The sequence below is a fragment of the Arachis hypogaea genome, chromosome 18, assembly GCF_003086295.3.
Source record: "Arachis hypogaea cultivar Tifrunner chromosome 18, arahy.Tifrunner.gnm2.J5K5, whole genome shotgun sequence".
In the NCBI taxonomy this organism is placed as follows: domain Eukaryota; kingdom Viridiplantae; phylum Streptophyta; class Magnoliopsida; order Fabales; family Fabaceae; genus Arachis; species Arachis hypogaea.
In genome coordinates, this window is record NC_092053.1 from 127,210,802 (window position 1) to 127,280,661 (window position 69,860).

The window sequence follows — 69,860 nt, forward strand, 5'->3', positions numbered from 1 at the left end:
ATTTCTTTCTCAATGTAAATGACTAAATTATCTGCAAGAAATTCGTCTGCCATTTTACTCCAAAGCCTTGTTTTAACAATTTTCATTGCCGAGAAAGCTCTTTCTGTTGTTGCTATAGATATTGGAAGGGTCAAGACATTGCGTAAAAATGACTAGAATCATATTACTTTATTGTATATGTATCGTTTTTTTCCTACAAATTTATGTACTAGTCATTCTACAAACATTTTATGATGAAAAAATTTTTAAGAGTAAAATTATAAAAAAAATAAATTTATTTATAATAAAATTAATGTAATTAAGTGTAATTTACTAAGATGTGATTAAAAATAATTAAATAACTATGTACCGTAAAAAGTTGAAATTATTGAAGGATAAAATTAAATTTTATTTCTATGTATCGTTTTTGTCCTCAACGTGTTCGTCCTATTTAAGTCCCTAACGTTTCAAAATCATCTCAATTTTGTCCCGCCGTCAATTTCGTTAATAGATTCCTAACGATAGGACAATATTGAGTCAATTTTAAAATGTTAGGAACTTAAATAGGACGATTCAAACGTTAGGGACAACTTTGAGACTTACCCCAAACGTTAGGGATAAAAACAATACTTTACTCGTTAAATTTTTTATTCATTAGCTTGACCAGACTTTATATATATATATATACTAAAAAAATTATTGTACAAATGTCTTTCACAAAATATTTTTCATCATATATAATTTATTAAAAGTATATTTTGTTAAATCTAAGAGTAAAACATAATATGTTATCTGATTTTAATATTATTATATTATTATTATAATTATTTAATATATAAAAAAATTAATAAATAGTATACATATTAGGAAGGTTATTACCTATTTTATTCTACGAAAGTAAGAAAGTAGAAGTTTTTTGTTCCAAAAAATATAAAATATATAAATATAAAAAATATAAGTATTTTTTATTTATTAGGATTAATTATTATGCAATAAAATTTTTATAATATTAAAAAATATATTAAAATGATATTTTAAATTGTAATATAAAAATATAAAATAATTAAATTTTATTTTATATTACTTGATAAATAATTAAATTATTATATTTAAAATATTTATTAACTAACTATATTTGTTAAATATGTTATTATATAATATGATTTTTTAAAAAATATTTGTAAAAATATAATTTATTCAAAATTATAAATATATAAAAAAATTAACTTTTTTGTTTTTTTAATTTTTTTTAGACAAACCCATATATATGGATATAATTACATACAATAACTGGTTTGCATTTTAATTCAGATAATATATATATATTAATTATTTTGAGAAAAATATGAAAAAAATAATATATTGTATGATTATATTTTTGCAATAGTCTAATTTTGCTTACAGTTTTTGATATTTTAATTACATAAGTTTTATTAGATTAAGTCCAACTAATATAAGTGAATATATAATTGGTAGGCATGTATTTAAAAATATATTACTTATTAATTAATTTTTTTAAAAAATATTGAAAAAATAAAAAAATATTATTATTTTTATGTGTTATATATAAATTTTAAATAAATTATATTTTTACAAATATTTTGATAAGAAATTATATTATATAATAATATATTTAACAAAAATAGTTAATTAATAAATTTTGAATATAGTACTCTAATAATTCGTCAAATAATATAAAATAAAATTTAATTATTTTATATTTTTAATTTGTAGTTTAAAATATCTTTTTAAAATAATTTAAATTTTATAAAAAAATTTCTGCATATATTTAATCTTAATGAATAAAAAATAGTAAAATACTTATATTTTTGTATTTATATATTTTATATTTATTTATTTAAAAATAAAAGATTATGTTGTTATTTAAAGTATTGTATATTAAAAGATATTTATTTATGTAATAGGATATTCTGTATTTATTAGAACCGATCAATATTTTTTTTATATTAACTTTTCATTTTTATTTAATGAAATCTAATGATGTATATGAATGTGGTACATCTAATGCGCATAAAATTGTTATGTTTATTTTAGACATACTCTAACAGAGCTACTATATAGCATTCATCTCTACTTAATGAAAAAAAAAACATATGTTTTTTTTTTTTTTTATCTCTTATCAATTTCATAAGATGGGCTTTCTATTGGTCAATTTTTCTATGAATAGCTAGAGATTTAATAAGTCTAATGTTGATTCCTTCGTGCGCATCAATTGGACAAATACATCCACAATGACTAGAATGGATATTTCATATCCAAAAACTAGCATATTCCGTCGTCACCTTTTCAAGACTCAAATTACTCAATTTTTTACTATGAATTATTTGGGTCAATAGATGGGTTCCATTGAGAGCTTGAGATAATGGATGTAATCCAAAAAATAAAAAATAAAAAATAGTTGGTAGTGGAATTGAAATCCCAAATTATCGGAGTCATATCAATTTAAGTCTAATTGCTTCACATATAATTCTTTCTGTTTTATCTATAAAAATTGATACTAAAATTATTCTATATTCAAGTTATATATAGATTTTTTAGAATATTGTCATATCAACGTATTAGTATAAAATATATTTTTTCTATCAACCTCAATATTAATTCTTGTAACGGTTTTCATAATAATTAGCAAAATAATCCTTGCAATTAAAATCTCATTTTAATAAGGTTAAATGTCCTCTTCATTATTCAGTTCATATTTTATAACGGTTTTTACAATAATTAACAATATTTTCCTATATAAAGCATCACATGTGTTAGATCTTAAATTATAGATTAAAGTAACTTCAATTTTTTTTAGAGACACATGAAATAAGTTGGTTATTCATTTGTTTTTACAACTGCATTTAAAAAAAATTATGAGAGATGGATGTGCTAAATTGTTTCAAAAAATAAAAACAAATAAAAGATTTATACTATAGTTAAAAGACATCAAACTACTCTTATATAGTTTTTTTTTTTTGTGACAACTACTCTTATATAGTTTGAGTTATAGAAAAAGAAGTACTATTTTTTTTTTACCGAAGATATAGAGACTCAAATCCGCAACCTCTTAATTGAGTATGGGGAGACTATGGCATTTGAGCTATTGCTTCTTGGAAGAAAAAGAAATACTATTGCTAACTTTTAATTTTAGACTATTACAATCAATTTTATATCTAATAATCCAATTTTTTTTTGCATGCACTTTAATAGTATTATAAAACACACAAATAACTATAATAATATTAGATAAAATTATAACTTGTGTTCCATCTTTACAATGTTTACTTTTGAATCGATTCAAACTAAGATAGTTATTAAATATAATTTTAATTTATTTAAAATTTATGTTTTAATTCTATTCAATAAAATTATATATTATATTTTTAATAATTTTATTTTATATTTAATTAAATCTATTCAATCATGGTTTGATTCTGGTTGGACCTCTAAACTATTAAACTAGTTACTTGATTGATTCATTGATCGGTTTGGTTTTTTTAACCTTGGTTTATACATAAATTTTATTTAATTATATTGTGTATGGTCATCTTGGGTTACCCTCAATCTTTCTCCACTTATTTTTTTTTAACAAAGAAAAGCTCAACACACAAAAGTAGAGCACCAAAATAGGTCATGACACAAAGAAAAAGAAAACAGGACATACTAATGTGATTAATTCATTGTCATCTTCGACATTGCCATCAACAACCACATGGATCGGCACCAGACCACTCTTTGAAGCTCAACACTGACCTCCTTTTGATGTCCTCAATAAAAAGCATTCTTGGCTGTAAATACTATGCAGCAACAATATCTAAAAGTAAGTGCATCCACAAAGAAATGAATAGCTATTCACATGTTCCAAAAGCAAAATTAATAGAAATAGCAAAAAAAAAAAAAAAAACAAAGAGATTTAAACTCGTCTTTGATTGATGCAACGGATGGTTCACAACTCTGCTTTATCATCATCATCATTTACCTCTAAAATTTAAGTGACATATTTTTAAATTTAAAAAGAGTAAAATAAGTAGTCACCAAAAAAAAGAGTAAAATAAGTAAAATAAAAAAATAAAAATAAAATAAACATAAATCTAGAAATTGAAACCATAAACAAAACAGTAATAACAAATAAGAAATAGAACATCATGAACAGAAAAATAAACCCAGAAATTGAAATAAGAATCATGAAAATAAATACCAAAATTGAATAGAAACATAAACCCAGAAATTGAAATCATGAATAGAAATCAAACATCAATACTAAATAAAAGATATAACATCATGAACAGAAACATAAACCCAGAAATTGAAATTAAAATCATAAAAACAAATACCAAAATTTTTAATCCTTATAAACATAACCCAAAAAATTTCAAAGAATCAAATAAATAAAACAAAACAACTAATTGAATGAAATGAATGAAATAAATTCATACAAAAAAAACTTAACAAAAAAAAGTAGAACAAAAAAAATTGAATCAACGAAAAAGATACATACAGAACATAAAAGGATAAAAAAAATGAGCTAAATGAGGCAAATTCATACCTGAGACTGAGGCTCCATTGGAACACTGGAAGTGGAGCGATGAAGGGGGAGACAGAGTACCAAGGGGCATACGATGATATTGACTCTCTGAGACTCACGCCACCACTCTAAGGCTGAATACGAACGACGCGAAGAGAGAAGAAAGATACTGAGAATGAATGAGATAATGAGGTGCTAGGCTGAGAAGAGAGAGAGGATGAAAACGACGCCGGGAGAGAGTCTGAGACCGGTAGCGAATGCTTGATGCACGGCAACGACAGACAGAGAGCAGATAAGCATGGATTAGGTTTGGTAATTCAGAGCCAATGAGGTTACAGGTTAAAAAAATTAGGGTTATCTTTCGTCAATTTAAAAAATATTTGAGATAAATGTAAAAAAAATAATTATTATTATTAAACCTCTATATGAACCATATTCATAAATTATTCATTTTGCATATCTAAAAAATTCAAAAGAGTTGAGCTTATTAAAGATAAACCCAAATCTTTCTATCTCTCCTTCTTCCTCATACGGCACGGCAAGCGGCACGCACCCAAATTGCTAGTTTGGTAGTTCTCACCACACACTTCTTGTATCTTCTTTTACCTGTACCTAACGCTTTCATTTTATGTAATCTTCCAAATGTTTCAGACCATTATCTACTTAGTACTCACAAAAATAACTATGTTTTTCTGTTGAAGATTCCATCATTGTCATCTTATAATAATGGAGTTGGAGTTGGAGTCGCATATGGTCCTTGCTCAATTAGTGAAACTATCATAGATCGCTGGAACACTTTCTATTCTCATCACTTCAATTTTAATTTTCAAATTCAACTTTTTCTATACAATTTTATTGGGTTTTGCTAGAAAAGAAAAAAGCATGCACTCATCTTCTCAAGAAAATATATTACTTTTATTCTTTTATATACTCTTTTTAATTTTATTATTTTTAAGATAAAATATATCTTTTGTTCTTATCGCTTTGTCAAAATAATTATAGAAGTTTATTCAGAGATGGACGAACTCACCCTTTAAAAAAAAATCGCATTCCAAAAATTAAAGTTGAAATAATGAATTTGGAAAAATAATAATTTTTTTATATTTTATTTCAGAAAAAAAAAAAAAAAAACCAGATCATCTAACTCCAAAACCCTAATTTCACTTAGCTCTGTCGTCCCTCTCATCACCCGTGACACTCTCATCTTCACGCAGACAGTGGCGCACTCCGTCCCGTCTGTCAAACTCTCTTGTCTCTTCATTCATAGTCGCTGGCGTTCTGCCGTAGTTCATGTGTCGCCGCCCTCCTTTGTCTCGTCGTCGCCGGCTCAGTCAAGAAGAAACAGGATCGACCAGCAAACGCTGCCCCTTGATCGGACGTCGTCGTATTTTTTGCTTCGTCGCCTCCTTCTTGCCGGTTCTGTCGCCGAGCCGCTGTGGTGAGTCCCTGGCTGCCTTCCCCTGTTTTTCCCTTGGCCCTTTCTTCCGTAGTTCCCATTCCACACTTCACAGCTTCTTGCATTCTTTTTTCCTAATTGATTAATTTTTCATTTTGCTGTAAATCATCACTGAAATTTAATCAATTTTCTGATCAAATTGACAGTATTGTTGAAGGGTTGATACCATAATTTTAACTAAATTTTTTAGGTTTATGACTTAAGAATAAATAATTCCTATTTAGAGAATCTTAGCCTATAATTGTAATGTTGACGTTGATTTAGGTGTGGCTGTGCTGAAGATCCGAACTCCGAAGCTGCTCCGTCCCTGACAACTTCTACTTCTGCTTCTGTAGGTGATTTTTGTTTTATTTTGTTCAGTTATTCTTTAATCTCTATTATTTTATGTTTAGTATTTTCAGTTTTAATGTAGTTTTAGATAAACTGATGCTAATTGGTTTAGATAAATTGATGCTAATTGGTTTAGATAAATTGATGATTAGTTATACTGTTTAGATAATAGGTCATGAAGATGAATAACTCTCATGGTAGTTTTAATTGAAGGGATTGTTCTGATATTGTTCTACAAATCTGTTCAAGAGAAAATTATTCAGGTGTGTTTCTTACTTTGGGATCTTACTTTGGGAGATGCTGTGTGCATTGTTTTGAGCTTATAAATAGTGATAAGTAGGAAGATGATTGGGTCAAGGTTGCTTGTGAATTCATCAGTGCTGATGATCATGTTAAAGATTGGCAATATCTAGATTTTGTTAGATAATGAAAAGAGGAAAAGTTTGTGATGTTCATTTATCTATCAAGTAAATAAGTTGTGTGTAAATCTATGTGGATATCATAAGAGAAGAAACATTGTTTGGAAGTGTCCAATATAAACTTGCGGATCATAATTCTGCGGAAGAGAATCCTATTAAAGAGTGCTTGTCTTGTTGTATCAAAGGCTCTTTACTTGTTTATATCACCATGCCTTTTATATTTAATGATTTTATATGTTTATTTAAGTGATACCGGGTCAACTAGTGACCCACCCGTTGAGCCAGTGACCCAATATTTTCATTAATTCGATTACTAGTTCGGTTCTGATAATTATGCAATGAATTAATAAGTAAAATTTACTTTTATTTATTTATTAAATATTGGTAATAATAATAGAACAACGACCACAAATTTTACAAATTTTTATCCGACTAGATAGAATCAACTACATAAATAAATATACAGCAAGTACCTGAGTGAGTGGAGAAGGAGACGAGTAACTGGTGTAGTCAAGGGTGGGATTCCCAGCAAGAAAAATGTGGGATTCCCACACCACATCAAAGAAGAGAGACCTAAACCCTAGCAGCCACTCAAACACATGCCCCACTTTCTTCATCCCTGAGCTACTCTCTGTCAACCAGAGGGTGTCGTCGCCGTCGGCCTAGCCTCCACCTTCTCCTATTGGCGTCGCTCGCGTGTTCAGAATCCACGGGGTCCTTTGTTTTCTCTCGTTTCTCACATCGCTCCTGTGGTCCGTTTTCTCACCGGCGCTCTTTATTTCTCCGTCGCGGTCTTGTTCTCAGCGTAGCAGTGGTTCGTTCTCTCCTTGGAATCTCTCTCTTCAAGCGCTCTCCCTCTCTCTCAGAGCTCAGTCTCTCTCACCGCGAGCGTCTCTGCTTGCACCCAGCCGTCTTCTCCTCACCGTCACCTTCTCTCTCTCTCTCTCTCTCTCTCTCTCTCTCTCTCTCTCTCTCTCTCTCTCTCTCTCCCCGTTGTTATCCCTCCACTGCATCTTAGTTAATAATAACTTCGTTCTGACATCTGAGTTAATGTTAATTTTCTGATTTAATGTTGATTGATGATTTTGTTCTGAGTTATTGTTAATTTTCTGAGTTAAATATTGTTGATTGTTGTTAAATTTTCTGAGATAACAAGGGTTTAAATCCTACCTTGAAATTGTTCTTAGGGTTGACTTAGGATTATACGCATCATGATTCTTGGAAAGTGATGCTTCAACAAGTCTTAGTTTATTTATCTTCAGTTTTATTTCATTTTTTTGAAATTCAACATTGGATTTAAGTTTATGTTAAGTTATAGGAACAGAATTTTCAAACACAATGAAGATTAAGATGACTTTTCAATGTTTGTATTCCAAACACAAAAGGATTAAACGCATCATGATTCATGGACTAGTTTAGTGTGTTTAGGGTTTTCAGAGTTAGTGTGTTTGTCATTATTTTAATTTTTTTTTTTTTTTTACCAAAGATATGAGACTCGAACCCGCAACCTCTTAATTGAGTATGGGGAGACTATGTCATTTGAGCTATTACTCATTGGCAGTGTGTTTGTCATTATGTTTGAACTTTTTGTGAACTTTTAATTATAAATTTTAGATAAATTATTAGATGAAATTGTGAAGTATGGAATTTTATTAGTGTAGAAATAATTGAATTTAAATATTTAAAATTATATATTACATTTTTAATAATTTTATTTATATTTAATTAAATTGGTTCAATTACGGTTTGATCCTAGTTGGACCACTAAACTATTAAATCAGTTACTTAATCGATTCATTGACCGGTTTGGTTTTTCCAACCTTGGTTTATACATAAATTTTATTTAATTATATTGTGTATGGTCATCTTGGGTTATCCTCAATCTTTCTTCACTTATCTATCTCCATTTGAACTACTTTCTTTCCATATGATCTACCGATTTTCTTTCTACATATTCAAACTATTTGAGATGAGAGTGTACCATATTATTTTTTATAATAGACGAGATTTATATAATACGTATAATAATCATAATAAATAAAAAATTAGTAAAAATGATAAATATTTAGTTATATATATGTATATATGAAAAAAGATATTATATGAAAACAAGGTTGGAATTACGAAACGATGTCAATTTTTGTTTTTGGGTATTGTAACTATATTTTCTTTTAAGTGGCATAAATTGAACTTATTTTTTGGGCCTTGGAGTGCGATAAGCCCAAAGACCAAAAATATATAAACAAAGATAAAAGACACAGCCTATACTTAATAACCAATCAAGAACACATGTGAGTCTAGTTACGAATACAACAGCCTGCTGGCTTCTTACCCTACAATATGTATCCAAGACTTGTTTTATATACATAGAGGGTTATCAAAATTTATTGTTTTTAGCCAACAATAATTCACACCTATATTTGCAGGTATTTGCACACAAGAAACATAATTTGTCGTAATATTTACCAGAATTTGCACACATGAATGAATACAATTTGTATCCTTATTTTGCAGAATTGGCACATGATTTTGGGCCAGTACTTGACAGCAATAATTTGCACCCATTTTTACAAGTGTTTGCACATAAGAAACATATAATTTGCATCTATATTTATCAGAGTTTGCACACATGAATGAATACAATTTGAATTCATATTTTTTAGAATTTGCACACATAAATAATAATTTAGTATTTATGATTGTCAACATTATAAAAATTTGATGGCCATGTAGAGTTTTTCTGTCTCTCTCTCTTTCTTTCTCTCTCTCGATATAATATATAAGGTCCTTTCTCCTTTTTCCTCAGATGGTACGTTGCACGCGCCCAAGTTGCTAGTTCGGTAGTTCCCATCGCACACTCCTTGTATCTTCCTTAATCTGTGTCTAATGCTGTTATTTTGTGTAATCCTCCAAACATTTCAGACCCTCACCTACTTAGTACTCACAAAAATAACTATGTTTCTCGGTTGAAGATTCTATCATTGTCATCTTATAATAATGGAGTTGGAGATGCATATGGTCCTTCCTCAATTGCTGAGACTAGCATGGATTGCTGGTACACTTCCCATTCTCATTGCTTCAATCCCAATTCCCAAACTCAACTTTCTCCATACAATCTTGTTGGGTTTTGCTAGAAGAGGAAAAATCATGCACTCGACTTCCCAGGTAAATATATCACTTTCACTCCCCTATATACCCTTTTCATTTTTATTACTTTTATCATTGCCATTGTATAAATTTCTTGCCTTTTACTAAAATAGATGTGAATATATGATCCATCGAATAATGGGGTACTTGAAAGTTTGAAAGTGTGCAATATATTTTATTTGACTTTGCAGAAATTCACACTCCCTCAGAGATTCTTCTTGCATTTCTATATTGTTGCATCAATATGGACAACGTTCTTGCTTGTTACAACTTGGTGTTATGCATACACAATGGTGCCACCGGTTAGGAAATCATCTGCATACTCTACCATTACAAGCTACTTGATAGGAGGCTCAGCTCTGAGAACTGGTTCAACTACAATGCTTCAAAGGCATGCTGTTTGGCAAGCTGTTTTTCTTCTTTTGTTAATGGAAGCTCAAGTGTTGAGACGCCTATTTGAAACCATATATGTTTTTAAATATAGCCCCTCTGCCCGCATGCACGTCCTTGGTTATCTCACTGGAATGTTGTAAGTTTATTTCATAATCTTTTTAATTTACCTCCCTTGGAACTCCCTTTCTCTTTTTTATTAGAATAATTTTGACTATTACATATTCCTAATGTGGTAATGTGTGTGTGAAGGGCCTATTTACTTGTTATTAATCTAAAATCATAGTGAATTACTCTGTTCTTATTGAATTACTTTGATTTAATTTCTTTTCTACAGGCTACAAAACATTTATTTATGACATATTGTCATATTTTAATACATAAGATTTAATTGTTGTTCAGCTACTATGCGATTGCTACATTGTAGTGTATAAATTGCCGTAAACTTTTTGTAGGATGGGTATGGCAATGTTCTAGCTGACAAAAAGCTTTGTAGTTTACTAGTTTATGAATGCGACAACATGGAATTTAGATTTATGCTCCATGGAGATACATTTTTTTGGAAGGTTTGGACTGGAAACCTTGTGTACCGAACTAAAAGAAAACTAAAACAGAAGAGAAACTCTAAGAAAAGTATGGGAAAAGCAAGCAGAACCCTGCAGTTGTAACTACTCCTAGGTATATTTGAAGTGCTGCACGTTGATTTGAAATTTTAATCTAGTTTCAAGGATGAAGTGCCTTATGATCTGTTTCTTAGATGAATAATGAATTCTGCTTTTTCTTTTACTATGCTTGTTATTTATCACTCACTGGTTGGATACAAGCAAACACTAAAATGGGAATGATTGGTTTGTTTGTTTTTACAAAGCTAGCTTCTACCTAGCAGCACCACTGTCACTATGTGCTGATTGCGCCTTAGATGTGTTTTACTTCCTAGTAAATCTAGTCACCAAGTTCATCGTCATAGGCAAGGATCATATGCCACCAGTGGAGGTAGAACTTTGGCAAGTTGTAAATCCTCTCTTCAGACTTGGATGGAGACATTGGATCGGCGCAACTGTTTTTTTTTTGGGTTGGATTCATCAACAAAGATGCCATAAGATTCTTGTATGTACATCCACTTGAAACTTGACATTGAAATCTTAACATTCTTTTAAATTTCTGTCATGTGTTTGTCTGAATTTTATAATTTTGCTAGGGTTCGCTTCGAAATTCAAGACAAGCAGAGGAATATGCAATTCCTCACGGTGATTGGTTTGAAATTGTTTCCTGTCCACATTATCTCTCTGAAATGGTAACACTCCCCCTCCCCCCTCCTTTTCTCCCATATTGTTTTCTTTATGTTATTATGTAACCCATGATGTTAAATATGCCTAATGTTTCACAATAATGAAGGTTATATACGGCAGTTTTGTAGTTGCTACTGGATGGTCCAATCTAACCATATGGTTACTTCTTGTTTTTGTGGTAATATATAAATTTTATATTAGCAAGATTTTCTAATTCTTGAAGGTGGAAAAAATGTTTAGTTGATTTTTTTTTCCCTTTGCCATGTTTCTTTCACTTGGTTCAGCTGGCAAATTTGTCGTTTGCAGCAGTGGAAACACACAGGTGGTATCATCAGAAATTTGAAGATTATCCAAGTAGTCGGTTTGCTGTTATACCATATATTCTCTGAGATTATGAGATAAATAGACAATACTTTTCATGTTAGATTGATGTAAAGAACTTTGTTAATTCTCATAGATGTGTTTTTTTTAAGGTATGAATGACTTGAAAGATTAGGGTTCATGGGGAGTATCATCAATCTCCTTCAATGTAGATGAATAGTGAGATTGTTTTTGTTTTATTTTTTAAATAATTTAAAATTTAAAAATATAAAATTAAAGTTAGTTGAATTTTAAAATTTGATTAATTTAAAAGGATAATTTTTGTCTAACATAAAAAAAATTAAGTCTTTTTCAAAATTAAATAACAAAAGATTGTTTATTTTTATTAAATTATAAAGATGTTTTAATAAACATAGTGATATAATATATATCTTTTATATGTTTTTATTAAACCTCCGTCACCATTCATGTTATTCTGAAGATGAGATTCTTATATCTGCTCTCTCCATTGTTAAAATCTCAAGTACTTAGCATAGAACGAAAATATTTTTATATTTGATTCGGATGAGTTTTGTGAAAAATAGATTAAGTGAAAAATGGTTAAGATGAGAGATTTGGAGTAGGTAAACTTGTGAGAAAAACACTTCTATTAATGACAAATAAGCAATACAAGAACTAATGATGAGAAATAGAGATAGAGAACAAGTGCTGAGACCTTCACTAATGTTATAAGAGGATGAATGAGTTTTGTTTAAAGTGGACATGGGTTGATTAATTGCTGTCGGGTGTTCTGGTGGAACACCCGAATGCCAATTTTGCTTGTGAAGTTGATGAATAAAATGAAGAACAATGAGAGAAATTTGAGAGAAAAAGATGGATTTTTTGAGCTTCTAAGTTTCAAAAAAAAAAGTCCTTTTAAGAGGTGATTTGGGGTCTTTTTATAGTGTAAAACTATTTTGACGAAGGAGTCTATTATCCAATAGTTATAGTGTGATGTTTGACCTATTCCTTTTATCCCAAGACTTGTTACTAAATAAGGTAGTTGTCAGAAAATATTTCTAGGTGTTCCCATCATTTCAAATCTTTTTAACTAGAAATGAAAGAAGTTAATTTTCACAAGTTAAACTAAAGTTCTACTCTGATGGATGTCCATTCAAAGAGGTGTATGGGTAAAAAGAGTGTTCATAACATGTGACATTAGTGAAGGGATATCTAGTTTGGTTTTCTTTTAACTAGATAACACTCTTTACACTCTAAATCCAACCAATCCACTTCCACTAATTTAGTTCCCACTAAAAAAAATTCAACTCCTCAAGGTATTCTTTTGGATTCCATCCTTTTACCCAACATTTTTAGGAGGAACTTGACTTTTTTTTACCATATTTTTTTTATCATTTTAAAAATTATTTATGTACAAAAAATTTATATTTTTAGTATACAATCAATATTTTAAATAATCAATGGATCATAATAATCAAATCTGGCTCGATATGTCTGGTTTGACCGTAAACCTGATCACCAATCTGAGACAAGCCACTCTCTGAACGGCTCGTAGACCCGTTGAAACCCGTCTTGACCTGGCCAGTTTTCAAAACCTACACCGGTCATATTTAAAAAAAAAAAAAGAGAAAATATAAGGAGCCAGTGGAATATTTGTACAATGTGTACAATGGAGGTTTAGAGATGTTCGATTCAGTATTAGAGATATAACTATTAGTGTTATCTTTTCCCATCAACTGAAGCTTTTGGGATGAGTGGTATCATGACATGGTATCAGAGCTCTAAATCCGAAAGGTCAAAAGTTTTAATCATTAACAAATTCGGATTATACACTTCGAATCTTCAACCCTCAGTTAATTTTTATAACTCAATTGCCTCTATTAATTCTTCTGATATTTTTAATATCCATATTCGATAATAAATTTTATTATAAATAATTTATTTTAAAACTTTTAAGATAATAAAAAATTTACTAAAAATTATATCTATTTTTAAATTTTTAAGAATTAATTTAAATATTTAAAAATTTAAAATATTTATTACTCCGAACACTCCTTTTTGTTTTTCTATGAGAAATAACCTAAATCAATTTTTAAAAGATTTTTAATTAAATTTTTTTAATTTTTAATAAATTTCAATCACAAAATTACTCTGTAAATTATTATTTTATTAGGCAAATTAATTTTTACATCAGATTATTCATCTATACAAAGGAATTTATATAAAAATTATTATGATTTTTTAAATATTGACAAAAATTAATTTGTCTAAATTTTTATCAAATTTAACGTAAAAATTATATATCTAATAAAATAAAAAAAATAATTTAATAATTAAAATGTATTTAAAACAAAATTTACAATTAAAATTTTTTTAAGAACTAACTTAAAATATTAAATATTACATACACTCATATACAATTATTTTTATATAAAATTAATAATTTTAAAAATGACTCGGTCAAACTTATCAAATTTCCTGAGAATTTTCAATTATCTACTTATGTAAACTCCATTAAATTAGTAAATAATTAGCCAATAAATTAATTTTAATAAAAAAAAATTAGAAATGCAAATGTTATATTAAATTAAGATAGAACTCGTCAAAACGAGAATTTTGACACTAATTTCAAAAAATTTAGCTCAAAATTAGATCGAACGGGTCAAACCGATTGAACCGGGACCGTAGGCCCAACTGCCCAGCACTTAAATGAGCCAATGACTCTTCTTCCTCCTCACTTCAGAACGCGCTGAAGGCAATAAGCAGGGGAGAAGGAGAAAAGAAACTTCCTAACCCTTACGGTAATTCAAATCACCGTAACTTCTCCGTCTAAACTCCGATTGCTACACCATTTGCGGCCACGCGATCATCGCGTCGAGCTCTACGATTCTCCAAGAATAATTTCAAAAGTAATTCTCTTATTCACTCTCAGCCTCTTCTTCCCCAATTTTAGAAAAAATCCTGTGGAGGTGTTGAATTTCCTTGTTTTTTATGTTTTAGGATCCAATTAGCTTGAGAAAAACGTTCACTCTTGCTTATATGAAGCTTGGGTAAGGTGAGGATATTATAATTCTATCTAAATATTCTGAATTTGTGCTTCAGATATTAAATTGGGTGTATATGTGTTATGAATGTGTATTAGGTTGTGAATAAATAATTGGAGCTTGAAATTGTGGATATCAGAACTTGGAGGAAGCTGTTTTATTGAACTTTTGGGGCTGTGTTTATTTTAGTAAATTGCCTTGAACAATACGCGGAAAATCGGCTAAGGTATGGTTTATGTTTCTTGCATTTAATATATAATGTTCTGTAAAAACTTAGGCTAGATGACCATAAGATAGGTTGGAATGTATGTGTATATTGTTGTTTAGTATCTTGTTCTTAAGAATGTATTGGTCTGGTGCTGTTGATTAGTTGATGGTTTGTCAAATTGTTAATTATTGATTTGAGGATATAAGTATATAGGCTTAGGATTTGTGAGTTATGGTTTTGGTTGTAGGATTTGGCATGTGTATGTGTAATTATTGTTGGTATGACATATGACTTTTATGGTAGTTGTTGTGTTGATGAAGAAGGACATATTGTGTTAGCAAGTGTAGGTTTGGTGATCAATAGCATGAGATTTGTTTTGAATGAGAAAGAAGTTTAGAAAGTTTGCAAAATTTTGGTTTTGGGCCGAACTTCGGTGAGCTATAACTTGGCTTTCGGAACTCCAAATTGATTTCAACTGGTGTTAAATGAGAATTGGATTCGTGAAGTTTATGTCGTTCGAAGAATGGAAGAAAAACGATTTAAAACGATTAAGTTATGCACGTCGGAAGTTTTGGTGTGAAACATGTAAAATTATGCAGCTTTCTGGTTGATCAGCTTTTTTTTTTGGAAAAACGTACGTCCACGCGTACGCATCGCGTAGAATTTTTGACTGTGCATACGTGAGTAATCCTATGCGTACGCGTAATGACCCAGCAAGCATGTCCACGCGTACGCATGGCCCACGCGAACGCGTGACATGAAGTGTTCACCTATGCGTACGCATGAGCCACGTGCACGCGTGGCCCCTGTTTTAGCAAACATGCTTTTCTGAGTTTTAAACCCTATTTCAAACTTCTAAACCTCTATTTTCACTCCTTTAGTCGTAAATAATAGTATTAAACCTGATAATTAGATGAAGTTAGAAAATGAGGATAACTTGGAGGTGAAGTAATGTTGAAAAGTGATGAATTGATTATGAAATGTTACGGAAGATAATGTATGATACTTGGCTTGAATAATCAAATGATTTGAGATACGAGATTTATTGGGTAAAGTACTGTGGCTTGCCACCACGTGTACCAGGTTGAAAAGTCGATACTCTGTTGACCCTACGACGTAAGGGTGACCAGACACTTATAAATTCTCGGGAATGGTACCCCCACTGAGCGATTTGATATATATATGAGAAAAAGCTATGCATAGACTCATGGGGATGTGCGTCGGGGGACAGTCCAAAGGTTTAGCAAACCGGACTTGTCGGGTTCGCTTGATAACCGACAGATGAGACTCATCAGCCATAGGACAGGCATGCATCATGTGCATATTACTTGAATTACTTGTTTGTGCTTTAACTGGGTGTGCCTAAGTGTACTTTTATGTTAATTGTATATTGTTACTTGCAGTACTTGTAACTTTCTTGTGCTTGCTTTTAACTGCTTATTTGTTTGTGATTTGTTGACGGAGATCAAGGTATGGAGGAAAGGCAGTGGGACTTAGATTTAAGATTAAGCTAAGTTAGGCCTAGATACTCTTAGAAAACCACCCTTTTATGGTTTCTGTATAATACTTTAAGCTTTATAATCTGAGTGTCGGCGTTTTAGGATTGCCTCTGGCATTTTCAGGACCTTATATCTTATATGTGTGGCACATTTACCATGCTGAGAACATTTGGTTCTCACCCCATACTATGTTGTTGTTTTTCAGATGCAGGTCGAGAGGCACCTCCTTAGGCGTCTGAGCTCTTGAAGAGAAGTGGTTATCGGGTTACTTTTTTGGATTGTATAGTCATATATGTGTGTGTACCTAGTATTCTCTCTGCATGATTTGTTCCTTTCGATCCTCTTAAAGGCTTATGGAGAGACAAGATTTTGTTTATGTAAATTTGGGTTTGGATATGTATATATATGTGTATATATTCTCCGGCCAGTCTTGACTTCGCGGGCTGAGTTAGGAGCTTGTTATTTTGTATCTTTGGCCCTCCATTCCTACTTTTGTTATCTGTTATAGTTTTCTTAGCACACAAGTTAACTCATTTTCTGAACATTGCACTTTAATTCGGGATTTTTATTTTATCTGTTCTTCAAGGCTCCTAGTTTATCATATTCTTCTGCTATTACATGTACAATTTTTATTTTAGAGGTCGTAATATCACATCACTGCTGTTTTACGGCTTAAGCGTAAAGTTGAGTAAGGGTGTAAATTACCGAACCGGACCAAAAAATACCGCAAAACCGAATCGAAAATTACAACAACCGATTGAAAAACCGAAAAAATCGATTTTTTTTTAATTAAACCGATCAGTTCGGTTTGGTTTTCGGTTGGTTTAGTGGAAACCGAACCGAACCAAACCAAACCGAAGAAGCTGCTGCATAGTAATTCTTTTTACTGATTTACCCTTAATAAAACCCTAGACTCTGAATACCCTCACAGCCTCACAGCCTCACTCTCTTTTCCTTTCACTCGCGCAGGGCAGTCAGCCTCTCCCACTCACCCTCAGTGCTCACTGCTCACTCCTCACACAGACACGAGACACCCACTCACCCACCCACAAGCCACAGCTCCCTTCCATCTTCCATTCTTCCTCCTCCATGCGGCCTTGCTTGAGAGAATGAGAGCCTGAGAGAGTAGAGAGCCAGAGAGCGTCGTCCATTCATCTTCGTCGCAGGCTCGCAGGCGTAGCAAAGAGCAGCGCCGTCGTGTAGCAGCAACATGGTCCAGTTCGCGTCTTCGTGCAGTCCTGAGTCCACGCCGTCGTCCAGTCATAAGCCGTCGGAACAAACCCTAAGTCGTGGCAAGAAACCCTAAGCGGAGCAGCACTCCAGTCGCCGAGTAGCACTCCAGTTGCCGAGGAGCACTCTGGTCGCCGAGCCCTCTCCTGCAAAATGCACCTGAAAGATGTCTTCTTCGGAGGTTAGAATCTGATTTTTAGTTAAATTCACAAATCATTATATTGCCATAGTATATCAAATTTAATGTGTCCCTGATTGTTGTTGCTGGTCTCTTCTTAATTAAGAAGATGAGTTTGATTTTTAATTTTTGTCTCTGCGGGCTGTTACTGGTTTGTGCTTAATTAGGAAGACAAGTTTGATTAAAATTATTGTCTCTGATTATTGTTGCTAGTTTGTGCTTAATTAGAAAAAAGAGTTTGATTGAAATTTTTTCTGCAGAATTTTTATTGTTGCTGCTTAATTATTGTTCTTGCTTTTTATTTTGTTTACCAAACCCTGGTCTCTGTTTTTCCAATAAAAAGATAACTATTTTTCTTAGTTTCTACTAAACAGCTTTAACTATTTGGTTAATTTGTTTGCTGACATTATGGCTAAGTGGTTATAGGAGTTCATATTTGTTGCTCCTATTCTTTATATAAAACTATATTATGAGACATATTTTAGAATTGATCTTACCTCATGCTTTATATTTATGTCGTGTGTGACACATCTAAATCAGTAAAGGTCTATTCTGTAACTTATTCTAAAACTGGATGAAAGTGGCTTTTGTGAATTATCCTGTAGAGCAATCAGAACTTTCAATAACAGATTACTCAGAGTATCATGTTGCTGGCGCAAAACAACATAAAAGCAGCAGAGATTTAATCTAGGCATACCTGCATGTATTTCTGCTTTGAGGTTCACTATGACCTATTCTTTTGCTTGTCCACATGGTCCAAGTCGTTTCATTTGTACTTGTTATCTTCCAATTTTTCATGCTACTTGTCAACCTTTTTCATGTATCCATTTGATTTTTAGGCTGGTTTTCTCGTTAAGAGTTAAGACTAATAATTTGTAGTTATTGTGTTTATAAGTAAACTTGTTTTGTTTGATGTTCTCGTCATGCTAATTTTCGTGTTTGTTCCTACATTTGAGATTATCATATTAGATAGGTTGTTAGTGAAAAGTGAAAACAGAGCACTGAACAAGATCAAGTTATTCTCCAGTGTCTAAAGAAACTAAAATGAATAATGAAATGAACCTTGCTACTTGGATATTATCATTTTACTTATGTTAGACTCTATCCTAATTTCTCTATAGGGATTTTCCAAACTAATTATCCATGTGGATCCTGTGTAGAAGTATAAAATATCATTTCTAATTGGAGTATATAAATCCAAATTGTTTATCTAATTCATGGTTTACGTTTATAATTTATAATCTATATTATGTTTATAATCTATATTAATTTTTTTGTTTTATTTTTGTAGAAATTGCACTAACCGGAGAAGAGTGGATTCAGATTAAGCATGGTGGCTGTTTGGTTTTTATTTGTTTTAAAGTGACTGTTTCGGTTTAAAGTGTGTTTATTTTTGTTGTTTTGCTAGACATTTTTAATTATCTTTGTTTTATGTTTAATTAAGTTGAATTTGTATGAATTTGGATGTGATATACTCTTGTTACTCTAGTTTATTGAAGGTTTTAAACTTCATTTGATAGTAATTTAAATTCTTATTATTAGGTGTAAAAAAACCAAAAAAACCGACCGAACCAAACCGCTGTTGGTTCGGTTCGGTTTGGTTCGGTTGTTCAAACAGCAGCCAACCGAATGGTTGGTATCATTGTAAAACCGATCAGGTCGGTTCGGTTGGTTTTCGGTCCAAAACCGAACCAAACCGAACCGATTACACCCCTAAAGTTGAGTGTGGTTGGGTGTTACATTATGGTATCAGAGCAGTTCGTTTCTATAGAGTCTGAAAGACGGACTGATTATGCTTCTGTGCATTCTCTGTATATGTGTCTATGTGCTATTAGGATATCTGACTGATATACATGGCATAAACGTTTGTGAGCATGCATTTGAAACTTAAAGCATTAGACCTGCGATATTGAGACTGATCAACTTAATATCACTTGTTTGGTGTGTATAGGGACCAGATATCGACTCGCAGACGCGGTCGCGGGCGAGGTAGAGGTAGAATAGGGACTGTTAATCTTGCCCTGGCAGGGAATGACCCAACAGACTTTATGGCTGCCCTAGGAAATATGGCTGCAGCTATGCAGGCGACAGCCGAGGCACTGAGTAATCAGATAAACCAGGGTAATCACGGGAGCAGTAATGATGAAGAAGGCCATATGACACTTGCAACATTTTTGAAAGTTCACCCTCCGACCTTCAGAGGAACCTCAAATCCCACTGATGCAGACAATTGGATTTAGGCTATGGAACGGGCACTGCAGGCTCAACAAGTTCCTGAAGAGCAATGGGTTGAGTTTGAAACTTATCAGCTGCAAGGTGAGGCTCAGTATTGGTGGCAGGGAACACGACGTATCCTGCAGCCAGATGGCGCTATGATTCCTTGGGAGGTCTTTCGAACAGAGTTCTATAGGAAATACTTTCCCAATTCAGTCAAAAACGCCAAGGAACTTGATTTGATGCAATTAAAACAAGGCCAAATGACTGTTACTGAGTATACTAGCAGGTTTGAGGAGTTATTTCGCTTTTCTCGTATCTGTCAAGGTGCGCCTGAAGATTTTACTGAGTGAAAATATATTAAATATGAGGGAGGTCTTCGGAGCGATATTCTGAGCTTCGTTTCCCCAATGGAGATCAGCATGTTCTCTGAATTAGTGAATAAGAGTAGGGTGGCTGAGGAATGTGTGAGAAAGGCGACATCAGAGAAAGGAAGTTTGATGGTGCCTTTTCAAAGGACTTCAGGGAGAAACTTTGCTCCGAGAGGTAGGAATTTCAAGCGTGGAGGCTTTGTTTTGCAACAGAATCAAGGCCAGGGCAATTACAGAAGGCCGAATACTAATGTTAATCAGGGAAGAAGGTTTGGAAAGCAACCACAGCAGGATTTGAGCTGTCAGAGGTGCGGGAAGTATCATCTTGGAGTTTCGTGCAGATCAGGACTTGGGATATGCTATTTTTGTGGACAATCTGGGCACTTGGCCAGTAATTGTCTGGAGAAGAAAAAGTATGAGACTGGTAGGGTACAACAGCCAGGGAGAGTGTACACCACTTCTGCAGCAGGTGCTGAGGGATCTGAGACACTGATTAGAAGTAACTGTGAAATGGCTGGTAAAATATTAAATGCTTTATTTGATTCAGGAGCAACACATTCATTTATTGCATTTGAAAAGGCTAATGAACTAGGATTGAGAATGGTGGTTTTAGGTTATGATTTGAAAGTGTATTATGCTACTCATGAAGCTAAGGTGACTAGATTAGGATGTCCACATGTTCCATTTCGAGTACAACAACGTGAATTTGTGCATGATTTGATTTGTTTGCCGATGACTGGTCTTGATATCATCTTGGGATTGAATTGGTTATCCAAGAATTATGTTTTGCTTGATTGTTCTGATAAGTCAGTACAGTTTATGCCAGAAGGGTCGGAAGCGTCGGTTGTGGTGAATAATTACTATTTGAACTCCATGATAGTAAATTATTCTGGAACTGAATGTCAGGGTATTATGTTATTAACTGCTGGAGTATCAGGTGATGATCAGAGTTTAGAGCAGATTCCGGTTGTATGTGAATTTCCAGACATATTTCCGGATGATATTAATGAATTTCCACCTAACCGGGAGGTTGAATTCGCAATTGAGTTGGTGCCTGGAGCCGGTCCGATTTCGATTACTCCTTACAGGATGTCACCTTTAGAAATGGCTGAACTGAAAGCTCAGCTGAAAGATCTATTGGGTAAGCATTTTATTCAACCAAGTGTTTCTCCGTGGGGAGCGCCAGTGTTACTGGTAAAGAAGAAGGACAGGAGTATGCGCTTGTGTATCGACTACCGGCAACTGAATAAGATTACTGTGAAGAATAAATATCCATTACCTAGAATCAAAAACCTAATGGATTAGTTACAGGGTGCCGATGTGTTCTCTAAGATTGATTTGCAATCCGAGTATCATCAGATAAGGGTTAGAGGCGAAGATATTCCCAAAACTGCTTTTAGGACACGTTATGGTCATTATGAGTATACGGTGATGTCTTTCGGGTTAACTAATGCTCCGGCAGTATTCATGGATTATATGAATAGGATTTCCGGTCGTAACTGGACAAGTTTGTTATTGTCTTTATTGATGATATTCTTGTTTACTCTAACACTGAAGAGGAGCATGCTGATCACTTGCGAACTATGCTGCAAATTCTAAAAGATAGGAAGTTATATGCTAAGTTATCTAAATGCGAATTCTGGAAGAGTGAGGTGAAGTTTCTCGGTCACATAGTGAGCAAGCAAGGAATAGCTGTGGATCCTACTAAGGTAGAAGTAGCAATGAATTGGGAGCGACCAACTTCAGTAACAGAGATCAGGAGTTTCCTAGGTTTGGTGGGGTATTATCGAAGATTCATTAAGGGATTTTCACAGCTCGCCTTACCTTTAACTAAGTTGACTAGGAAAGATATGCCTTTTGTCTAGACTTCGGAGTGCGGGGAGAGTTTTCAAGCATTAAAGCAAAGGTTGACTACTGCACCCATGTTGGTATTGCCTGAGCCAAGTGAACCGTTTGAAGTGTACTGTGATGCATCATTAAAAGGTTTGGGATGCGTCCTAATACAGCACCGAAATGTTGTAGCATACGCCTCATGACAATTAAGACCGCATGAGATGAACTATCCGACTCACGATTTAGAACTTGCTGCCGTTGTGTTTGCTCTGAAAATCTGGAGGCATTATCTCTATGGCATTAAGTTTCACGTCTTCTCAGACCATAAGAGTTTGAAGTATCTATTTGAGCAGAAAGAGTTGAATATGCGTCAGAGGAGGTGGATGGAGCTTCTGAAAGATTATGATTTTGAATTGAATTATCATCCTGGAAAAGCGAACGTTGTGGTGGATGCCCTAAGTCGGAAGTCTTTATATGCAGCTTGGATGATGCTACGGGAAGAAGAGTTATTAAAGGCATTTCAAGTTTTGAAACTGGGAGTTAAGGAAGAATCCGGAATTCAATGTTTGAGTCAGTTGTGAATTTCAAGTGATTTTAAATAAGAACTTCTGAAGGCTCATCAAGATGGTAAAGCATTATGTAAATTATTGCCGGCAATTGAGCAAGGAAAACAGTTGAAAGTGTCAAAAGATAAGGATGGTTTATGGAGGTTCAAGAACCGAATTATTGTGCCAGACGTCAGAGACTTGCGACAAAGTATCTTGAAGGAAGCTCATAAGAGCGGGTTTTCAATCCATCCAGGAAGCACCAAAATGTACCAAGATCTTAAAGCAATGTTCTGGTGGCCAGGGATGAGGAATAATGTGGCGATGCATGTATCTAAATGTTTAACGTGTCAGAAGGTTAAAATTGAGCATCAGAGACCATCAGGAACCCTTCAACCTTTAGAGATTTCATAATGGAAATGGGAAAGTATTACAATGGATTTTGTGACGGGTTTACCTAGGTTTCGGAGTGGTTGTGACGCTATTTGGGTGGTTGTGGACCGACTAACAAAATTAGCTCACTTTCTCCCCATCCGGATAAGTTGCACAATGGAAGAATTGGCTCGAATGTATATCAAAGAGATTGTCAGATTGCACGACGTGCCTTCTACCATTATATCTGACAGAGATTCTCATTTTACATCAAGGTTCTGGGGAGCCTTTCAGTGTAAATTTGGGACTCAGTTAAGTTTAAGTACTGCATATCACCCTCAGACAAATGGTCAATCAGAGAGAACTATCCAGACCTTGGAGGATATGCTAAGGGCTTGTGTCTTGGACCAGCCGGTGAGCTGGGATCGGTATATGCCACTAGTGGAGTTTGCTTATAATAACAGCTACCATGCGAGCATCGGAATGGCTCCATATGAGGCTTTATACGGCAAGAAATGTCAATCTCCGCTATGTTGGTATGAAGCTGGAGAAAGAAGTTTGTTAGGTAGCATTTGGTGGAGAGACAGAGACGGAAAGACTGAGACTGAGAGACAGAGACTAAGAGACAGGTATTGAAATAAATTTCAGTATTCTGTTTGGTGCAAAATGGGAGACAGGAATTGAAACAAGAATAAAACTCTAATTTAATTTGCACAAAGGGTAAAATTGGAATTAATTAATTGAAATGAAAGTATTTTAGGTAAAAAATGTTATTAAAGTTTCAGTCTCCATCTCTAAAAATTTCAGTCCCCTGTGTCCCTACTTTTTGGAGGTACTGAAATACTGAAATTTTAGAGACAGAGACAGAAATTTTAGTACCAGTCTCTGAACTAACAAACACGATACTGAATCTCAGTCTCTCAGTCTCTGTCTCAGTACCTCAAAACAAACGCTACCTTAGGGCTTGAGATGATAACTAAGACCACTGAGCAGATAAAGAATATTCATAGCCGAATGCTTATAGCCCAAAGCCGTTAGAAGAGCTATGCTGACCAAAAGCGAAAGCCAAAGGCGAAAGCCTTTGGAGTGTGAAGAAGAAGAGCATGTCTTTCTGAAGGTTACACCAACTACTGGAGTGGGAAGAGCTATTAAGACTAAGAAACTAAATCCCCGTTATATTGGACCGTTTGAAATCCTGAAAAGAATTGGGCCGATGGCTTATAAGATCACTTTACCGCCATATCTTCCGAACTTGCACGATGTGTTTCATGTGTCACAGCTTCGGAAATATACTCCTGACGCAAGTCATGTTCTTGAACTGGAACCGATTCAAGTGAGAGAAGATCTAGCACTTCCAGTAATCTCGGTGAGAATTGATGACACTAGCGACGATTGCACGGGAAGGAAGTATCACTGGTAAAAGTAGCTTGGAGTCGAGCTGGTATTGAGGAACATACTTGGGAACTTGAATCAGATATGCGGAAAGACTACCTACGTCTCTTTTCAGGTAACTAAATTTGAATTTTGAGGACAAAATTCTTTGTTAGGTGGGTAGGATGTAAACCCAGTTAAATTAGTAAATAGTTAGTCAATAAATTAATTTTTGAAAAGGAAAATTAGAAATACGAATATTATATTAAATTTGGATAGAGCTCGTCAAAACGAGAATTTTGACACTAATTTCAAGAAATTCGGCCCAATATTGGACCGAACAGGCCGGACCGATTGAACCGGGCCCGTGGGACCAGCCGGCCCAACACTTAAATGAAACAAGGGCTCTTCTTCCTCCTCACTTCAGAATGCACTGAAGGCAATAAGCTGGGGAGAAGGAGAAAAGAAATTTCCTAACCCTTACGGTAATTCAAATCACCGTAACTCCTCCGTCCGAGCTACGATTGCCGCGCCGTTTGCGGCCACACGACCACCGTGTTGAGCTCTACGATTCTACCAGAACAATTTCATAGGTAATTCGCTTATTCACTCTCAGCCTCTTCTTCCCAATTTTCGAAAAAGTTATGTGGAGGTGTTGAATTTCCTTATTTTTGATGTTTTAGGATCCAATTAACTTGAGAAAAACGTTCACTCTTGCTTATATGAAACTTGGGTAAGGTGAGGATATTATAATTCTATCTAAATATTCTGAATTTGTGCTTCGGGTATTAAATTGGATGTATATGTGTTATGAATGTGTATTAGGTTGTGAATAAATAATTGGAGCTTGAAATTGTGGATATCGGAACTTGGAGGAAGCTGTTTTATTGAACTTTTGGGGGCTGTGTTTATTTTAGTAAGTTGCCTTGGACAATATGCAGAAAATCGGACAAGGTATAGTTTAGGTTTCTTGCATTTAATATATAATGTTCTGTGAAAACTTAGGCTAGATGACCATAGGATAGGCTGGAATGTATGTGTATATTGTTGTTTAGCATCTTGTTGTTAAGAAAGTATTGGTATGGTGCTGTTGATTAGTTGATGGTTTGGCAAATTGTTAATTTTTTATTTGAGAATATAAGTATATAGGCTTAGGATTTGTGAGTTATGGTTTTGGTTGTAGGATTTGGCATGTGTATGTGTAATTATTGTTCGTATGAGGTATGACTTTTATAGTGGTTGTTGTGTTGATGAAGAAGGACATATTGTGTTAGCACGTGTAGGTTTGGTGATCAATAGCATGAGATTTGTTTTGAATGAGAAAGAGGTTTAGAAAGGTTGCAAAATTTTGGTTTTGGGTCGAACTTCGGCGAGCTATAACTTGGCTTTCGGAATCCCAAATTGATTTCAACTGGTTTTAAATAAGAATTGGGTTCGTGAAGTTTATGCCGTTTAAAGAACGAAAGAAAAACGATTTAAAACGATTAAGTTATGCACGTTGGAAGTTTTGGTGTGAAATATGTAAAATTATGCAACTTTCTGGTTGATCAGCTTTTTTTTTTTTTTAGAAAAACGTACGTCCACGCGTACGCGTGGCCCACACGTATGCGTTGCATGGAATTTTTGACTGTGCGTACGCCAGTGATCCTATGCGTACGCGTGACATGAAGTGATCACCTATGCGTACGTAGGATAAGGGGATGCACGCGCGAGCTGCCTTTTCACACTCCCACGCGCACGCGTGACCCCTGTTTCAGCAAACATGGTTTTCTGAATTTTAAACCCTATTTCAAACTTCTAAACCCCTATTTTCATTCCTTTAGTCATAAATAATAGTATTAAACTTGATAATCAGATGAAGATAGGAAATGTGGATAACTTGGAGGTGAAGTAAAGCTGAAAAGTGATGAATTGATTATGAAATGTTATGGATGATCATGTATGATACTTGTCTTGAATAATCAAATGAATGATCATGTATGATACTTGGCTTGAATAATCAAATGATCTGAGATACGAGATTCCCTGGATAAAGTACCGTGGCTTGCCACCACGTGTACCAGGTTGAAAACTCGATACTCTGTTGACCCTACGACGTAAGGGTGACCGGACACTTAAAAATCCCAGGAATGGTACCCTCACTGAGCGATTTGATATATATATATATATATATATATATATATATATATATATATATATATATATATATATATGGGGATTCGCGTCGGGGGACAGTCCAAAGGTTTAGCAAACCGGACTTGTCGGGTTCGCTTGATAACCGACAGATGAGACTCATCAACCATAGGATAGGCATGCATCATGTGCATATTACTTGAATTACTTGTTTGTGCTTTAAATGTGTGTGCCTAAGTGTACTTTTATGTTAATTGTATATTTGTTACTTGCAGGACTTGTAACTTTCTTGTGATTGCTTTTATCTGCTTATTTGTCTATGATTTGTTGACGGAGATGGAGGTTTGGAGAAAAGGCAGTGGGACTTAGATTTAAGATTAAGCTAAGTTAGGCCTAGATACTCTTAGAAAACCACCATTTTATGGTTTATGTATAATACTTTAAGCTTTATAATCTGAGTGTCGGCGTTCTAGGATTGCCTATGGCATTCCCAGGACCTTATATCTTATATGCGTGGCACCTTTACCATGCTGAGAACTTTTGGTTCTCACCCCATACTATGTTGTTGTTTTTCAGATGCAGGTCGAGAGGCACCTCCTTAGACGTCTGAGCTCCTGAAGTGAAGTGGTTATCGGGTCCCTTTTTGGATTATATAGTCATATATATATGTGTACCTAGTATTCTCTCCGCATGATTTGTTCCTTTCGATCCTCTTAGAGGCTTATGGAGAGACAGGATTTTGTTTGTGTAAATTTGGGTTTTGGATATGTATATATATGTGTATATATTCTCTGGTCAGTCTTGCCTTTGCGGGCTGAGTTAGGAGCTTGTTATTTTGTATCTTTGATCCTTTATTCCTACTTTTGTTATCTTATGCCTGATAATTATAGTTTTCTTAGCACGCAAGTTAAATCGTTTTCTGAACATTGCGCTTTAATTCGCAATTTTTATTTTATCTGTTTTTCAAGACTCCTAGTTTATTATATTCTTCTGCTATTACATGTACACTTTTTATTTTAGAGGCCGTAATACTACATCACTTCTGTTTTACGACTTAAACGTAAAGTTGAGTGTGGTAGAGTGCTACAACTTATAAAAATCATTAGTTATATTATTGCCTTGCAAATGAATTAAGTGTTTGATTGGCGCTATTAATCGATAATTTTTTTAGCATGTTTAATAAATTTTCAGTAAAAATAAAAATACTAAAGTAATAAAAAAATTATTTAAAAAAATACAATTTATATCTTTTTTTTAAATCTTAAAAAAAATTTTTTACATAATAAATAAAAAAATTTATTTTTATATTATTATATTTAAATATAATTATTAAATAATTTTTTTATATAAAATATTTAAATATAAATTATTTTTTAAATCTTTAAAAAAAATTAATTCAAATTAAAAAAAAAAAAAAAAAAAAAAAAACCTCACCCAAACAAGGCATTACAGGAGCTTTGAGAGAGGGTGAGATGAAGTCTCAAAAAGGCAGCCTGAACGTGCGTGCGTGTTTACGTGTCTGTGTGTGTCTGTGAAAAGTAGAAACCCCGAGAAGCGAAATTCCTGAATGCTATCATCATCTTCTGAATCTTGATCATTGCTTCCAATATCATCATCGAATCACCTTGCTTCATCGCATCGCGTTAGATCCCAAGCGAAACAAGAATACAAGGTAAAATTTCTAGAACCTTCTCAGATTGGCGTTCTTCCGTTGTTGATACGATCTTTTGTATTCCCAATTCACGGCCATCTCCCATCGCCTTCTTATTATTGAATTCATTAATGGGAGAAGAAAAAAGACAAAAAGAACAAAAAAATGAATGAAAAATTGGAATTGAGTGTTATAATATGAAATGAACGCAATCGAGGCATTGTAAAGGAGTGGGAATTAGTTCAAATGTATCTTTTTGGATTTTGCTTACCTGCATTTGATATTTCTCAAAGAAATTGCTCTTTTTCTTGTGTATTTATTCATTTTGTGATGATCGTAGAAATTGTTCACTTGCAGCAATATAAGTAGTAGTGAATACCATAGTTGAGCCGAATTGGATTCACTTATTTTGTCCCTGATTATTCAATTAAATGGAGGAAAAGAAGATTCAGATTGAATGGGTTACTATCCAAATTGTTCCGGCTTAGCATAATTAAAGCTATGCGAGGGAGTGGAAACTGCTTAAAACGCAGCTTTTGAGGGATGATAATTTGAATTACATATCCCCTTATAAAAGGTTCACTTGTAGCTATCTAAGTTTAGCGTGTTAATAGTGAAAGTCCGAATTGAATATACACACGGGCACAAACGAACATCATAATTCTGATTTGAATGCGTTGCTACTTCATCTTTTCTCATATAAAATTTTTTACTTGCAGCAATCTAGATGTTCTGCTACATTATTATGAAAAATGTTTGTTTTTACAGGAAATAAAAAGGGATGGCTGATGATAAAGCAGTTGGGGAAGATGAAAAGAAAGAGCCAAGTACTACTGCCACCAAAAATGTGAGACAGAAGCGCAGAGGGTTCCTTTCCGGAATTTGGAATGGACTATTTAGGTTACATGGGGATGATTTTGAGAAGAGGCTCCAATACATATCTAAAGAAGAGGCTGCAGTTCTTTCTAGAATGAAAAGGAGGTCACGATCCTGGAGGCAGATATCTTGGAATGTAATTGTATTTTCTGTTATATTAGAGGTATGGATATCTGCTATATGACAGTTTATCACACTTCCAGCCAGTGTTTCTTGTCAGTTTTCCATGCATTACTAGATAGCGTTCTAAAATCTAAAGATTAATGTGTATTTCAGATTATCATAATTTGTGCATTTAAGATGATAGTTTGAGTGGCTTCTGGAGAAGCATTCTTTTTTCCCTCAGCATATGTGAATATTTCATGGAGTCAAAATGTTGAACTGCATTGCTGGCATACTTCGATCTGTGTTAGTGAAAGTTGCACTTTTTTATGACCATAAGAACTGCATAGCAACTTATTTACATATTAGGAACCCAATAATAATCAGTTACAGTGGTTGTTCAATTCAATTTATTAGTTTGTTTTACTTATAAATTATTATTATTATTATTAGCTTTTTTTTTTAAACAGCTAATAAAGTGTGTATTTGGTTAACATATGTAAATAAGTTGCTTTCATGGTCTTAAACAGTAACCTTATTTTCCCCTTGTATTGGAAACAAAAGATACAATAATTTTGCTTAAAATGGTTTGAACTTTCAGGTCATTGCTGTAGTTTATGCTATCATGACAACAAGATCTGTGGATATGAATTGGAAGATGAGGGCAGTCCGGGTTTCGCCAATGTTTCTTTTGCCTGTATTAGCATCTGCAGCATATTCAACCTTTGTTAGCTTTGTGAGGATTTGTAAGTGTCATAATATTTTTTTTTTTAACATACACATCTTGCAGAAGCTAGTATGTGTGACGTGCACACATGTACATATCTTAACAAAATAACAAGCAAAACTTCAGATGAATAGGGTGTGTTCTACTTTGATTTAGTTTACATCAGTGTTGCTTAGTTGGCAGTCAATAGAATCTTTAGTTTTGTGTTGTGATATTCAAATTCAATGTCTTCCAGTGGTCTTATTCAAGATAGAGTATATATGGAAAGAGTTCTAAATCTCTCATTTTCATCAGAATTTGTGCCATTTATCTGAAAGTTAGAATCAGAAAGCTTCAAAATTGAGTTTCTCTGCATTGCTGACTAAATTCATTGATCAAATCATCAAAGTACTTAAATAGTTGTTAGGGCCAGTGGCATACTCTTTTCTTTAGTTCGTTCTTCAATGAATGCTTTCATTTATTTATTATTATTTTTTGAGTGATTACCCAAATCAGTCCCGGAGGTTTTTAATATTGAAGACTTTAGTCCCTCAGGTTTCAAAATACACAAAATAGTCCCTAACTTTTACCTCCGTTAAACAATACAATCCTCTAATTTTATCCATAATCAAAATGACTGTTTTGGAATTTTTAAATTTTTCGAAACTGTTTTGAGATTTTTAAACTCTTCGGGGACTATGTTGTACTTTACTCTTCAGATCAAATTGGAGGGGGTGTATTGTCTAACGGAGATAAATATTGGGGACTGTTTTGTGTATTTTGAATTTTGGAGGACTAAAGTGTCTATTTTAAAAACTTCAGGGATTAATTTGGGTAATTACTCTTATTTTTTTTAAAAAAAAATCTTCGCTGTCAAATTGATAGCTCAGTATAATCTTCTATGCTCTCCAATGAAGCTTAAGTTTGGGGGAGAATGATTGAAGGAGCAGCATCTGATATTAACAGTTTATTGAAAAAATTCATTACCATAATGCTTTAAAAGGAGCAGTTTTAATAATTAACGGTTTTAAAATTGGATTCTAATTTATTATTTATGCACTGATAACCTATTTTCAGAATTTGAATATGCCCCAGGTAAATCAGATCCAATAATTATTTGTGCTTTTTTAATAGGTGATCGCAGGGACGAGAAAATTCTTGTAAGGCTTAGAGAAGAAAGGCAAGCAAAAATTGATGAGCTGAAGGAAAAGACAAATTATTACACTACACAACAGCTCATTCAGGTGATTGTTTGTAGCAAGGCTTGTTACAATGGTTATTCAATATCATGTTTATTACATTGTATATCATAATTGTGGTTTGCAGAGATATGACCCAGATCCAGCCGCAAAAGCAGCTGCGGCAACTGTTTTGGCATCTAAGTTGGGTGCAGAATCAGGTTTGAGGGTGTATATGGGAGATGAATTAAATCCCACTGCTACAATGGGGAGGAGCAATGATGTTGAACTTGTACAGTCAAATGGACTTCGAAATCGAAAACAACCTCACGCTAGATCCTCTAGTTCAGGGGCAACTACTCCATTTAATCCTGATCAACAACATTTAGTTGGAGGATCCGGGGGACTTGATCAAACTCAGACTTCTGAGTATAATCAGCTTGTTGTTGAGCATCACCAACCACAAAGTTCAACCTCACAAGATGGAGGATGGCTTGCTAAAATTGCAGCGTTGCTTGTGGGCGAGGATCCTACCCAGTCTTATGCTCTCATATGTGGCAACTGCCATATGCATAATGGTTAGTAGATTGGAACTTGGATGGGACATTATACCCTTTTGTGCTTTTGCATTCATAGCATAATAGAGATGATTGTAGCAGTGCTACTTTTTTGTTTCGTTCAATAATCTTATATGAGTAAAGTGGCACAAGAACTGCATGTTCTTATATACTTATGTCCTTTCAGGTCTAGCTCGGAAGGAGGATTTCCCATATGTAACATACTATTGCCCCCACTGTCATGCCCTCAATCAACCAAAGCAATTAGATGGCAATATCTCCCGGGCATCCCCAAGAATGGGGTCTCCGAAAGCTTATGAAAGTGAGGCAGTAAAATATGCTAGCGGTTCTGCAGCTGAGAGCATGCTACTCACAAGCAATAACCCCGTAGATGTTAGTGCTTCTGCAACTGAGAGCACAATCACAAGCAATAGCCCCGTTAATGCTAGCCCTGAGATTGAGGAAGTATCAGAAAGGACGAGTTCGGAAGATAAAGCTGATTAAAAGGGCATTGTTGTGGTGTTGTTTTTGCGGTTTGGATGATATATCTTGCTACTTGTTCAGGGTAGGGGTTGATGCATATACAGAGAGCATGGTTGCAAATGGTTTCTTTGGTTGGTGCTTGTAACAGGAGAAGTGCTGATATACTTTGATACATCTTGTGATTATGATACATACACGTATTGCTTGTGAATTACGGCAGTTTTGGCATTTCGGTGATTCTTTTTCTTTTTCCTTTTGTAATATTATATTCTGACAGTGCTCCAGTTTAAAGCTTGGATTGGATTGTACCTGAAAGAAATTATGAAAGCAAAATCTTATTTCTGAATGTGCATTAGGCATTCCCTCAGGTTTTGTTTAACATTGATGAGGTTGTTGTCTGAAGTACTTGACTATAATTTCTTTGTTGCGACTTTTTATTTGGTATTTTGTGTATACATTTATAGCAATTAAGATTGTTTAAATTTTTAAACAAATCATAAATTATGAATATTTAGAAATGCAAGTATTGATGAGTGCAGGATAAAAACATATTGCATATCTCTGTATATTATAACTCATTATTGTAACATCAAATTATTTTCATCATCTTGACGCTCTCCCACGCACACCTCAAATGGTAGCGATACAGCGGCTCAAGAATGACTTGCAGTGTAGGGCAATGTGCATAGAGCGGCTTGTTTCCGTCAACAGAGGAAATCGAGCACCAAATCTGGATTCTCGCCAGGACGATTCACACCGGAGTTTGGTGCCACCATTGCAACCACTATGAACTTGCAAAAATGTAGAAAATCAAGAGGAGAGGATACGAAGCAAGTTGAGATCAAAGAAGTCGAACTCAATTAGACAAGTTCTGATTTGAACAATGTGAGGAAAAAACAAGTTCTGATTTGAACAATGTGAGGAAAAACAGTTACAAACTTACAATGCTCCTTGGAGAGAGCAGTTGAGAGGATGAGAAACTAATTGTAACTAACTTGCCAGCCTGGCATAACTGACTTTCCAGCGTGGCATAGCCATGAGCTGTTGTATAAATATTACATAGTAGTATATTACAGTGATAACAAGAAAGATGAAAGGATAAAATGAATAATTCAAAGAGAAAGAAAGAAAGATTGATTTAGTTACATCATTATCAATCTTTTTGGTACATCAACCGCATTAAGATCTAACTTTTACGACCACATTCATCAACACTATAGTACACTTGAATCGCCTTTTTATTTTTCAATCTTCCAGATGCTGAATTATTATGCTATCGTCAGAGTTCTAAATCCAACGTTTGTGACTTCTGGAATTGTTGGTGCCTCCTCCGAACCATCGATCCCAGGTAGCATCTACTGGCCCTTTAGTCCTGCTAACATATATGTTTCATTAATTTCATCATATTCACATTTAAGATTTTTGTACACCAAAATTAGTCACTATATATTTGTGTATAAATACGTATGTTGTTTAACTTATTTTTAACTGTAATGCTAGGGAGACAAAAGAAAGTAAGAAACAGTCAGAACTTGATTCATTAATTGTCGCAACAATTAATAAATGCTAAATAAGACAAGTTATAACTATTTTTGGCTAATTTTCTTTAGTTACCAAATATTTTCGATTTTTAATATGTATTTTGTATTACAACATGTATTCTATATTAATTAATTTTAATTGCTGACTTTAATATACACCTAACATGGTTGTAATAGATATTAAGCAACGTGGTTCATTTAGATTTAATGTTGCTAGGATCAAGATGATCACTTACATTGGAAGGAGTGGATCAGGAATGGATTCAATGCTTGAAATGACACTGCACAACCACAAAAAGATATTAATTTAGGTAATTAGAAACCATTGAAATAAGAAAAATACCTAATTATTAGTATTATTTTTGTTAGAAAGTATTTACTGAGTTGACTCATTTTTCTTAATTATTAGATATCGTGTGGAATTCAACTAGTATAATTTCTACATCTCATACTCCATCTACTTATAAAGAAATATATGTTAGTTTGGTATAAAAAAATGTGGAGTGGATATATAACAAAATCAAAGGAGAAAGAATGATTGTGTGTTTTTTTTTTTTTTTGCTTACTTTTCACACACGGTGGAGGATTCACCTATTGTTTCAAGCTCTTCCAATTCTTCCTACATGATAATAATAACAATAGACTGATTACAGTTGTATAACAAAAAGGAAATAATTGACCACAAAATTAAGAGGAGAAGAAGAAGAAGAAGATGTTGACCTGAATGATAATGATTTGGTTATTAAGGTGGGATATTGCAGCTTGCATCCTATGCTTTCCAAAGAATCCAGGAAAAGAGCAAGATCCTGCAGCTTGTGCTAAAGGATGATTATGATGATGATGATGATTATGAGTAGTATTAGATTTCTCACTTCCTTTTGATGTTGTTCCATTCTCAGTTGACATTTCTTCTTCTTGTTCTCGTTGTTGTTGCCGTTCATCGTCCTCCATTTCTGCTAATTGATATTACCAATAAGTTGATTATTCTACAAATGGAATTATATATGCAAAAAAATTGGAAGAAAGAGAAGGATTTGAGTCAAAAAGGGAGGGTAGGAACATGGCTTATACTTAAAAGTGTGGACCACTTGCCTTACATAAGAAATTAAGATAATGATGGAAGTAAGAGGGGTTCGGTTTATGTATTTGTGTGAAATGGGTTTATATATTTTGAAAAGAGAAACTCATTTTTAGTATTTTTGTTTATTATTTGGTTAGCATAAATATTAAATTATTTTTAATAAATAAATTTTATTAATTTATATGTATAAATTTTAAAAAATATAAATATAAATTATATATTTTTTGTGTATAAAATATTTATAAATATAAGTATATATTATTACTAATAAAATATTAATAAAAAATAATAATGTTTATTAACAATATAATATTACTCCTTTAAAAAAGCTGACATTATAAAAATCTAAGTCTCAATTTAATTAAGCACATGTACCCTGTTTGACCCGGTTCAGGTGCACTAAGGGCTTCCAATTATATCAATTTAAGAATTAATTAAAACATTTACCACTATATATATAATTAAATTTTTTATAATATCAAAATCAATATCTACTGTGTTTTATATTTATAGGGTTTAGGACAATAGGACTTATTGATTTTGTACTTTTATTTTATGAAGCTTAATTAATTATAAATTCAAATCAAGTTTAATTATATTATTTATAAAATTTTATTATAAATATATAATTATTTTATATTTTAAATATAAAATTTATTTATCGAATATAATAAAAGTAAAAATACATTTAAATCAAATTATCGGATTCTTATATAATTTATATTCAATTGACATTGTCATATTTAGCTTTATCTTATTGACACGTGATTTGTACTAATTACTAGTGATCTTTCAAGTTTTAGTGGCACAACGTAGGAATTAATTTTAATAAATTTTTGCATCAATACAGAAAACAACTTGATTATGAAGTTGTTTAATAATAAATATTAGAATGTTACAAATTTATTAAGGAACAAAATAGGACAACAGATATGAGGTTATGATAAAATTATATTCTGTTAACTTGATGTAATCATATTATAAGAATTGTATGTTTAAAATGTATTACATATACGAGTAAAAATTCTAACAGTAATAAAATAAATAGGTCTCTAAAAAATAAAGTACCAATTAAACTTTTGGGAAAATAAACTATCAGATAAATTTCTCGAAAAAAATGTTAAATTAATAGTTGATGAATTATAATTTTCTAATCTTAGACATAATTCATTGTTCTCAGTCATCTCATTCTACAAGAGACCTATAAATCTATTATTATATTTTTTTATAAACTTATTTGATATTTGTTCCGCCTTATGTTGTCGAGGTATAGCGACTTCCTTTGTCAACAGCTGTGCTCAAGTGGAAGAGGTATACGTCGGCTGAGCTGGAACACTACAGCGGGAGCACCTGCAAAAAATACTCTGACGCTCAAGTAAGAATGTGAGTTATGAGAGAATAAGAGAAATAAATCAGAGTGAGTTCTGTGACCTGTTTTATTCCGTGGTTATCTATTTGTTTATATAGGCGTCAGAAACTGTTTAGTTGGAGCTTTTTTAGGGATTCTCCGTATTTGCCAAGGTTATCCTTGTTGATAACGTTAGCTTTGTCAGTTGGGATTCTGAGCTTCGCATAGCTCTCCCGAATTTGGCGGGTTTGTTACTATTTGATTCTGCTTGCCGAGATATACTCCGTTGATCGAGGTTTTACGCTACGTATCATAGCCCCTAAGGTTGCCTTGTGTCTTTAAGGAAACATAGGCAAGCTTTTAAGTTCTCGGATTTGTTGTCGTAGATTCCGTTGCCCCTCGTGTTTGTTTTCTTGGGAAAGAGGAACGTGCGCATTTAATTGCCGTTTCGTTTCCCGCACTGAAATGATTGATGTGAGTTTATGGTTCAGTTTTCGGTACGATCTTAGACGTTTGATTTTTGGTATAGTATTTGGATGGCTAAGATTGAAGCGGTTTTAATTTTGAATTTTGAAACCGTTTCACTTCCCCATGTTTTATTACTTGGGTTGTCTTAGGTAACCCCTGCTTTGTTTGTTCTGAGTTTTCACTTCTCGCATCTTCTACCAGAGGAAAAAAGGAAATAAGTAACAAAGGTTTGTTTTGAAGGCTTCTGGTCTTTTTCCCTTCTTTTCTTTCTATTTTGTCGTTTTGTTTGCTCTGGGGTTATGGAAAAGGCTAAGGTTACTGTTGTAGAGAGCGACCCTTGTAGCTGGGTTAGTGAGTAGGTTAAACAGTGTGTGTCTAGGTTTAATGATCTTGAGTCTGTGAGAGTGTTGGGTTCTAATGTGTGGGTTAGGGAAGGACATAACATCAGGATAGAGCTTTTACCTTGTGATGAGGGGGATCGTGTGTGTGAGCGGATTGAGGGTTCGTCATATTTCTATCTTTATTCTTGTTTGTTGACTAAGCTGGGTGTCCGGTTCCTATTTACAGACTTTGAGTGTGGTGTTTTGTTCTGGTTGAATTGCGCTCCTTCTCAGTTACATCCTAACTCCTGGGACTTTGTCCATGCCTTTGAAATTTTAATGGATATTCTGGAACAACCTCCTTCCCTCAGGGTATTCTTCTCCTTGTTTCAGTTTAAGGGAGTCAGGCGGGGTTTGTGGGTGAATCTTAGTAGCCATCCTCGTCGTTCAGTATTTTTTCTGTATAAATCCTCTTATAAGGATTTTAAGACAATGTTCGTCAAGGTTAGAAGTGTTGAGGATGGATTTCCTTTTTATTTGAATGAATTCTTAGAGGAGAGATTTCCTATTTCTTGGTTTCCTGAGCCTGTCCAGGTGCTTGATGTTGATGATAGGGTATCCGATGACAATGTTGTATTGGAATTTTTATTAGAGGCGTTGGATTCGGTAGGGTTGTTGTCTGTTGCTGAGTTGTTGAAGTGGGATTCAGATAAGGAGGCGGTTTTGGATTATTTAGGTAACTGGTTTTGATATTGTTTTTTGGTGTAGTGGTATTGTCATTACTGATATTCGATTTTTTGTGATTTTGTTTGCAGCTGAAAAAGCCCCCACTATCACTACTGCTGGGCTAAAGTCGTTTTTTAGTCAGAGGAAGAAGAATGAGAAAGAAGGGTCGACAACCAATGTGGGTAAGGAGGGTGGTGTTGCTGCTCAGGCCGAGGTTAAACATCGTCCGAAAAGAAATAGAGTAAAGACTCGCGCCGAGGTAGCAGAGAGTAAAGAGGAGAATTCTCCAGCTTTGCCAATTGTGGAAGCTGCGTATGAATCTCAAAAGAGGCTTCATGCTTACCGCGAGGATGACAACATGAGGTCCTTATGGTCGAGGTTCTTTCCCTCTGCCACCCTTGCTGATGAGCTGTGTCGCTTTCCTGATGATTCCAAGATGATTGAGGAAGTTGGTCGGGCTGGCACTAGCCATTTTCTTCAGGTATCTCCACTCTTTTTGTTCATGTTTCGCCTTCATTTGTCTTACTACTTCTTTTTTATCGCAGGTTATTGGAGCTCGGATTGTTGCCATTGGGAGGGCTCAGGAGCTTGCTGTCGAGTTTGAGGTGAAGGATTCTCTTAATATTGCTGAGTTGTCTTCTGCTGTTCAGGAGAAGGAAAAGATGATTGTTTAACTTTCCACATCTTTGAAGGGAAAAGAGAACGATCTTGCTAAGGAAAAGCGCCTTCATTCATTGGTTGCTGAAAATAACAAGCTTCTGAAATCTGAGAATGGTCAGTTAACGGCCCGAGTGAAGGATTTGGAAACCGAGGTTTACGAGGCTTTTGCACAGGGTTTCGAGAGGGCTAGTGGGCTTCCTCTCAAGTTCGGGTTCTGTTTCCTGAGGTTGACGCTGATAAGCTTGATGCGACGAAGATCATTGTTAATGGGGAGCTGATTGATGATGAAGCTGACAAGCAAAGTAATAGTTCAAGTATTGGTGATAAGATAGAATGAGGACTGTCTTTTTATTGCTTTGTTTGATATTTTGATGTATCTAAATGTTGCTGGTGTTTTGGGGATTTTGTTTTGTTTGATGTTTTTGTGTAATTTGACTGTTATGACTTTTTCCGAGTATGAAGCTCGGTTCAGTTTCTTTGAATAAATATATGCGTATATATTTTGATTAGCCGTGGTTTTTGTAAGTTGTATGATAGTCACCATGGACTATATTCGTTTGCTAAAAAGATGAAAAAGATTATTATGTTATTGGATTGATGGGATATGGCGTCCGGCCTCATTAAAACCCTTTTGAGTAAAACCCTATCTTATTGGGATAAAACCTCAAAATGGGAAAAAGAGTACCTTCATCTACTTTGACATACATTATGATTGAAATTTCCTCAAAGAGGATACATTCCAGTTTCCTGGTACTGGATCTCCCAATAACGTCTCTAGTTGGTATGCTCCTCTACCGACCACTCAAATGATTCGGAACGGGCCCTCCCAGTTTGCTGCTAACTTCCCATGTGTTTGTGGCTTCCTTGCTTCCTCTGTTTTTTTTAGGACGAGCTCCCCACTTTCAAATGTTCTGGGTATAACTCTTTTGTTGTGTCGCTTCTGTATGAACTGCTTCATTGCTAGTTGCTTTATTATTGCTATCTCTCTTTCTTCGTCAACAAGATCTAAGTCTGTTAGTCGTTCTCTATTGTTTTTGCTTGCATCGACTAGTTTGAACGGGGTCTCTCCTGTTGCTGATTGTACTGTTGTGTTATAGCCCCAGAGGACCTCTGGGATAAGGTCGGGCTATTCGCTTTTTACGTCGTCCAACTTCTTTTTTAGGGCCTGCAAAATAACCCTGTTAGCTTATTCTACCTGACCATTTGCTTGAGGATGTTCAACCGAACTAAAATGATGCTTTATATTGAAGTTTTGTAAAAAAGTGGCGAGGTTATAGTCTGTGAATTGTCTTCCATTGTCAGAGATTATTTCTCTTGGTATGTCGTAGCGGCATATAATGTTTTTCCAAAGGAAAGACCTCACCTTTTCGGCTGTAATTCGTGCAAGGGGTTGTGCTTCAATCCATTTTGAAAAGTAATATATTGACACCAAAAGGAACTTTACCTGCCCTGACGCTTTCGGGAAGGGGTCGAGAATATCTAATCCCCATCTGTCGAAAGGTCAGCTTACCTCTAGGGTGTGCAATTTCTCGGCAGGTGTTGTTGAGATGGCGGCGTATTTTTGGCAATTGTCACACTCCTTTACTTTGGCAATGCAGTCTCTCTTTATTGTTGGCCAATAGTACTCTGTTCGCATTATCTTGGCGGATAATGCTTGGCCACCAATATGATTTTCGCATACTCCTTTGTGTGTCTCTGCCATTACTATTTCGGCATCGTGTTTGCAGATGCATTTTAGGAGAGCTTGTGATAATCCTCGTCTGTAGAGATTATCTCCTACTGCTATGTAGTAGCTTGCTCTTCTTCGAAAGGGCTGTGGATTTTGTTCCTCCCTTAGGATGGTTCCTGTTTTGATATACTGGAGAAAAAGTGTTCTCCAGTCTCCTTCCTGTGTAATGCTCAAAACATTATTTAATTCAAAGCTTGGTTTTTCAAGTGTTAATTGTGAAAGTGTTGGTGTGTGTGATTGTGGCCTTGTTGTTGCTAAATTAGATAAAACGTCGCTCTTGTGTTTTGTTCTCTGTTCACATGTAGGATTTCAAACTTATGAAATTTTAAAATAAGATCCTTTGTTATGAGCCAGTATTTTTCTAACAAAGGATCTTTTACCTGGAAGTCACCTTTGATTTGCTGGACGACGAGTAGTGAATCACAATATACCGTGAGATGAGGTATTTGTAAGTCCTGGGCGAGCTTTAGTCCTGCTAGAAGAGCTTCGTACTCTGCCTGGTTGTTGCTTGCTGCAAAGGAGAATTGTAATGATTGTTCGGCTATGACCTGTTCTCCTTCTTTAAGTGTTATGCCTGCTCCACTTCCGTCTTTGTTTGCTACACCATCTACATAAAGTTTCCAGGTTTGCTTGTCTTCGGTTGTTAGCTCAGAGATGAAGTCGGCTAGTATTTGCAATCTTGGGGTTTTCCTAGGTTGATATTGTATGTCATATTCGGAAAGTTCAACGGACCACTTTGTTAGACGTCCAACAAGCTCGGGTTTGGTTAAAATCTGTCTCAACGGTTGATTTGTTCTGACTATTATAATGTGGCTTTGGAAATATTGCCTCATTCTTCTTTCTGTTGTGACCAAAGCCAGTGCGAGCTGTTCTATCTTTGGATATCTGGTTTCTGCCGGTTGTAGTATTCTGCTGACGAAGTACACCGGCTTTTGTGTTTTCCCTGTTTCAGAAACTAATACCGAACTTATGGCATGGTTAGAAGCTGATAAGTATAAAAATAACGGTTTACCGAGTTCTGGTTTTTGGAGGATTGGTGGTGATGGCAGTATTTGTTTGAGCTCTATGAAGGATCGCTCGCAATTGTCTGTCCAGCTGAACTTTTTGTTCTTAGAGATTGTCTGGAAAAAATGGTATGATCGGTTTGCTACTGCAGGTAGGAATCGTGATAATGCGGTAACTCTTCCTGCCAGTTGTTGTACTTCTTTTATTGTCTTCGGGTTGTTCATTTTAAGGATAATCTCACATTTTTTCTGAGTTCGCTTCAATCCCTCGTGAGGTCAGCATGAACCCGAGGAATTTCCCTCCTTGAACTCCAAATGCGCATTTTTCTGGGTTGAGTCTCATGTTATATGCTCGGATCTGTTGGAAGACTTCTTGCAGGTCATCACAGTGTGATCCTTGTGCCGAGGTTTTTGCTACCATGTCGTCTACATATATCTCCATATTTTGTCATATTTGATGTTGGAAGACTTTGTCCATTAGTCGCTAGTATGTTGCTCCTGCATTCTTAAAGCCAAATGGCATAACTTTGTAACAAAAATTTCCGTATTCTGTTATAAAAGCCGTTTTGCTTTGATCTTCTGGATGCATAAGGATCTGGTTATAACCAGAGTATGCATCCATGAAGCTTAGGCTTTTAAATCCAGAAGCATTATCAACTAGTTTATCAATGCAAGGTAAAGAATAGGCATCTTTTGGGCAAGCCTTGTTTAAATTTGTAAAATCGACACACATGCGTCATTTACCTGAGTTCTTCCTTACCATTACCACATTTGAGAGTCATGTGGTGAAGCGAAGCTCTTTGATGAAGCTAGCGTTGAGGAGCTTCTTGGTTTCTTCAAGGGCTGCTTTCATTTTTTCAGTTCCGAGGTTCCTCTTCTTCTGGGCGATTGGTCTGCTTGTTTTGTCTATGGCGAGCTTATGGCAGATTACATTTGGATCTATTCCTGGCATATCTGCTGGTGACCAGGCGAATAGGTCGGCGTTGTCTCGGAGCACTCTTATTAACTTTGCTCTCTCCTATCCTTCTAATGCTCGGCCGATATAAGTAAACTGTTCGGCCTTTGTTGTCAGGCGAATCTTTTCGAGTTCGTCTATTGGCTGGGGTCTTTCTTGGAAATCCTCCCTGGGATCCAGTTCTGCGAGGGACAATACCTCGGATGCGGTATGAGTTGTTTTCGTCTCCTGGTTAGCCCTTGGTTCCATGCTGGTTTTCTTCAGGCTGGCGTTGTAACATTGTCGAGCTTGTTGTCGGTCTGAATGTACCGTTGCTACTTTGTTGTTTTGTACCTGAAACTTAACACACAAGTGTAATGTAGATACTACCGCTCTGAAGTTATTCAGGGCGGGCCTTCCGAGAATAATGTTATAAGGGCTAGGACAGTCAACTATGAGATATTGGACGTGAATAGTTTTTGACAATTGGGGGTCACCCATGGTTGTTTTTAGCCATATGTGCCCTTTTATTGGGGCCCTTTCTCCGGAGAACCCAACTAGTTCTCCTGATGAAGGTTGCATAGCTTTTTCAGATAGTTGCATTTTTATGAAGGTTGAATAAAATAATACATCAGCACTACTACCTAGGTCCAAAAGGGCCTTTCTTACCAATAGCTCTCCAGTTTGGATGGAGATTACCACTGGGTCGTCGAGGGTTGGGCCTGTTGATGCTAAGTCGTCTTGATTAAAGGTTATCAGTGGCTCCGTTGTGTTGTGTTTTGTTGGAGGTATTGTTCCTTCAATGGCTAACATTGCTCGGTAACTTCTTTTTCGGGCCGAGCTTGTTTCGGCTCCTCCTGCGTATCCTCCTGATATGCAGTTAATGATTCCTCTAGGGGGTCTGGTGTTGTCCATTTCCCTTTTTCTTTCTCCGTTGATCGTTCTTCTGGCTCCTTTTTGGTTTCCATGATTTTCCGTCCTTCGACATATTTGTTTAGGAGTCTTTGCCGAGCTAACCTCTCCAACAGGTCCTTTGCTATTACGCATTCGTCTGTTGTGTGTCCGTACTTTTGGTGGAAAGCACAGTGTTTGCTTCTGTCTACAAATCGTTGATCTTGATAACTTCCTGCTCTCGCGGGCGGTTTGATTATCTTGGCGTTGAGGATCTCCTTGATTATGTTCTCCCTTTTTGTATTGAATCTGGTGTAGGTGTCGAACTTTGGTGTGAGCTTGAAGGGTTTCTTTTGTTCTTTGTTTGATCATTTAAAGGTCCTTTCTTCCTCCTTTCTAGTTGGTTGTTTGTCCGTCCTCTGTGCTTCGCGGAGCTCTTCGATTTCCATCTGTCCTGCAGCCCTTTCTCGGAACTCCTCCAATGATTTGGGTTTGGTTATTGCAATTGTTTCTCGAAACTTGCCAGGTCGGAGGTCGGTTTTGAGCGCATGTAGATGGACGGCGGGGTCTAAGTCCGGGATCTCCATGGTGGCTTCGGCAAATCGGGTTAGGTAGTCTTTTAAGCTCTTAAGTTGTCCTTGTTTGATTGTGCCGAGGTAATCTAATCCGTCCACGTATATCCTCGATGCGGCGAAGTAGTCAATGAAGGACCTTGCTAGTTCTTTAAAGGAGGAAATGGTACCTGCAGATAATTTAGAGAACTACAGTAAAACAGCACCATCGAGGTAAGTTGGAAAAGCTCTGCAAAGTATGGGCTCATTATTAGCGCCGTTAAAAACATCATGGATTGAAATTTTTTAATATGAGCCCGGGGGTCATTAATCCCCTTGTATGGCTCTAATGACGTAGGTAACACAAAATTCTTTGGCATCTGAAAGTTGGTGATCTCTTCTGAAAAGGGGTTGTCTAACGTCAGTTTCTCCTTTGGTGGGGTGATGTTCAGAGGATCCGTGTTTCCCGAAGCTGAGCTTTTGGAATTACCCTCCTCGTTTTTCCCAGCATTATTATGGGTGGTGAGCTCGGCTATCCTTCGGACCTCTGCCTGGAGTTCTGCTATCTGAGCCAGAAGTTCGGCTTGGGTGTGGTGAGGAACTCCATTACTGGCCATATCGGAAGATCGGAGGCCCTGCGAAAAGAAAGGATACAGAACTGGGTAGGAGAAATAGTGGGGTTAGATTAAATTCCGGCCCCACGGTGGGCGCCAAATATTCCGTCCTTATGTTGCCGAGGTATAGCGACTCCCTCTGTCAACAGCTATGTTCAAGTGGAAGAGGTATACGTCGGCTGAGTTGGAACACCACGGCGGGAGCACCTACAAAAAGTACTCCGACGCAAGTAAGAATGTGAGTTATGAGAGAATAAGAGAAATAAATCAGAGTGAGTTCTGTGACCTATTTTACTCCGTGATTGTCTATTTGTTTATATAGGCGTCAGAAACTGTTTAATTGGAACTTTTTTAGGGATTCTCCGTATTTATCGAGGTTATCCTTGTTGATAACATTAGCTTTGTCAGTTGGGATTCTGAGCTTTGCATAACTCTCCTGGATTTGGCAGGTTTGTTACTATTTGATTCTGCTTGCCAAAATATACTCTGTTGACCGAGGTTTTACGCTACGTATCAATATTCTTTTTAAGAACCTATATATAAGTTTATCAGAAACAAAATTACAAAAAATTATTTAATGCTTTATTTTCTTTAAAAAACTATTAAGTCTACCCCAACACTTTTGACAGACATATTTCTCTTTATCAAATTTTAATTGATTCCAAACATTATTTATACTAAAAAGTTTTCAGTAATCATAAGAAAATCTTTAATATTTTTCTTTGCAATATCTCTACTACTACACAAGATTTGTTTTGGTCTGCTTGTTATATTATTTAATGGCATTAGTGCACTTCTTCAGACTTCCAAATAAAAACAAAGCGTTATTAACAATTTTTTTGGTTTGACAAAGATATCGACCTGTTAGTTAAAGGATCACGTGAATAATAATAATAATAATAATAATAATAATAATAATAATAATAATAATAATAGTAATTAAAGGAACAATTTTTAACATGCACGATTGCCCTTTTTTTTAATGAGTAAAATAATAAATAAATTTCTTAAGAATTTACATTTCGAACATATTAGTTTTTAAAACAAAATACTAATATAAGTCTTTTACGATAATAAACATGAATAAGTTAGTTTAAATTAAGACTTTCTATCTTAATTATAGAGATTAATTTAAAAATAGTATATCCATATATTTACTATCTTAGAGAATTTTATTGATATTTTTTTCTTTAGAAATTAAACTATCCAAAATATAAATTCTCACAAATTTTTTTATCACTTTACTCTTTTTTAATATTTATCCATAAATTTGATTGTTTGGCTCCATGGAAGTTTATATGAAATTAGATACTTCTTTCCTTCAGTAACCCTATTGTCGGTAGCAAAATCAAGTTCTAGTGCAAATTGAAGTTATATTATGTTTTATAATGGTTGTTCCCAGTTATTGTCCAAGTTATTACTTGTTTATTGTGATCTTCATTTGAATGAGGGGTTTCATTATCAATTTTGCCATCCCTAATTATCATTATCAACAATAATATTATTATTTTTTTTCAAGTAAAATAACATTTGTTAATGTATTAGACAAATAAAATTATCCAAAAAATACTAATAGTGGAAATGTAGAGTGATATAATATATTGATCATAATTGTCCTGACAAAAAACAATAAACATAACACCATGGGCATGATAATTAGGCGGCTCCTTTTTATTTATTGTTTTATTTTATTCATTTGTTTATTTGTAAAATAGGTGTAAAGTGTGTAACAGGAGATAGTTTTGCCAGCTGAGATTTTAGGTAATGTTCTGCCGAATAGAGAACAGCACACAAGCTATCATTTTCCCTGGTCTTGTCTCTTTGATTATTACATCTCATGTAACAATAATAACTTGCTATTGTGATGATATGATAATAATTCTATAACTATCCCAAAACATTGGTGTTAGGGGCCCCACCTACGTAGAGAATAGATGTATATATTTGTTTCTCTTGTTATATTTTGTTTGTTCCACACTAAAATATAAATTATTTTTTTGAGTTTGAAATTAAAAAATTTATTTTATTAAACTTAACATATAATAATAATTATGTTATTAAATTTGATCTAGTATCGAAATAAAAATAAATTAAATAAATAACTCAATTCAATATAAAAAATTATAAACAGTAATAAGTTTTGTGCCATAACCAATAAATTAAATTCTAAAAATTTAAGCTTAATTTTTCAAATATAAATAAAATTAGCAGTGAGATTTCTTCAAAAATTAGTTGAAATAAAAATATATTATCTATCTAGCTATTAATATTCTTTATTTTAAAATTATGCAGTACTTGTTTATTTTAACACTTGAATGATCTTGTTTATAAAAAACTATTTTGGTTAAAAAACTTTTTTATGACATAAATATTGTAACACTTGAAGTGTATAATTGAGTGAAAGATAATGAATATTTGATTAATTATTTAAGAAACTATATACAACAAGGAAAAAAGATTAGAACCAATTTTTTTTATCAATCAACAATTAGTCAATATTTTTTTCTTTAAATCTTTCTTTCTCTTCCTCTAAATCAATTCAAACTCTTAATCCTTACTTGTTTATTATTTTGTTCGTTGATTGTTGCTTTATAAAAATTGATTCTCTAACAAAACCGTAAAAAAGTTGATATTTAATCATGTTCAAAAACAAAATTATAAATTAAATTTTCATAATTTTAGAATATACTTTTCAATATACATTATGACAAGAAATATAACATTGTGTATAAAATATTTAAACATTTTATTTTATTTTAAAACATTTAAACATAAACACAAAAAATAAAAAATTTGTATCTATCACACATGTATATATACTAACTAGTTAATATAAAAACCTAAATGAAATAAATAAATAAATAATATAAAAATATTAATTAAAACATAAATCATAACATTTCATTATTAATTTTATTATAAAATATATATTTTAATTGTAGCTTCTCTCTCTTCCCAACATTGCTAATATGTCCCAATATAAATGGAATAGAGTAAAAATTATTTGCTCTGCGAACATCTAAAATATTCTCGTGAAATGTCCTCAGGTCGGGTCAGGTCTATCCGAACTCAAACCAAATATGGCGTTGAGTAAAAATTTAAAAAAAAATATGAATCCAGTTAAATATGCTCAGGTTCAATCTGATTTTCAAGTCGTGTTGAGTCTCGAACACTTCATTACCCTTTAACCCAACTCTTTATAATCCCACTCAAAATATTTTCACTCATTCCACCACTCTACTAGGTAGTGCGAGTCCTGAGCTGACCCTAATTCCCACCCGAAGCATATTAAAATAATTTCATTTTGACTTTTATATACAGTGTCGTTTTTGGTCAGATTTGGGTCATGCCTTAGATAAATTTGATCCGACTCAAAATCATATTTTATAACTAATATTTAATAATAAAATATTACATTTTATGTTTTAATTAATATTTTATTATATAATGCTATTTTTATTTCATAATAATTTAATTTAAATTAATGTTATATATCACATTTACCTATAAAGAAAATTAATATCTTGATGCAGAAACCAACTTTTGAAAATACAAAACTCATTGTGTTCAGTCATAAATAAATTCATCTTACATTTTCTTGAATATTGTGATAGAAATAATAATTTACACAAATGTAGATTGTTTTGAAAGAATGCTAGAGAACTAATAAAATTTATTATTTTTTTACCAGTATTTAACAATTAACGTTTAAAAATATTGACTAAAATATATTATTAAATTATTAGACTAGAAATATTAAACTGATAGTTAAAAATAATGAACAAAAACAATAAATTTCCTATAGCATTTCTCATTGTTTTTTATAGACTACGATTTCTCTTTGCAGATTTTATCAGTCCTAAACACCCCACAGAACAAGAACATGTGGCTATTATATGAATGCTATAAACTGATTACATTTGATGCATGCATTAAGGAGAATAATCTCTATATTTTTTTCCCAGTAAACTCGACATCTGTTTGTACAACACAATTTCCTAATATGTATGAAAATGGACGGATCCACTAAGATCCAACGAAAAACAGTTTGTATTGTGATTGAAGTTAAGATCTTGAAATATCAAATCACCTACAAAAGCATGTATATATTCAGGTTAGGTTAAAGCCCCTAAAGGCCAACCCAATATGAGCGTCCATTAGTGTTGTGAATTGGAGAACTAGTTGGGGATGTAACACTCCACTCGTACCAAACCTGTCGCATTCAATAAGGGCACCAAGGTCAGAATAATACAGAAAAAAAAAATGGAAATGGAGATATTAGGGTGAAAACTGAAAATAAAAGATGAAGTAACAAAATAATAAAGAATCCACCTTCGTTGGACCACAACAACGCCAAAAATGTACATCAAGGTTTGAACCCGGACTCAAACAAATAGGGGTCCTTAGTGGGAAAAATATTGCAAACCTGTGTATAAAATCAAACAAGACTCAAACATGAGAAATTGGCTTAAACAAAAGGAAAAGATTTTTCACATTCTTAAGATGTGTTTGGTTTGTGTTTTTATTTCTATTTTTATTTTCAGTATTTTCTATTTTCAGAATTTTGTGATAAACAGTAAAAACAATAAAATCTTGTTTTGTTTTCACCTCATGCTTTCTCTTTTTTCTCCATAAAATTCTGAATACAGAAAATAAAAATACACCTCATAAACTTTCCTTTAAAGCTACTCCAAACTTGTTTGAAAAATAGAATACACAGGAAATAAACATCAATACCAACTGAACATGTTTGGAGTTGCCGTTGAAGGTTCAATTCCAAGATGCACATCCTTGTAAAGAGTAGCATCAAAATATCCAGCAAATCCTATCATGAAGATGAACAAAATATTAGTGTCCATAATTGTTGCTGAACAATGATGTCATTACTATTCTTTTATTTACGAAATTTGAAATAGGAAAGACTCACAAGTTTACTAAATATTTTGAAAGAAAAATCAAATCTGGATAAATGATTTACTACAAAACTCATTCACTCTGATAATGAATACACACCACATACCATGTACCATTGCTGACCCAGTGTCATTAGGTATCACAAACTGCAGCTTTTTATAGCGCTGATTGCTTTCTTTATCAGAGAGTTTTGGATGAGTGAAGGTAAAAACCTGCACAGATTAAATCGAAATCAACAAAATGAGTAGAACTTATTAATGATAAATTCATGAGACAGGCAATTATTAATAAATAAATTGATAAACTAACTGCGAGAAAAGATACTCACTGGTTGAGTTGGTGCGAGTCTTGCTACATTGTGTATTTTCACAACATAAGCAGTCTCAAAATGTACAAGGTCTTTATGTGCCTTAATCTGAAATACAACCACAAACATAAACTCAACATACAAAATCTATATGAAGATATGAATAATTTCTTTTAGCAAAAGTATGCATACATCATTATGTAACTTTGAGGCTGTCACTGGTTGTAGGAAACTTGTGTACCTGAAGGCAGTAGCAGTTAACAATGATTGGTTAAAAAATAATAATAAATAAATAAGTTTAAAATACAAAAAATTCTCAACCATTAATGAATCACTGGAAGCACTCAATTTCGTTAATCAATTCACACAAGTGAATCTCAGTGGATATTTTCAACTAAAAATTTAAGTCCTCAATGCTGTCTACCTAATGTTGATGAGAATGAGATGAAGAAAATTTGTTGCAAATTTGTAAACTTAAATAAATTCATGGTGGTGAAATGTTCCAAGAAAAATCCCAGGGTGCTGCAACAGTCATTGTTAGGCAAGAAAGCAACTGTCAGAGGAACCACTGTGCAAGATAGATAAAGAATTCTTAAACTATGTGACCAGCAAAAGACCAACCAATTAATATGCAGCATCTTTAGCTCATACACACTAGCTGCTGGGAACAAAGAATACTTCACTTCAAAATTAAATAACCCCAAAAGAAAAATGGAACAGATATGTCTACACAAAACATATGAAGGAATTTACTTACGAAGATGGTATTGATATGCCATCTTCCTTCAGGAAGCGCTGAGCTCCATCAAGGCACTCAGGTGAGAGTTCATTGTCACCAAAAGAACCTAGCAATTCACTAACCTAGATTCAGCACAAAAGCGGTCAGGCACTAGATTGCAAACAAAAGGAATTGACGAAGTGAGCAAAGAAATTTACCAATATATCTGCTTTTTCAGGGGCATTCCAGTGGCGCATGTCACTTGAAACTATGGTAACAGAATCCTCCCAGCCCTCTAACTTAACTAACGCCTGTTCCAACAAATGTGTCATGTCTGAGATAATAGTAAGAAAAATGTAACATTCATAAGACAGTAGTAGAGATTGGAATATTATGCAATATTCTTTCTTTTCTTTTCATAAAAATGGAAAATACAAGGAGCAGAAGAAAGGAAGTCTATGCATTTGAGCACTGAAAAAGAAGACGGGAACTTCAAAAATTAAAAAATAAAATAGAAGATACGAGAACAAGATATTCTATTGTCAAAAGCAATTTAAACATGTCAGTAATAGTGTAGTAAAGGGATTAGCAGTTACTGCTGTTGTTGAGTGTTTATAACATGTTACGATCTATCAGCCAAAAGAGGCCATTTCAAGGAGAACAGTGATCAAACCCTAACCAAATGTTTTAACTAAACGGCAAAGGCACATGAACAAAACTCATTATATATATATATATATATATATATATAAAAGTTAATTAGAACAAAACAAAGTCCACCACAAAGAAACTTTTAGCACAAGATTAAAGAATGTAAAAATTGTTAACTGCATACAAAATACAAAATTAACATGATGCATGTAACATCACATCGTAATGGCAATACTGCCATCAAAATTCAGATAAACCAATGTATTTAAAAATTTTGATACTTCTTGTAATATACAAATAACATCATAATGGCCTAGAACTGTGCAAGGATAAATATGTAAGATCAAAAACTAACATGGAGAGTGACAACTGCATTTGGATTCTTTTCGACAGCAAAAACTTTTAGCTTCCGCCCAGTTTCCTCAGCAGCCTACACAAGAATGCAAAGAATCAATTGAAAGAATAAGAAATACACCCACATTTGCATTTAACAAAAACCAAATGTAGTGAATAGCGAACCAAACATAAATCAATTAGGGTACAAAATTACACCTGTAACGATGCACGCACAAGAGGCCCTCGCCCCGCACCAACAACCATCAATACCTAGTCACAGCAGCAAAACAACTTCATGTTTATAATGGCCAAGAGATAGCAATTGAAGATAAAGACATCGTCATGAATAAAACATTGAACTAAATCTTACTGTAGTTTTTGTAAATGCCTCTTCATCGGGAACCCTGTCCAGCAAAGCTTTAGATACAGCTCTTTGATACTGTAGAAAAGGTAATGGTCAGAATACAACTATGCCCCTAAAAGACAAACACAGCTGCAGCTATGCGTCACAACCTAAGATTCAGATCTTGAACACAATGTCACGTTATAGTAAAGCCTTCAAAGTTTGGGAAAAAGCCCAATATCGTGATCCAACCAGGAACATTGCAGGAAAAATATATTTAAATGGATGCACTAAGTTGAAAACATTTTCCATTTCCATACCTGGATGTATTTCATTGCGTCTTTCTCAAAAGTCTCATAGGTCTGAGCCTCTAAATTATCCATCAGAGGCTGCAAAAAAATTGGTTAAAAAAAATTAAATCCATTATCAGAGAAGGTGCGGAGGAACCTTGCAGCAATAATAAGAAACTTAGTAAAATAATTGAGCAGCAAGAAATAGCATGAATAATACTTACTTGCAAAGGTGACTGTAAAAAATCCCTGTAACCAAGCTGGCATAAGATGCTGAGAGGGTCAAGCGAAAGATAATAGCATATAATGCAATGCCTATCCCTTCAAAACATGTAAAAGTAGATACCTCAAAACGTTCTTGCTCAGGCAGGGGGTCCATCTTTTGGTACAGATATCCAACATAGTCTAGATATGGCCGCAAGGCATGTCTTTGCAAACCTGTAGTTCAACCCCACAAAAAAATGAGTATAAATCTCAAAAGGTAAACTTCAGGCCAAAAACCAGGGATACAAAAGTTGTGAAAACAGCACAGCACAAGATTACAACTTTTCCTTTATATACATACAAGCATTAGAAGCACACACAGAAACAGGAAGACAAGGGATGTAAGAGTACAACATATATAAATGATAGCTCTCTTGAAGCCTAACTGCTAAACTAACAGTCGGAAAAGTCAATTAAAAGAACAAGAGAGAAAAGCTGCTCAGAAGCAATATAAGTAGTTAAACATCTACAAATTTTATTAACAGGAAAAGTAAAATGCAATTATATCTTGAAAAATAGCATGTGCATAAAAAATAAAGGAACTTACCTTCATCAGAATGATTCTGAGAAGCATCTGCAGCTACATTTGCTTGTGGGTGAACTGATTTTCCAGATATGATGATCTAGACAGATGTACAAAATCGGTATATTTAAAAGGAAACTAATATTCAAATTTACGAAATTGTGAACATGTGATCAACTGAGCAGCAATACAGGTTCTAAGACTTAATTTCCAGTTAATTCATATTTATCGAAAACCAATATTCAGATTTGAATGGTTTACCTGTATAGAATGGTTAAAAAAACCAGTAACTAATCTCTGATGGCGTTTTGAGAGACAGGGATAACCACGGGCATTAGTTAAAAAGGCCTGAAAAAACAGGTAAATCCATTATGCATTTAGACAAGAATGAGCAAAACCAAACTTGATGCTTGAATTATCCGTTAAAAGCCAGAAAATGTCCCTACCTCAGTATTTATTATAGCAGCTCTAACAGACTCCCCAAACCAACGTCCCAGTGAATTTGCTGAAGGCAGAGTACCTCTGATGAACAAGAACAATCATACATTCAGCATATAAATAATGCATAAGTGCAATTCTAAAGTAAAAAATATAATGAATCAAAGGAATGCAGTTTAGAATACTCACAGAATATCCAGTGCAACTGACAATAGACTATGATGCTCACATAGTAGACGAAATGAATTCCAGGTCTCCCAGGAGTCAACCTAAAGAAAATCAAGATTATCGGGCCCTAAAATTAAATTTGCCATAATAAATATCATCACTACGTAAAGCTTATATGCACATTGAAACAAAAGGAGTACATGGTACAATATATGACTTCAAACCCAGCCACACATTGATGAACATGAGACCTTCACAGCATCATTTAATCATATTACTCACCAAAGTATCATTCTTTCCATCGGCAGAGTCATCGTCAGGCTTCACCAACGGAATCCTAAGCCACAACTGTATTACAAAAAAGAAAGAACTGAAAAAAATGTGAGAATGGTAAAAAATTAACATAAAGAAGAGTAAGGCTAATGAATTGGACATAGAGCTTGAACTTAGAATAGCACCTGCATATTGCTTAGGCCCTGTAAAATTTGATTTACACACCTAGCATAATTGCCACAAGATGTTCCCTTTGGGGCTGGAAGTAAGCAAGCCTGCACAACATTAAAAAAATAATAATAAATAATAAATCATTTTTTGGCAACTAGAAGCCTAAGTGTGACAAAACATCATGAGATGCAGATAACTTCAAAACTAAAATTAAAATCAGATAGAATCCCCTGCTACACATACAAGGTAACTTCTTTGTTGTTTTAAGCACACCAGGAGAAGTGCCAAAGTTAACAGTCCCAGTATAGGGTACTTCACCATAATATCTAAATAAAAATATATAATAAATAACTGGCCAGTCTGATTTATAGTATACTAAATCCAGTGTCCAATAAATATGTTGAAAAGAGAAATGAATATTTAATTTTAATAATTCAAGCATAATAATAAGTTTTGAATTGATTCAACATCAAGGAACACAATTACACACAAATTTCAAATTTCTTGCAATACGGATGCACCAAAGCATACTTGTAAAGAGAGATGAGAAGCCCAAGCTATTTCTTGCTTGAGAGTGGTCTCAGAATCCATCCTAATGGTTTCATCTTCTGAATCCAAATCTATCCACGAGCTAATTTTTCCTGAAAATTTGCAATTACATATTGAGAAGCTTCATGAGTCGTGAATCCAACAGTTTAGAAGCTTCATTACCAAAATAAATATATAAATAGCTTATTTACTATGCATAAAATAATATTTAATATAGAATAACACACACAAAAACCTAATAATTGCAACAAACATTACTAAAAATTATATCATAAAATATTAATAAGTGTGAGTTGTACCAGTCTAAAAATTAAAAGAAATATAAGCCATAATCCAATCAGATTTTAAACACCACAGACCAATTCAAACAGCTTTCCAAACCACTTGTAAGGATAAGGAATGCCTGTAAGAATAAATAGAACTCATACCAACAACATGACTGCTCCACTGGGATGGACTCATGACCAGGTCTGACCCAGCAAATGGTAGAACACCAGACCCTGCACTACCCTTTTGAACTAAACTTGGCCGATAAGCAGGATCCATCTGAATTGCACCATTAAAATCATATAAGTCCAAAGCACACTAAGAAACTAGATGTGTCAGCACCAGAACACAAATTATATAATAAAAATCCATCAATTAAAAATTAGACTTTACAGACTCCATTTGTCATTTGCAAGATAAATATCAATTTAGCAGATAAAAACAAACAAATGAAGCTTCAATGGAAGGGAAGGATTTCATCAGAGAGCTTTATTACATACTTAAATATTATGTGTCTCTAATGTAGTCTAACAAGCTCTTCAAGCGAAACCAAGTTGAAACGGCTTCCAAAATAAACCATTAGACAAAGTTTCTTTTGGTAAGCATACTGACCAGTCACATATGAAATGGCAGCATCAAGCCGCTATATAACTGGCTAATTGGCTACCGTAGGAAACACATCCAACACAATGCAAGTCCACTACTAGTCTTCGAAAAGCTTAAGACACTAATCGTTTTCTTCGAGTAACTCATATAACTAGGAAATCAATGAACTGAACATAGTTTCATGAAACCATTGCTTAATCAGCTTTCAATTACAATATCAGCTAAGATTCTTAATCAACTAAGTTTGGCAACAAATTTTTCAACCACGCCAACCATTTCTTCGCGTTTATAAAATCGTATTGGTAAAATGTAGCTCAAGAAACCCATTCAATGAAACTCCAGAAGCTTCCAATAGAACAAGCAATGTTTCATCGTAAAAGGCCCCACTGAACAATATTTCACTATAGGTGAGCTTACTGACCAATCACACACAGAAAATGCGCGCAACTAAAAGTTGCACAGTGTGAGTGGCTAATTGGCCACCGTAAAAACCTAACCAATTCAAAAATGCACCCTAAAACTAAGTTAGTTGGAGTTAGTTACAGTTAGTTAGTTAGTTAGGAGACGAACCAGAGGGGCAATAACGAAATCGAAGCCACCGGACGAGAGATTGAAAGCGAGGACGTGTGGCATGTCATCGTTGAAGTCCGTTTCGACGCCACAATAGCGTGACTCGCTCTTGTCACCTTGCCTTTCTCCGAGAGGCATTTTCGCTGAGCTACCTTTGCTTGGTTTCAGAGAGAGAAATGTGTGTATGAGAATAGCTGTTTCAGAAGAATGAGTAATACTATTTCTGAGCAACAGTGAAGAGCTATGAAGGAAGAATCATTGTTGAGTCAAGGAAGAAGGGGTTTTGGTAGGGTTTTTGTAGGAAGCTGAAAATGAGCGAAAGCACCACCATCAATGCCAACGCCCCATTAGGGTTCTGATTCCTGGTTTGGGCTTTGGGCTTCACTCGTGTGGGCTAATGAACTTTTCCTTTGCTATTTTTTAATTTATGGACAAACTATCAAAAATACACTTTAATAATTTTGTCACAAATAGAAATGTATTTAAATTTTGTTATTAATAAAAATATTTTTAATTAATTTAAAAATTTGACAGAAATATTCTAAAAAAATATTATCTTTTTTTTAAGTAAAAAATAATTTTTATATGTAACAAACTGTTTATGTATTTGATTCAAAATTTTATAGAAATATTTAGATAATTATTTAAAAAATATACACAAAAATTGAATAAAAAATTAAAATTTCAATATTTTTTTATTTTTTAAAAGTATTATTGGTTGTTGACAAAAAAATCACAAAATATATATATAGCAAAAAATTACTAAATTTTAAGGATAAAAATATCTCATTTTTCTAATCATACTTGTAAAAAAAATCGCATCAAAATTTAATTTCTAAAGTATTTTTTGAGAATACATATTTAATGTTGGACATTTTTGTCGCGTTTTAAAATTATTTGAGGGCATTTTTTTCGATAACAAAATTCGAGTGCATTTTTTGTGATTTACCCTATTTTCTAATTGGTGATGCTAAAATATTTTTATAGCCAAGTTCAACCAAATTAACACAAGTTTAACAAAAAAATATGCACACATGTTATCATTTTTTCTTTTTTGTACTTTTTCAGCACATATTTTTGGTTGAAAAATACAAAAACTTATTGATATAGTATATAACACGTAAACTTTTTTTACATAACTAAAAATGTATCAATATAAAAATTTTACATATAATACAAAATTTTTACCTATAATACAGACATTTTTGCACATAGTATATAAATCTTTGCCACGAATATAATTTGTTGATATTTATCATGCGCTTCTGCTCATGTAATTTTAAGTTATTCTTCCTAAAATATATTTATTTGGTTGAATTTTATGTTAATACTTAGTTTATCATGTCCTTCTTCTATGAACTTCTCTAAAGTGATTTGACAAAAAATTACATCTGATTATATTTGTTAAAGAATGAATATAAAGTATAAAAATCAATGTCAAACAGTAGAATTATATGTCAAAGATGTAAAAAATTATATTTTTAGTAAAATCGTAGAAGTAAAATCTATAATTTCACAAGTCGATGTCAATCTGTATTGTAAACAGTGTTTAACGAATTAAGATGGAATATATGAACAATGAGTTGAAAAAAAATTAAAATGCTCTTGGTTTGCGTTTTTATTTTCTGTTTTTATTTTTTGTAATTTTTTTTATTTTGTAAAAAAAAGTAAAAACGGTGAGAACAATAAAATCTTGTTTTCTATTTTCACCTTTTATTTTTATTTTTATTTTTATAAATCTAAAAAACAAAAAATATTAAAAATAAAAATAAAAAATAATAACGCAAATCAAACATCCTCTTAGTTTTGAGTTGTTTTCAACTATTTTAAAGATTTATTTTTTATTCTTATTGCTTGTTTCCTAAATTATAATAAAATAACACTAAAATTCTATCAAGCGGTGAAAATGCATATAAATGGTGATGATAATAGTGATAGCAGGCATGAGAATTTTCATAACAGGTATTTTGGGATATAATTTTTTGATCTCTAATGTTCTTAAATTAAATGTGCTATCAGTTGTTGGAAAAACTATACATCCATCCTAAAAAATAGAAAGACAATAAAAAAAAGACAGCTTATTTCTCAGACAGCTTAATTTGCATGGACCAATATCGACCCCAAGCAGATTTGTGTATATTGATCTCACAAAATTTTTTCATAGGTTCCATAAACTACAAAAATTTCAAAAAACAAATAAGAATGATCTCATGCAATATAGTGTACGCATAAAGAGGAGTCTGGAATGTCATAATTGGATATAATTTTAATTCAATTCTACTTGAAAATAGGAACCTAAGATTACTTCTGTAATTAGTTAAACTTTTATTAGTTTGCAACAAATTAAGAAATTATGTAACTGATTTAAATTAAGAGAAAATTTTACTTTTTTTTTTTAATAGATGTTGAAATAACACTTTTATTTTTTTTATTTGTAAAATATATTCTCTTCTTTTTTATAATATTTAAAAATTCTTTTTTCTAATTTTAAAAAATAAATAAATAAAATTAAATTATATCGTAACATATTTTAGGTACACTGGGCTGAATTTTCTTTTTGACTTTATTCGTTGATATAGATGTAACATATCTAATATCTTGAGTGTTCTATGTGTAATTATTTTTTGGTGAATGCTATGGTGCCTATCACTTTATACTTAAGTTACTAAAAAAAAGTAAATAAATAATATTTAATAAATTTTACATGATTTATTTTTTATTTTAAATATTTTATTTTTTACTTTAAAAAAAAAGTTGGACAATTTAAACACCATAACAAAGACACTATAGAACTCACCTTATTTTTTACTCTATTTACTCAAGATGTACAATGAACTAATGACCCTGTAAACTGTGAAAGTTTTGTTTTAGGTAACAAAAAAAATAACTTGACGAGGATTTGGTGAGAAAGAATATTGCGATTTTTTGGGGCTTCTCAGATGAATTCTGATTTATTAGAATGATGAATTTACTTTACATTGGACACAAATTTTTTTGCTATCCAATCCCTCTAAAATAACATGTAAGTTACCCTTCATTATGTGTCACATTGTAATTGGTCATTGTCTTAACTATAGTTGGATTATTTTATAATTTATTATTCTTAAAATATCAAAGCTCTACTCCCGTTAATTGAAGCACATTCTACTCCTCCATTTTTTTTCATCACTTCATCACCTAGAGTCGGTCCTTCCAAGCACCGTCGCGTTCGTGACAAGAAGCGCTAACATCATCGCCATCTACTGCCCTCCCACACAACCTCTCTTTCTTTGGTGCATAATCCCTTAGTCACGTCGTTGAATTCCGTCGCCCATAACTTGTCCTTTCCAACATAGCCAGCGCCTCTTTTTGCCATGGATCACTACTTATCCATATAATTAATGGTTAATTTTGGTTATTAAATTTTTTATTAAAAAAACATATATTTATTTAATTACGTGATGGAACATATATTTATATGTAAAATATAATATAATAAAATAAATCTATTCAAAGTATTTAAAAGTATAATTAAAATTATGAACATACAAATATAATAATAAAATTTGTACTCCAAACAAATAAACATATTTTTTTATCATACATATATTATTTAAAAAATAAATATATTATTAAAATTAATAACAGAAATTTAAAATGATAAAATTTAACTTTTTTACAGTATTTTTTATAATATTTTTATTTTTTTAATTTTTAATTTATTAGTACTTTATTATTTAATTAATAATTAAACAAATTATTTTAATGAAAAATTATTTTTTGTATTATATTAGAGAAGAGACCAATATAGCAGTTTAAAAAATAAATTGTATAAATATTTAAGAGATAAATATGAAATACATACCTAAAATAAATAAAACAGACAAAATAAGAGTACTCTTGAGAAATGGAGAATTATTTTTATCTATTTTATTTATTTTAGGCATGTATTTCATATTTATCTCTTAAATAATATCTATCTATATAATTTACTTTTGTATTTAAAAATTTTAATATTATCTATTTTTTATTTAAAAATCATTTTTACATTATTTTTTAAACTGTTATATTGGTCTCTTCTTTAAGATAATACAAAAAATAATTTATTATGAAGATAATTTATTTAATCATTAATTAAATAATAAAGTATGAATAAATTAAAAATTAAAAGAATAAAAATACTATAAAAAATACTTGTAAGAAAGTTAGATTTTATCATTTTAAACTTGTGTTATTAATTTTAACAATTTATTATTTTTTAAAATAATTTATGTACGATAAAAAATATGTTTCGCAACCTCTTAATTGAGTATGAGGAGACTATGCCATTTGAGCTATTAGGGCTTTTTAAAATTTGGAATGATAGGAGACTCGAACCCGTAACCTCTTAGTTGAGTATGGGGAGTCTATGCCATTTGAGCTATTACTTATTGGCGATTTTAATTATATCTTTAAGTACTCTAAATAGAGTTATTATATTATATTTTACATATGAATATATGTTTTATCGTGTAATTAAATAAAGATTTGTTTTAATAAAAAAATTTAATAGCCAAACTAAACATTACTTAGGTATGTATTTTATATTTATCTCTTAAATATTTATACAATTTATTTTTTAAACTGTTATATTGGTCTCTTCTCTAATATAATATAAAAAATAATTTTTCATACAAATAATTTGTTTAATTATTAATTAAATAATAAAGTACTAATAAATTAAAAATTAAAAAATAAAAATACTATAAAAAAATACGGTAAAAAAGTTAAATTTTATCATTTTAAATTTCTGTTATTAATTTTAATAATATATTTATTTTTAAATAATATATGTATGATAAAAAAAATATGTTTATTTGTTTGGAGTACAAATTTTATTATTATATTTGTATGTTCATGATTTTAATTATACTTTTAAATACTTTGAATAGATTTATTTTATTATATTATATTTTACATATAAATATATGTTCCATCACGTAATTAAATAAAGATATGTTTTTTTAATAAAAAAATTTAATAACCAAATTAACCATTAATTATGTGAGTAAGTAGTGATCTACGGTAAAAAGAGGAGCTGGCTATACTGGAAAGAGAGGTTGACGCTTCTTGTCACGAACGCGACGGTGCTTGAAAGGACCAAATCTAGGTGATGAAGTGATAAACAAAGAATGGAGGAGTGGAATGTGTTTCAATTAACGGACGTAGAGCTTTGATATTTTAAGAATAATAAATTATAAAATAACCCAACTATGGTTAAGATAAGGGACCAATTACAATATGACACATAATGAAGGGTAACTTACATGTTATTTTAGAGAGATTGGGTAGCATTCACCAACTTTTTTTATTTACAAGTTAGAATAATCTTAACTCATAGCTAATTATCAGCACTTTATCACTAACGATCTATAATGTACTACTAAGCTAAGTTTTCTAACTAATTAACTAATTCAAGTGATTTAATTTGTTAACTAAATTTTGTTATAACACTACTATTCTCTAACATAGAAACATAAATATATTAAAGTAATATGCATATTAGTAAATAAAATATTTATTTTATTTATAAATAAAAAATACCACCTCATTTTATCTTTTTTAACTCATTTTTAGTTATTTTTTAATTTTTAAATAAATAATGTTTTGAAGTATTTATCTTTCTTATAATATATAAATATATATATATATATATATATATATATGGATTTGTTACTCTTTTATTTTATTTTATTTTTTACCAAAAATAGAAAAATTCAAACCTGCAATCTCTTAAATAGATATAAAAAAAATATATCATTTGAATCATAACTCATTGGCTTATTACTCTTTTAAATATTAAAAAAATAATTAAAAAAGAGATTAAAACTTCTAAATACTAGCTAACAAAATAGAGTTTGTATAAAATTAATTTTACAAACTTGATTTTAAACTTAAATTTTTATATCATTCAATTATATTATTTTAATACTCTCTGACTATAATTTCTTTTGAAAAGAATTTAAAATCATGTGTTGAAATTTAGTACTCATTTGATTATAATTTTTTAGTACTCTTCTTTAATACTGTTTTTGTATTTAATTATATTTTTCTAATGAAATTAATATTATAAAAATTAACAATAGTAAATAAAATATATACTAATTTAAGAACACAATAAAAAATATACAAAATCAAATAAAAAATAAAATTCTATAAAAAAAATTATGTATTAATAAAAATAATTAAAAAAATTTAAATGAACAATGAGTACTAAAATTTCTATTAAAAAAATACAATAATATACATCAATGAACATAAAAAAATTCTAAACAAAAATATTTATACTATTAAAAAAAACAAATAAAAAATTAATAAAAAATCAAAACTTAACAATGAGTACTAATAATAATATTAAAAAAATATTTATTTGTAAAATATAACCATAAAAAATTCAAAAACTCTAATAATTATTTTTTTATCTCTTATTAATAATGAGATTAAATAGTAAAATTGGTAAAAAAAATAAATTCTTCAATTAAAAATTACAGCATTAAAAAATATAACGCGTTTTTTATGCTTCTAATCCATTTGCTAAACTCACACAAAATCTTTCACCAAGATTCACGTAATCACCATTTGCAAATCCTTATTTTTTTTAAATTCAAAATTTAAAATTATTAGAAATTAATTAAACTAATTATCATCTGATTTTAATTTCCTGCTTGGGGAAACAAAAGTTGAAAAATCTGCATCGTCACATTAAAGTACCTAAATCTGCATACATATACAGATATAATTCTTCCTCTATCACCATTAACATGCACCTAAGCAGTTGAGGAGAGTTCCCCTCCCTTATCTTCTTCATCCAAGAAATCTTCACGAGCGTTGCCAGCTAGCATAAGGGCAATCAGCCAAAAGAGAGAAGAATCAAGCGATAGAAATGCACCGCCTCCAAGGAGACCGGTTTTAGCAGTCGGACAAGTGTAGGAGAGATCATTGTGTACGTTTCGCTGAAGGTGCATCTGTTCAGTGATCGTCGGCCATAACAACATAGCTGCAGCTAGTCCAGTCGTGAACCTATATATGTATACACAACATTTTTTAGAAAAAAAAAAAGAAAATCTGTTCATCTCATTTATGTTAAAAACATTTATATAAGTGGAAATAATGTGGATGGATAAATTCATTCATACAAATAGAATAACTCAAGCTTTCCCATAAATTCGGATGATAAATGAGTGATGATAAATGAGTTTGATATATAAAATTACAGTGTAGCCATGAAAATTTCAACTTCAAATTTCTTTTCTTATGACATTCCCCTCAACCAAACATACCCTTATCTTATCAAGGAGAACAAGAAAAAGGAAAGTAAGCACATGAAAATTGCATCATAGGAACTAACGGAGAAAAAACAAAGTATAAGGAAACAGCACTTACACTGCAATGTTGAAAAATACCAAGAAGCTAGTGCTCTTAAATAGAACACCTTGTGGAACAGACTTTCCCTTGTAAGGATAGAAGAGTGACATGAATCCGGCCACATTGGATACAATGAAAAATGCAAAGGAAAGGTAGCCCAATGCGACTGTTGGATCAGCTGGGAACTTGCAGGTGACAACACCCTTGCCAGGTACCGGGGTTCCAGCTGCAGGCTGCAACAAAAAAAATTAAAACACAAAACAAATTTTAGAGGCTATAAAAGACAGATTATTCCCAAAATAAAATAAATAAAACAACAATTACAAAAAAACAGTATCCCACTTGATGAGGTCAACAACATGGATAAAACTGATAGCATATTGCCTTGTCCCAGGCATATCTATGTTTATCCCAACCCAAGAGCAAAACACTGATACAAAATTCTAGTGAATATTCATTTGTTAGTACTTAGTACCTATAATTAAGGAATTGAAGTTCTAGTCCATAAAATTTCAAAGAGTGGTTCAAGTTAATCATTAGGGTGATGCTCATAAGGACTAGCTTGAATCACCAAAAGCACAAGTTAGATCTCTTTTTTTGTAAATTCAGAAGCTCACTCTTTAATTACTTAAATTTAGAGGTCCAAAAGTGATTCAACTTAGTTTTTAAAGTGATGGTTAAAAGGCCTAGCTTAAATCAGCCAAGAGCACTAAATCAAATAATCATTTTTCTGCAAATTCAAGAGCTAAAACCATTAATTTATATCATTTTAGAGATTAAAATAAAACAAATATACAGTTTACTGAAACCAAAACAAATTTATATTCCAGAATCATAGAAGAGAAAAGATCCACTTAGTATCAAGAAGACAGAAAAGGTTCTCTCAATTTCAGCCACAGCAGAATCTACATTAACATATTCCCAATTCATTAGAAACACGTCAGATAGCACCAACTAAAGTCAAGCATGTTTGAACAGTTGTAAACCGAAGAATCAGAAAGTCAAAAGTTGAAAAGTACTTCACCATGCATACATGAGTGGTTTATAATTATTTTTTATAGGAAAAAAAAGCATAAGATTTATTTTTTATAATACAATTAAAATATTAAAGTATATATACATCTTTCGACTTCCCTACTGTTTCAATAATGTAATGCATTAATACATATAGACACAAATTACATCCAGATACATTGGTCTAAAGATATTTAGCACAAAACTATCAAACCACAGTTTCAAACAAGCATACCTAAATTTTCAATCCTTACTCATGGATCAAAATTTCATCATCCATAATCCAGGCGATTAAAAAAATTGAATTTTAATATAAATGATATTTGATATAGGAATCCATATCATTGCCTTAAAATTAAGAAGAATACCTTCTTGTTTTCGGCAATAACACCGAGAATGAAAGAGACGACACCGAAGAACGAAATAACGAGAGCCATGGTTTTGACTGTGACAGCCATCGTTGGTGCGATAAACTCTTCAAAAGGAGAAAACAACGAAAGTGTAACCTTTTAGAAGAAAAGTTAGAATGTGAGAGGAAAATTATTCAGCGAGAAAGGAAGTTACCTGATTCTGAGTTGAAAACAAATAGGTTTAGCGTCTTTTAAGATTCTATTGAGAGAAAAAAAATATAAAGGGAGGGATTAGAGATAATCTTGAAACTCTGTTCCTAGCTGGTAGCAGAAGATTCCTAAGTCAACATAGTGTGGATCTCTTTATATATATATAAATAAAGATTTAATTTTTAAATACATAAAAATTAAATTTTAAAATAATTACTTTGAATTTGAATTTTTTTTCGATAAAACAGTTACAACTACTTTTTAAATTTATTATTTAAAAAAATATATAAACTCGTATCAAATACATTAAAATTAAAGTCAATTAATTTTTTACACAAAAGTATAAATAAGTTTGATTTTTAACTGCCAATGAGTAATAGTTTAAATGGCATAGTCTCTCCATACTCAATTAAGAGGTTCCAAGTTTGAGCCTCTTATTTTTAGTAAAAAAAAAAAGTTTAATTTTTAACTGTTGGATTAGGTTTGAGTAAAAAATACAAGTCACGTACTACTAGAATCATTTTTTTTTATAAAAATCTATTTTTTAATAATTTGTTACCATTTGAATAAGTTATTTAACTTAAAATTTAATCCAATTCAATCCAACTTCACTTAATTTTTAATTGTTTAATTGCATTAAAATGATTAATCTTTCCAATGATATTGATAAAAATATAAAATTTATTCTTTTCAATTTTATTTTTGTGTGCATTCGATTCAATATATATATATTAGGATATAGTTTCTATTTCGCCTATCTAATTGAATATTTTAATTTATATAATTTAATTATTTAGATATTCATATAAATTATATATTAAAATATAAATACATATTAAAATAAATTAAATATTATATTTATTTATATAACAAATACATAATAACTGATTTTTTTATATAGAAATAATATTTTTGGAATAAATACCGGATGAAAGGAAGAGTTAACCTTGAGTTTTGAAGAGAGTAAGAAAGAATTGGGCAATGAAAATTAAAGAATGTTTAATTTAAAGGTTAAAAGATGATCCTGGTTCACACTCAAGATCCCCAAGTCAACCTAGTGTTTTTTTTTTTTTTTGTCGGATTGGACAACTTCAATCCTAAGTTACACACTCACACACCCACTCACAATTTCTAAAAACAAAAACCACAAAAATCCATTGAACCACAAAACCACCACAATTATGATGTGCTTATTTGGATGCTATTAAATCGGAAAAAAAAATTTTAAATTATTTTTTAATGTGTTTGACAATTTTTTAATAATAAAAATAAAAATATTAAAAAAATATTTTTTTTTGAGAAACTACAATTTACATTTTTTAAAAGATTTTTTTTAAAAAAAAAAAGATGTTTTCACATAATAAATAAACAGAAAAATATTTTTATCTTATTTTATCCAAATATAATTGATAAATAAAAATATCTTTTTATACGAGATATTCAAACATAAAATTACTTTTACTTTTGTAAAAGATCTTTTAAAAAAATCATTATAAAAAAGATCTTTTCTGAAAATATGACTACTATCCAGAAGCTATAATATCACAACTTAACTCCACCTGGTGTTGTATCTTTCCAACCACTCAATCCCATCGGAGATGGTTTTGTCGCCGAAATTCTCCAGAACACACATTTCTGCAGGCCAATCAAAATCCTTGCTGTCTTGGGTAAAAATAACTACTCACGTGTTTTTACGAAAAACACATACTAAGTTCAATTTAGAGAGAACAAACATCTAGCTAATTCCAGAACCAAGACAACGTCAAAACACTTATTCTGCGGGAAGAAATCCTTTATCACCCATCATGATCAGGCCTCTTACCCTAGTGTCCCACTGCACAATGGTGGTTCTCTACTTTTTGGGCCAATAAAATAATTGAATTTTTGTTAAACATAAATCTCAAATATGTTAAGTTACAATATTACCTAATTTAAAGTTTACTCACCACTTACAATAATTACCTTTATTAACACGTTGATTTGAACACAGCAAAACTGATAAGCATTTAATGGCCTTCACCAGTTGTCATCTTGCTACTGACTGGTCAATGAAATAGTCACCTTAGGCATAATAAAGTTAGGGATACTAGAATTTGCCATTTGTAATTCATAACAAGGTATACTTTGCACAAATGCAGGCACACAGGTCAAGATCCCTTAAAGAATTAAACAATGTTTGCATGCTTTGGAAATGATTTATAAAAGCACATAAGAACGTTGTTTAATTCATGTAGCCCACTTGCACCTAATGGAAAAAGATTTTGTTTGCATGATTTTGAAAATTAGATAGTAAATTGTCTATGCCATCAAAACAACAATGGAATGAACTTGAGCATCAAAACGTAAACTAAGGCATAAATTTTCCAGATTTCTAGAGACACTCTTTTGCCTAAACCTGACATTCCAATCAAATTTCAAAGTTCTAACAAATATATTTCAGAGACCAACTAATAGATAAAAGGAATAAACTTGTACTTAACTTTGCTAGCATACTGTGTATAACTCTCACCAAAAGTCTCAACCATTAAAGCCTCCTCCAGTTTTGCCTTCTGCCTATAATACAACAAACAAACTGCTACAACAAACAGCAAACTCAAGGGTGCACGAAGCGCAAGGAAGTTTGTTACAAATAGAAGCATAGTTGATGAGTATATTGGATGACGGACCCAGCGATACGGTCCAAATTGAACAACAGCAGTTGGCACCACCACATTTTCTGAATACTTAGCAAGATACAATGTTGCATTGTACTGCATTAGTAGAGTTGTGAGAATTAAGGCCCAGATTCCAAGATTGTTCCACCCACCTGGTATCCGGTGAAGCTCTGGCCCTTCAAATGCTGCAAGCCAATGGGCAACCATGATTCCCGCACTAAACACAAGGCGAGACGTCATCGGCAAGTTCACATCCCATTTAGGGTCATGGGGCCGGGTAAAATAGTCTCCATATAACCGCTTTCGAACACTAACGTTGAAGAAAAAGAAATAATGATACACAAAAAAGAAAACGGAAGGCCAGCCTTCAAGGTAGCCATTGAAGAAACCTGGCGGAACCAGAGTGAGCCATGTAAAAGCTGATGTAACAATCGCCAATTGCTCGAACATGTTTGCCTCGCCATGCAAATGTTTCCCAAAGCAGTGTAACCCATAAAATGCAATCAATACAGCTACAAACCACGGCCAAAACAACCATGACCAACTAAAATACATCCAGAAGAAAGGACTGAAGAGTGTATTCACAGTCCATTTTGTGGCTGCAGCTACGATGGATAATATCCCAGACCACTTCACAATATCAATGGGAGTCAGCTGCAAAAGAGCCGCTTTTACTGACTCGACCGAGAAACCTCTCAAGTGCATTTCAATTGGTTTATGAGGTTCAGTGCTGGAGTTACCAGCAACTGAGCATCTAGGAGTTGGTAGTAGATCAGCCCTTTTTCTTGTTGGTTTCAACAAGGAGAATTGCTTTCCATAGTAGCAATTCAATTGGGAACCAATGTGTATAGGTCTGCGGTGAAATCGACCGTCATTATTAAGTATATCAGCATGAAAATGCTTGTTGAAAGGTCTCAGAGAGACGCTATTGCTCACGATCAAGAAACCAAAAGAGACAGCTTTGGAGTGTGAAAGAGCCTTTGCTACTTCCATAACTGTGAAATCAAATAGCACTAGCCTTCCAGAGAATACAAATTCACAAAGCCTTCGAATAAATTGACCTACTCAAGGGTCACAATGATAGTAACAGTAACCCACTAATATATGATAGACCAACATGGTTGTACATTGTTCACTGTTCTCCTACTGCAAGTTCATTCAGCAACCAAGACATTGTTAACTACTCAACATAATCAATCTCTAAACTGTGTAACTGAGAAAACATGAAATGGCAACTCATTACTTTCAGCAAACTAGAGAAGAAGAAAGAAAATGAAAAAAAAAAGGAATAAGCCAAACTAGTAGTGCATGGTTGTCAACCAAGACTCTAGAGAGTTAACTCTCAAGTCTACTATTCACATCTACAGTGCTATAGTAACAATGAAGGGAACCAAAAGAAAATGTCAAAGCCGAAAGGAAAAAAAGAAATGGAACCCAGAATGAAATAAAATATTTAATTGGCGTGACTAACACCTCAGCTATATCTTTGATTTATGCAAGAAAAAGGAAAAGAAGGAATTATCATAAATCTCATATGTTTACACCATGTAGTTCTAGGGTTCAACAATTCAACCTAACAAGTAACAAGTATTGTTAATTATCAATTTGTCATACCTTACAGACGAGCAGAGAGCAACAGAAGGAGCTTGGAAGTTGCAGGCGGCAGCGGCGGACAGCACAAAGAAGTGGCAAGCAGAGGCGGCGGCGCTGTGAGTGAAACACACACACGAGGGAGGAGGAGAATAAGAACCAAGAAGAATGAGAATGAGGGAGTGAGGGAGGACTGAGGGAGGAGTGAGATGCTGAGTAGTGAATACTGAGCTTAGGGGAATTAGTGTTTATCTTTTTTTCCCTTCATGAGTGAAACGACGTCGTTTTTCTTCATAATGTGAAAACCGGCCGAATCTCAGTTCGGTTCGACCGGACGGTTCTTAACCGGTTTGACCATCCAAAGGTGGCTTTTGAAACGGGCCGTTATGCTTATTAGCTGAACTGTTTTCATTGTCGGTTCCCAATTCGATAAATCGGCCGATTTTCCAAACCTTGGTGTAAATAGATTAGGGAAGAAATGAGAAGGGTAAGGAAGACAAGTCCTAAAATAGATTAATGTGTCATGGACTCATAGATTTAATGAAAATTCAAGTTCTTTTTGTTTTACTAAGCATGAAACCTCTTGATGTTTTTTTTTTTTTTTAAGGAAACTTGTTATTCTCTTATTTTGGCATAGAATAAAACCTAAAAGAATTGGAAGGAATAACAAATGGTTATAACTTATATTTCATGACAAAAAAAAAAAAAAAAACTTAATAACATATTTTAAAGGATGTTAATTTTAATTTTTAAAATATGAAATTGAAAAGAGTGTGGGTGAGGAAGATTAGAGCCAAAACAAAAAGTAAATTTATGACAAAAAGTAATTTAAAATATCTTTTTAAAAAGTAAATTCCAATTCTGTAGGTGAAGTTTGATATGACTAAATCTATTTTTTTTTAGTTAACTTATATTGAATACTATTTGTCAATGAAAATAACAAATACACGTTATAAATTTTACTCTCATTATAAAAGAATCACAAATTCAAATT

The 69,860-nt window shown here is 32.8% G+C and overlaps 8 protein-coding genes across 15 annotated transcripts; 3 read left to right on the top strand and 5 right to left on the bottom strand.

The window, feature by feature from the left end:
* The first annotated feature begins 5,140 nt into the window (after positions 1 to 5,140).
* LOC112771455 (polyprenal reductase 1) lies at positions 5,141 to 12,038 on the top strand. 6 transcript variants are annotated; one of them, XM_025816211.3, is made up of 9 exons: positions 5,141 to 5,945; positions 6,228 to 6,294; positions 9,519 to 9,552; positions 9,685 to 9,877; positions 10,051 to 10,388; positions 11,122 to 11,356; positions 11,448 to 11,543; positions 11,645 to 11,716; positions 11,823 to 12,038. In XM_025816211.3, exons 4-9 carry the CDS (start codon positions 9,710 to 9,712, stop codon positions 11,925 to 11,927), a joined length of 1,014 nt encoding a protein of 337 aa, XP_025671996.1. In that variant the 5' UTR covers positions 5,141 to 5,945; positions 6,228 to 6,294; positions 9,519 to 9,552; positions 9,685 to 9,709; the 3' UTR covers positions 11,928 to 12,038. The 6 variants fall into 6 exon arrangements, with proteins under 6 accessions (XP_025671996.1, XP_025671995.1, XP_025671998.1 ...); XM_025816210.3 differs by having other exon boundaries at positions 5,674 to 5,945; positions 9,519 to 9,575; XM_025816213.3 differs by having other exon boundaries at positions 5,737 to 5,945; positions 6,228 to 6,298; positions 9,519 to 9,575.
* A 2,556-nt stretch (positions 12,039 to 14,594) lies between these two features.
* On the top strand, positions 14,595 to 27,687 carry LOC112772118 (uncharacterized). The gene is made up of 6 exons (XM_072224412.1): positions 14,595 to 14,768; positions 14,860 to 14,914; positions 15,002 to 15,129; positions 16,816 to 18,021; positions 19,310 to 21,120; positions 27,434 to 27,687. Exons 5-6 carry the CDS (start codon positions 20,643 to 20,645, stop codon positions 27,457 to 27,459), a joined length of 504 nt encoding a protein of 167 aa, XP_072080513.1. The 5' UTR covers positions 14,595 to 14,768; positions 14,860 to 14,914; positions 15,002 to 15,129; positions 16,816 to 18,021; positions 19,310 to 20,642; the 3' UTR covers positions 27,460 to 27,687.
* Positions 27,688 to 28,254: 567 nt separating this feature from the next.
* On the top strand, positions 28,255 to 32,756 carry LOC112769392 (uncharacterized protein At2g24330). Its single transcript, XM_025813907.3, has 6 exons — positions 28,255 to 28,529; positions 29,277 to 29,547; positions 30,088 to 30,232; positions 31,327 to 31,436; positions 31,519 to 31,948; positions 32,115 to 32,756. The coding sequence occupies exons 2-6, from the start codon at positions 29,290 to 29,292 to the stop codon at positions 32,429 to 32,431; spliced, it is 1,260 nt and encodes a 419-aa protein (XP_025669692.1). The 5' UTR covers positions 28,255 to 28,529; positions 29,277 to 29,289; the 3' UTR covers positions 32,432 to 32,756.
* Positions 32,757 to 33,296: 540 nt separating this feature from the next.
* LOC112769393 (guanine nucleotide-binding protein subunit gamma 1) lies at positions 33,297 to 35,087 on the bottom strand. Of its 2 annotated transcripts, none has more exons than XM_025813910.3 (4): positions 34,672 to 35,087; positions 34,518 to 34,570; positions 34,188 to 34,232; positions 33,297 to 33,782 (listed from the first exon to the last, which is right to left on the bottom strand). In XM_025813910.3, exons 1-4 carry the CDS (start codon positions 34,900 to 34,902, stop codon positions 33,698 to 33,700), a joined length of 414 nt encoding a protein of 137 aa, XP_025669695.1. In that variant the 5' UTR covers positions 34,903 to 35,087; the 3' UTR covers positions 33,297 to 33,697. The 2 variants fall into 2 exon arrangements, with proteins under 2 accessions (XP_025669695.1, XP_025669694.1); XM_025813909.3 differs by having other exon boundaries at positions 33,297 to 33,785; positions 34,672 to 35,082.
* Positions 35,088 to 40,055: 4,968 nt separating this feature from the next.
* Positions 40,056 to 41,512, bottom strand: LOC140181477 (uncharacterized). Its single transcript, XM_072225082.1, has 2 exons — positions 40,664 to 41,512; positions 40,056 to 40,442 (listed from the first exon to the last, which is right to left on the bottom strand). Exons 1-2 carry the CDS (start codon positions 41,510 to 41,512, stop codon positions 40,056 to 40,058), a joined length of 1,236 nt encoding a protein of 411 aa, XP_072081183.1.
* Positions 41,513 to 48,209: 6,697 nt separating this feature from the next.
* Positions 48,210 to 56,206, bottom strand: LOC112771657 (protein arginine N-methyltransferase 1.5). Its single transcript, XM_025816450.2, has 23 exons — positions 55,666 to 56,206; positions 54,651 to 54,768; positions 54,205 to 54,314; positions 53,688 to 53,777; positions 53,512 to 53,577; positions 53,251 to 53,330; positions 53,070 to 53,145; positions 52,885 to 52,971; positions 52,648 to 52,723; positions 52,183 to 52,274; positions 52,061 to 52,096; positions 51,867 to 51,935; positions 51,574 to 51,642; positions 51,420 to 51,473; positions 51,223 to 51,297; positions 50,435 to 50,527; positions 50,256 to 50,359; positions 49,691 to 49,739; positions 49,520 to 49,606; positions 49,298 to 49,403; positions 49,015 to 49,102; positions 48,610 to 48,703; positions 48,210 to 48,490 (listed from the first exon to the last, which is right to left on the bottom strand). Exons 1-23 carry the CDS (start codon positions 55,801 to 55,803, stop codon positions 48,407 to 48,409), a joined length of 1,941 nt encoding a protein of 646 aa, XP_025672235.1. The 5' UTR covers positions 55,804 to 56,206; the 3' UTR covers positions 48,210 to 48,406.
* Positions 56,207 to 62,261: 6,055 nt separating this feature from the next.
* LOC112771163 (uncharacterized) lies at positions 62,262 to 68,422 on the bottom strand. Of its 2 annotated transcripts, XM_072224413.1 has the most exons (7): positions 67,103 to 68,014; positions 66,585 to 66,663; positions 66,182 to 66,474; positions 64,627 to 64,671; positions 64,431 to 64,537; positions 63,067 to 63,281; positions 62,262 to 62,703 (listed from the first exon to the last, which is right to left on the bottom strand). In XM_072224413.1, exons 5-7 carry the CDS (start codon positions 64,518 to 64,520, stop codon positions 62,451 to 62,453), a joined length of 558 nt encoding a protein of 185 aa, XP_072080514.1. In that variant the 5' UTR covers positions 64,521 to 64,537; positions 64,627 to 64,671; positions 66,182 to 66,474; positions 66,585 to 66,663; positions 67,103 to 68,014; the 3' UTR covers positions 62,262 to 62,450. The 2 variants fall into 2 exon arrangements, with proteins under 2 accessions (XP_072080514.1, XP_072080515.1); XM_072224414.1 differs by lacking the exon at positions 66,182 to 66,474 and having other exon boundaries at positions 67,103 to 68,422.
* LOC112771162 (uncharacterized) lies at positions 67,006 to 68,269 on the bottom strand. The gene has a single exon (XM_025815801.3). The coding sequence runs from the start codon at positions 68,267 to 68,269 to the stop codon at positions 67,070 to 67,072; it is 1,200 nt and encodes a 399-aa protein (XP_025671586.1). The 3' UTR covers positions 67,006 to 67,069.
* Positions 68,423 to 69,860: the final 1,438 nt, after the last annotated feature.

Bases quoted from the DNA above. Each gene is read 5' to 3' on its own strand.
- LOC112771455 (XM_025816211.3), top strand. From the start codon at position 9,710: ATGGAGTTGGAGATGCATATGGTCCTTCCTCAATTGCTGAGACTAGCA. The intron at 9,878-10,050 runs GTAAATATATCA...TTGACTTTGCAG, and splicing joins TCATGCACTCGACTTCCCAG to AAATTCACACTCCCTCAGAG. The intron at 11,544-11,644 runs GTAACACTCCCC...ACAATAATGAAG, and splicing joins CACATTATCTCTCTGAAATG to GTTATATACGGCAGTTTTGT.
- LOC112772118 (XM_072224412.1), top strand. From the start codon at position 20,643: ATGGAGATCAGCATGTTCTCTGAATTAGTGAATAAGAGTAGGGTGGCT. The intron at 21,121-27,433 runs GTAAAATATTAA...GTTGTTTTTCAG, and splicing joins AAGTAACTGTGAAATGGCTG to ATGCAGGTCGAGAGGCACCT.
- LOC112769392 (XM_025813907.3), top strand. From the start codon at position 29,290: ATGGCTGATGATAAAGCAGTTGGGGAAGATGAAAAGAAAGAGCCAAGT. The intron at 29,548-30,087 runs GTATGGATATCT...TTGAACTTTCAG, and splicing joins TATTTTCTGTTATATTAGAG to GTCATTGCTGTAGTTTATGC. The intron at 30,233-31,326 runs GTAAGTGTCATA...CTTTTTTAATAG, and splicing joins TGTTAGCTTTGTGAGGATTT to GTGATCGCAGGGACGAGAAA.
- LOC112769393 (XM_025813909.3), bottom strand. From the start codon at position 34,902: ATGGAGGACGATGAACGGCAACAACAACGAGAACAAGAAGAAGAAATG. The intron at 34,571-34,671 runs GTCAACATCTTC...ATTATCATGTAG, and splicing joins ACCAAATCATTATCATTCAG to GAAGAATTGGAAGAGCTTGA. The intron at 33,786-34,187 runs GTAAGTGATCAT...CATATATGTTAG, and splicing joins CCTGATCCACTCCTTCCAAT to CAGGACTAAAGGGCCAGTAG.
- LOC140181477 (XM_072225082.1), bottom strand. From the start codon at position 41,512: ATGAACAACCCGAAGACAATAAAAGAAGTACAACAACTGGCAGGAAGA. The intron at 40,443-40,663 runs GTAAAAGATCCT...AGCATTACACAG, and splicing joins AAATCAAAGGTGACTTCCAG to GAAGGAGACTGGAGAACACT.
- LOC112771657 (XM_025816450.2), bottom strand. From the start codon at position 55,803: ATGCCTCTCGGAGAAAGGCAAGGTGACAAGAGCGAGTCACGCTATTGT. The intron at 53,146-53,250 runs GTGAGTATTCTA...CTTGTTCATCAG, and splicing joins TCAGTTGCACTGGATATTCT to AGGTACTCTGCCTTCAGCAA. The intron at 51,298-51,419 runs GTGTAATTTTGT...ATTCTTGTGTAG, and splicing joins TTGTGCGTGCATCGTTACAG to GCTGCTGAGGAAACTGGGCG.
- LOC112771163 (XM_072224414.1), bottom strand. From the start codon at position 64,520: ATGGCTGTCACAGTCAAAACCATGGCTCTCGTTATTTCGTTCTTCGGT. The intron at 63,282-64,430 runs GTATTCTTCTTA...TTTTTGTTGCAG, and splicing joins TTATTGCCGAAAACAAGAAG to CCTGCAGCTGGAACCCCGGT. The intron at 62,704-63,066 runs GTAAGTGCTGTT...ATACATATATAG, and splicing joins GTATTTTTCAACATTGCAGT to GTTCACGACTGGACTAGCTG.
- LOC112771162 (XM_025815801.3), bottom strand. From the start codon at position 68,269: ATGGAAGTAGCAAAGGCTCTTTCACACTCCAAAGCTGTCTCTTTTGGT.